The sequence below is a fragment of the Lathyrus oleraceus genome, chromosome 6 (assembly GCF_024323335.1).
Source record: "Lathyrus oleraceus cultivar Zhongwan6 chromosome 6, CAAS_Psat_ZW6_1.0, whole genome shotgun sequence".
NCBI lineage: Eukaryota > Viridiplantae > Streptophyta > Magnoliopsida > Fabales > Fabaceae > Lathyrus > Lathyrus oleraceus.
The window spans coordinates 308,665,311-308,729,287 of NC_066584.1; the positions used below are offsets into that span (position 1 = coordinate 308,665,311).

Here is a 63,977-nt window from a genome sequence, read left to right on the forward strand (position 1 = left end):
TGTCTGTGCAAAATTGGATGTCATAACATCCAGTGTGACATCGATAGTTTGTTACTAGAATTTCAATTGGCATCAGAGCAGGCACCCTGCCTGTTAATTTCTGGGTGAGATCTAGGGACGTTACTTTCTAGTACCATGGACAAGGATGTAGGATTCTCAAATAGACCACCCATGCTGGATGGTTCTAACTATGATGATTGGAAACCTCGTATGGTAGCCTTCTTGAGGTCTCTGGATAACAAGGTCTGGAGAGCTGTCAACAAAGGATGGGAACATCCAACGAAGACAGGCAAAGATGGAATTATTATGCAAATTCCTGAAGAAGAGTGGGACAAAGAGCGAGATGCATTATCCCTTGGAAACTCTAAGGCCTTGAATGCACTGTTCAATGGGATAAATAAGAACATCTTCAGACTGGTGCATCACTGTGAGCTGGCTAAAGAAGTTTGGGATACTCTCAAAACAACTCATGAAGGTACCTCCAAGGTGAGGATGTCTAAACTTCAGATGCTGACCACCAAGTTTGAAAATCTGAGGATGAAAGAGGATGAGACTATTCATGACTTCCACATGAATATTCTTGAAATTGCCAACACTTCTGGTGGCTTAGGAGAGAAAATGTCTGAAGAAAAACCTCTAAGAAAGATTCTCAGATCATTGCCCAAGAGATTTGCCATGAAGTTCACTGCTATAGAAGAGGCTCAAGATATCTGCAATATGAAGGTTGATGAACTTATTGGTTCTCTCCAAACCTTTGAAATGGGCTTGTGTGAGGATGTTGAAAAGAAAACCAAAAGCATAGCTTCTGTATCAAATACTGAAGAGGATTCAGAAGAAGGAAATATTGGAGGTGATGAAAGCATTTCAGAAGCTATAACCATGCTTGGAAGACAGTTCAACAAGTTCATAAAGAAGGTTGATCAAAAGGGCAGACCTAATGTCAAGAACTCTTCATCTGACATCAGTAGAAGATCAAAATCTGAAGAAAAGTTCAACCAAGGCAAGGGAATCCAGTGCCATGGATGTGAAGGTTTTGGTCACATTAGAGCTGAATGCCATACTTTCCTCAAGATGCAAAAGAAGGGACTATCTGTCACCTGGTCTGAAGGAGACTCTGAGAGTGAATCTGAAGGAGAATCTGCTAAACATGTCACTGCACTAACTAGTGTCTGTGCCTCTGATGATGGCTCAAGTGGAGATGAACTTACATTTGATGAACTTGCTGCTTCATATAAAGAGCTATGTGTCAAAAGTGCAGAAGTGTGTATACAAGGAGAAAAGCAAAAGAAACTCATAAAGGAGTTGGAAGCTGAGAAAAAGAAGCATCTGACAGTCATAGATGGTCTAAATGGTGAGATAACCTTGCTGACCTCTAAGCTAGAACAAATGACAAAATCCATCAAAATGCTGAATAAAGGAACTGACACCTTGGAAGAAATTCTAAAGGTGGGACAGAAGTCAGGAACCATGTCTAGTTTAGGCTTTGTTAAGAAATCCTCAATTGAACTCAAAAGCTCAAAGGCTAAAGTTTAGAAAATCAAGCAGAAGTCACCACCAATGTCACAACATCAGGGAAACAGGAGGAGTAACCATCAGAAGAAGAAATTTCAGAGATGGAGATGTCACTACTGTGGTAGATTTGGTCATATAAAACCCTTCTGCTACAGGTTGCATGGTTATCCTAACCAGATCCCTCAAGCCAGACCTAAGAAGAAGGCATCTAAGCATAATGCCCCCATCAAGAAACAACAATGGGTTGCTAGACTAGCTCACACATCTCTAAGGGCATCTACCAGAGAAGACTGGTATTTTGATAGTGGCTGCTCAAGACATATGACTGGGATGAGTAACTTATTGGTGGATATACAACCTCATACTACCAGGTATGTGACATTTTGTGATGGAGCTAAAGGAGAAATCAAAGGTGTTGGTAAGCTGGACTGTCTTGGAGTTCCAGAACTGAGTAATGTGCTGTTAGTAAAAGGACTAACTGCTAATCTCATCAGCATAAGCCAGCTACGTGATTAAGGCTTCAATGTACAGTTCACTAAGGAAGTATGTGTGGTGATGAATGGAGGTAATCGGGAAGTTATGAGAGGATCCAGATCCAAATATAACTGTTATTTGTGGGAATCTAAAGTCTCAAACCACTCCTCAAAGTGCCCCTTAGCCAAGGAAGAACAGGAAGTGAAGCTGTGGTATGGAAGACTTGGACAATTTCATTCAAGAGGAATGAAGAAGATCATATCTAAGGAAGCAGTTAGAGGAATCCCAAATCTGCTTATGGATGAAAGAAAAGTCTGTGGAAAATGTCAGCTAACCAAGATGTCACATCCCAAGATTGGACTTCCAAAAACATCCAAAATTCTGGAACCTTTGCCCATGGACTTAATGGTACCTATGCAGATTGAAAGTCATGAGTTGTCCTCACCTATTAGTCCTCATCAAAATGGTGTAGTTGCAAGGGAGAAACAGAATTGTGTATCATTATCCACTGCAGAAGCTAAGTACCTAGCTTCTGGTAACAGTTGCTCCCCACTGGTTTGGATGAACCAGATATAGACTGAGCACAATGTCACTCAGAATGTCATGACATTGGATGCTACTCAGTTTGACAATTTAAGGGGCAAAGTGGGAATGTGTCCTTCTGAGGAATTATAGCAACTAATGATGTTAGTTATTTTCTGTTTAATAATTCAAATTATTAAAAATTTGAGAGTTTGCTCTGATTGGTCAACAAATAATAGATACTGCTCGTGCAACAAGCGTTACCTCTTCCATCGTTTCAACTTTCAGTCTCGCAAGCTTTGTCTCAAAGAAACTTTTCATTTCGCCTCTAAGATATTCATCATGTCGCACCAATCCAACTCATCCTCCTCTAAGACCATGTCTGATTCCTCTAGCTCTGAATCATGCAACCCTAACAGGGAAGATCCTGTTGCTGACTCTGCGAATACCTCGCATGCAAGAAGACCTAAAGAAACTGTCTCAGGCTTCTCCTCAGCAATCGCGCTTGATGAACAAACCAGAGAAGGTTCCAGGTATGTTCAAAATGCCATTGCAACTATGGTGACTGGAATAATGTCTGGTAATCATAAGGTTCTTGGGGTTTCCATTCCCTTAAACACCATTGTACTTGATAATGTTGCTTGTTAAGAAAATACAGTCTCCTTAGGAAAGAATGTCTCTGATGATGCTGAGCAAACTGATGCTCATAAGGGGTCAAATATTGACAAACCCTTAGATAATGTGGGTGGTGAGGAAGTCCGTGTCACTCATGATGTCAGTGACAACCTTAACTGCGAAGCTGAAACAGTAGACCTGGAGGAATTTTCTGATAATGAGTTGTTGTCCTCAGTTGTCCCTAGCATAGCCAAGAGGATTAGGACTAGGAGAGAAAAGAAAATAGTGGCGCAAAGGTCCCCCAGAAAGAATATTGATGTGCCAACCTCTCCCAATCCAAAGGTGGCAGAAAGTTCCCTCAAGAGGAAAGGTCATGGTCCAACAAAATCTTGGAGCAAAGGGGTGCCCAAGAAAATGAAGACCAAGTCTGTTGTTGTGGAGTCTGACTCAGATGTTCCATGTGATGTCACTGCCACTCTGTCAAAGAAGAAGCCCACCACTAGCAAGCTTGCAGCTAGTGTCCCTGAGGTACCAATTGACAACATATCATTCCATTTTGCTTCAAGTGTAAACAGGTGGAAATATGTTTATCAGAAGAGGCTGGCTTTGGAAAGGGAATTGTCTTAGAATGTTCTGGAATGTAAGGAGATTATGGACCTTATTCAAGAGGCAAGTTTAATAAAGACTGTGACTCAGTTCTCAAAGTGCTATGAGATGTTAGTAAAGGAATTTATTGTCGATGTGTCTGAAGAATGCGTTGATGGAAAGTCTAAGAAATTCAGAAAAGTATATGTGCGAGGCAAGTGTGTAAACTTCTCTCCCTCAGTAATCAACATGTATTTGGGAAGACCTGATGTAGCTCAACCTGAGCTTGAGGTGACTGACAACAAAATCTGTCAAGTCATCACTGCTAATCAAGTCAGGAAGTGGCCTCTCAAAGGTAAGTTGGTGGCCAGCAAACTAAGTGTCAAGTATGCAATGCTGCACAAAATTGGAGCTGCTAACTGGGTGCCCACCAATCACAAATCTACAGTGGCTGTAATGCTTGGAAAGTTCATATATGCTGTTGGAACCAAAGCCAATTTTGACTATGGATCCTATATTTTTGATCAAACCTTGAAGCATGCAGGAAGCTTCAGTGTGAAGGGGCCTATAGCCTTTCCTTCCCTTATATGTGGTATTGTGTTGAATCAATTTCCAAACATATTAACAGAGAATGATTCTGTGAAGAGAAGAGACAGCCCTTTGGCCTTCAATCATAAACTGTTCCTAGGTACGCATGTTCCTGACATTGCCATGGCAACATGAGAGACATCAAGTGCTTGCAATCAACCAGGTAAAGTTGTTGTCATTGCAATACTCAAAGAAACGTGTAAGGAGTTAGAGGCAAGGAAGCTCACTTTGGAAAATTTGATTATCAAGTTGGAGATGACTGAAGGTGATGTGCTTGGTGAAGCTGCTGATGCTGCAGAAGGAGCTGCAAGACAAGGTGCAGAGGGAGAAGAGGATGCCAGTCCTGATGATGGCACAGATGATGATGTTGACTCTGAGTCAGATGAATAGAGCATTTCCCGTGTTTCTGAAATTTGTGTGTAATTTATTTTGTTTTGGTCTATAATATTAAGTGTTGCTTTGGCAACATTTTTGACAAAAAGGGGGAGTAACACCTGTACCCCAGGACAACAGATTTGTTATTTGCTTGAACAGATCTATTTGAAGTTGAAGGTCCTCTAATCCAGAGGTTATGCTGCAGCTTGATGTTTAACTTTTATGTGTGATGAGTGTGTTGCTGTTTGCTATCTACTTGTGCTGCTGCTGTTTGAAGTTTTTTTAAACTTCTATGTGTGCTGAGTGTGTTGCTGTTCAACTTCTATGTGTGTTGAATGTATTAGCTAAGTTAATTCTCTGCTTGGATGTGTGTTTTCCGCTGCTGTGAACTCTGTTGTGATGCCAAGTTGTTTTAGCCAAAAATTTGACAAAAGGGGAGTTTGTAGATGTTTTTGATTGGCTGCATTTTGTGTTAAAACACCAATTGTACTCTGATGTCTTGACTGATGTCATGGCATGCTTGAGTAGTATGCTGCAAGATTAGCTAATACATGATTTACTGAATGTCAAACTGGATGTTATGACATTCATCCATGACAGCAGATACTGAACTACAGAATAGTTGGTTTTTCTGTTATAGCTCAGTATTTATTTCAGTCTATTTTTCAGGAGAATAACAGACCTGGCATATGGCCTATTGTCTAAATGTCAAACTGAATGTTATGACATTTATCTCTGATAGCAGATACTGAATTATAGACTGGTTGGTCTTTCTGTTACAGTTCAGTTTTTATTTCAGTCTGTTTTTCAGGAGAATAACAGACCTAGCATATGGCCTATGTTCTGGATGTCAAACTGAATGTTATGATATTCATTTCTGACAGCATATGCTAAAGTGTAGGCTAGTTAGTTTTTCTGTTTCAGTATTTTTCTCAGGCTGTTTTTCAGGAATCTAACAGTTGTGCTAAAATCCAGGAAACTAACAGAAGAGCTAAATTCAAGAGCCCTAACAAATAGCCTATTTGTTAGCACCCTAATATGTGGAAATTAGGTTAACTTGCTTAACCTTAATTTTAGGAAATTCAAGTACAAGGCCCAAGTGTTGCATTATAAAAGGATGGTAATCCTACTTTCAGCAACTCAGGGGTTTGAAGCGTGAAAGATTTATTATACCATCATATTTCACTGCTGTATTTTATTTGTGTCTTGTATTAGGTTTAACTTGTGATCCAAGCAATTATCACCTAGATGATTGCATTGGACTAGGGTGTTCATTGAGTTGTAAGTGTTGTGTCACTCTAAGCTTTTAAGTGTGAGTGCTGTGTTTCTTGATTAAAGCTGTTAAGCACAATCAAGAGTTGTTTGAAGTATAACTTCGCCATTAACTTTAAACTAATTAAAGGTTGTAATCACTGTGGTGATTGAGGGGGAGTGAGTAGGAACTCTGGTCTTAGTTTAGATTGAAATTACATTGGGTAGGTATTAAGTGATAGGATTAAACAGTTGGTTTAAGGCCTGAATTAATACTGCTAATAGTGGATTTCCTCCCTGGCTTGGTAGCCCCCAGACGTAGGTGTGTTTGTCACCGAACTGGGTAAGCAACTCTTTGTGTTATTTACTGTACTTTACATTTATCTTCTGTATACATTCCTGTCTGCGTAGAATTGGATGTCATAACATCCAGTGTGACATCGATAGTCTGTTACTAGAATTTCAAGTGATATAATCATGGGTGAGTTGTGTCTTAAAGCCCCTCAAACACCCACCATCATATGTAAGCACCTTATTTTTCACTTTTCTATCATCTGAACTAACATGAAAAACCTTAAATGTTTACACAATACAGTTGTTATTAGTATTAAACAAAAAAAATTAAATGATCATACATACTTGTAAAGTAAATCATAAAGTTCAATATAAATACCACAATATCAGTCCATAAGCTTTCATTCAAATCATTGTCAACATCGTGCCAACTATCCAACAAAATACTCACTTTACTTCTACCTTGTAACGCAAAGTAACCTGTAAAATCCTCATCTGTTCACCATAAGCCTTGTTGGCTGCAACATCTATTGGTGTAAGCCCTAGAGGCCAATACTTTTGGTACTTGTATCGAATTATTTAAGGCTTTTTCTTTATTATGGTTATTTAATAAAGTCCCTAGAATAGCTAGTCCATTTAATGTATCAAGTATGACTTAATCATGAGATCACATTAAACATAAGGACACTATTCTTAAAGTATCCGTAGTCGAGCTTTATTGTGAAGTGGGATAACATTAAAGCATTAAGACTATTATGTTTGTAGACTGATGATCACATCTCATGGATCATGGATAAAGAGTTATCAAGTCTTAAACATAGGTATGAATATTAAGAGTAATATTTATACCGGATTGACCCGCTATGAGAATACTATATAGAAAGTTATGCAAAGTGTCATAACTTATTCTCATGGTGATAATGGTGTATATCACTCTTCGACCTGAAACCACTATGGATCCTAGATGTAGAGTCGAGTGCTTTATTGCTAATCCAACGTTGTCCGTAACTGGATAACCATAAAGACAGTTGATGGGTACTCCACAAAGCATGCTGAGGGACATGAGTGTCCTAGATGGAATTTGCCCATCCTGCGTAACAGGATAAATGTCTATGGGTCCAATATTGAACTGGACAAGGATGACATGGTCTATACCTTGTGTTCAATATAGACATAAGGGCAAAGGGGTAATTATACACATAATTATTATCACAGGAGGTTTTGTCAGATCACATGACATTTTCGTGACTTGGGTAGCAGTGATGTGTTGCTAGATACCGCTCACTGTTTATTATGTTAAATGCGTGATTTAATATAGTTGCCAACGTCGCGAAAACCTACAGGGTCACACACAAAGGACGGATTGATGAGAGATAGAGTAACTAAGGAACACTGTAAGGTACGGTGCACTTAAGTGGAATACGAAATATGGTAAGGTACCAAATACTTAAGTGATTTTGGCATATTATGAGATATGGGCCAAAATACACTTAAGTGGGCTTTTTAGCTTGAAGCCCACACAAGTGGTTCTATAAATAGAACCCCTTGGGTAGAAGCATTGTCACTCACTAAGACTCAACTCAAGTGAAGACTTGGAATTTTGTTTCCCTCTCTCTCACTCAAAGCCTTCATTCGTACCAGCTAGCACTGAGATTGAAGGAATCCGTTCGTGTGGACTGAGTAGAGACGTTGTCATCGTTCAACGTTCGTGATCGCTCCGTGGATTTATATCCAAGGTTTTGATCGTTACAAGAGATCTGCACCAAAGGTTTGAATCGCCACAAGAGGTAACGATTTTATCACTGATCATGCCCATTCGTAAGGATCACTAAATGGAGAAAATTTTAAATTCCGCTGCGCCTTGGATGGCAATTCTCCTTCAACATCAACTCTAACCGGGTAGCGAATACATTTTTCGTGGGCTTTTTTCACCTTGTTATACATCGTGGCACCTTTAGTTTTTTTTACGTTTTGTATTTGTAGAGGTAGTTGCATGAGTCGTGGAGGTTGAATTCATCGAGACACCAACATCTTTCGGGTGAGTCGTTGATGTTGTATGGGATTTGTTTATCGTATCAGCCATTTCAGTGATTCTAACAATAATGCAAGTGAAAAACTAATACAGTTAGACCATGATTGATGAGATATAAATAAAATGAAAAAATAATGATCAAGAGAAACCATTTCAGTGATACTAAACCATTTCAGTGATATGAACTAAAACCATTCCAGTAATATAAACAAAAACGTGATAAATAAGTACCTTAAACGTGACGACAAAGATTCAGTTAAGGTTGAAAATAGAGATGATGTTCGTGTTTTGATAAGAGTGACAATGAAAGTCAGCAACAATTGGAAGAGTTTTGATGAAAATATCCTAGGGTTTCTGAATGATGATGACGTTAGAGCGTTGATGCGTGTCACACCCTACTTTTGACCCTGAATCGCCAAATAAATACATACACCATAGTTTTTGCATCTCTGCATATCATAACATGCATTTCATCTTGCATAATGCCTAGAATGTCAGTCAAAATAAATTTTCGGATCTACATACAAACCGATTGAATCAATTATCAAATGTGTGTCAAATCAATGGACGAAACATTTCAAAATTGAACTTGCAGACATCGGTTTTATTAATATACGTTTCACATAGCTTAACCTGATGTACTTGTTTATTTTTTCGACTACTTTTTCGGTCACATTTTGATCCGCTTAAGCGTTTTAACCGAACATTTTTTATTTCAAAATTTGACAAAAACTTGTATGTTTTCGAGAATTTTATTTCACACTGATCATTATGGTGTATTCATTTTAATTTTATGGGCATTCTTGCGCCCAATTTTTATTCATTTTTGATCCGTTTATTTCCGTTTTCTAATCAAAATAATCGGGACATTTATTTAGAATTAATCATGTATTTAGTTTGAATTTTGATTGTGTCATTTATTTTTAATTTATTTTTGAAATTTTACTTAATAATTAACTTTTGTAAGGAAAATCAAGAAATAACAAAAATATATCAACCATCCAATGAAAGCGGGATATGTATCACCTTACATGGGATATTTTCAATTGGAACAGCTAGCATCATTATCCACTCCTCATTTTCCCAACCATCATTTTTCTCCCCCTACACTCAGCACGTGACATGCGCATATTCATCTCAAAAGATTTTTCCAGCTACCAATTAGGGGGGACCATTTCATGATACTCTCTCTCGACCGATGAAATGAGGGGGGAGAAATATTCATGCACTAAAAGAGAATTTGTTCTCTCACTTAAAAATGAAAAAAAGAGAGAAACAAATTGGAAATTAAAGTTTCAAAAACTTTGGTGATTTCACTTTCTTCATTAACATATAACCCACACTCCCTGCTACTCGATATGGCTCACCTTCTTCCTCTCCATAAACTCCTCCATCCAAACAACCTCACAAAACAATGAAACAACCTCCCTCTGCTCATCGTTCATCACCATCCACAACCCCATACTCCTTCAAATCACAGCGAACAAACCACCCCCTCAAAGCAACAAATCACTGTGAGAACTGCAACCTTAAGCTTTTTTTTTTCCGGCAAGACCACACCTTACTTCTAGATCTCCTCCTAAAGTTTTCTCTTGGCACTTGTAGAAAGTATAAATACTTTCTTCTTTTCACTCACTCTACGTAATTGTTCATCAACAAACACATAACCTCCATACGCGTTTTCTTTATCTTCACACAACAACTTCCTCACTTCCATCTTTCTCTTCCACTAGTCTTAAAGTAAAAAACCATCGACAACCTTCTTACTCCATCCTCACATCCCTCACCACCACTGTATGCTCTGGCCAGCCGCGGTTAACGACCACCACACCGTGAACAACTCAACAACAACGTTTTGACAGCCACTTCGACACAGTAACATATTCCCTCACCTTGCTCTTTGCGCTTCCGATTCAGCAACACGAACGACATAAGCTTACTAGTTGTTCAAAGTTTTTGTTATTGTGTAAGAGTTTTCTTTTCTCATTTATTTGCTGAGTTTTTTTTTTTTGGTTTTTGTGTCGATTTTGTTAATTGTTTTAAAACTAGAGGTTGTATATTTGTGATGTTTTTTTTGTTGTTGTTAAGGAAACATAGAAGAGGTTGGTGTTTTAGCTTATGAGTTTGAGTTTTGTTTTGAGTCTGAGTTGCATGAGGAAGATGAGGATGAGCATTGTTGGTTTTCATAAGAAGCATGCCTGTATTGAGTTTGATTTTTTTTCTTTCCATTTATGCCTTTTTTTAGCCTTCTTATATTATTATATGCCATGTTTTTACACGATGGGATCAATGATTAAGTTGGTTAAGACTTTGGTCTCCTAACTCCCATGTCCTGCGTTTGACACTAGCAGGCCACACATTTTTTTGTTGGGTTCTACTACTGTCGCACCTCAAGAAAAATGGCGATACGACCTAAGCGAAGTGCAATCGCACGCTCGTAATGATGGACTGAACAGAGTCGCCACCGAACTTTATTTATTCCTAAAAAGGAAAGGGGAAATATCGATAAAGCCCAAGACAAAACGAAAATGATATTGGTCGTCGCAACCAAATCAGGGTTCGGGAGTGGATTACGCAAGGGGAAGGTATTAGCACCCCTCACGTCCGTTGTACTCAACGGGAACCATTAGGTTAGTTGTGCGCGTTAATGTTAGTTTGAAATGTTAGGCTTTTCAAGTTATTAGGTGGGAAAGAAAGAATAGAAGAAAGGAGAATATTTTTGGATTTTTGACGAAGGACTAAACATATGTTTTTTATTAGTGGGCCTGACAAGATTTACAAATCCTGCTCCTACGTATCTCAACGGAGAAATCAAGGCTTACGTAGTTCTGGGTAGAAAAATGTTTGTTTGTTGGTCGATTTTAGTGAAAGCTATATTGTATTAATCGACGAAAACATTGTTTTACCCAAAACAGATGAGGAGTGGACGCATACCACACATCGAACGGATTTATAAATCTACATTCGGAAAAGCGTCACTTATCTCGACTCAACAATCGTGGCCGAAACATTGTTTTGCATCACCTTAAGACAATATATCTTTCATTTATGAAAAAGGTTCTTTGATTAGTCGCACGACGGCGAAAAGAGTTTGATTGGTTGGATGTATTTTGAGTAATGGCGAGAATTTGGATGAGCGAGATATCCATCTCGAATCCTAGTCTCAGGAGTGCACGGTATACACCATGTTCCATTTCCATCTTTATTGACAAAAGTGTTTAATAAAGATTAAGTATTTTTCAGGTTTAATTGAGAAGGGTCTGAAGAAACCGCATTGACAATTTTAGACGATGGCGAGAGTTAAGATAGGCAAGGCATCCACCTCGAATCTTAATCTCAGGAGTGCACGGTATACACCATGTTCCATTTCCATTTTTATTGAAAAGGTGTTGAATAAGGATTAAGTATATATTTTTTTGGGTTTGGAAAGACGAATATTTGAGAATGAGGCATAAGCCCTAAGATCAAAATTTCAGGGTTCCACTGGAATGCTAGATTCCAATGGTCCTTTTCTTTTGAGTTATTAAAAAAATGTTTTAATATTTTTACTTAAATAGTAAAGCGTTTTAATTGGGATAAGAAACAAATTAATCAGATTAAAATGTATAACTTGGGGTAGGATCAAAGTTTAAGAAAGTAGTCATAAGTATTTTATTCTATTTATTAGTCAACATCATTACTAGATATTTATTTTATTATTTATTCATAACATTCTAACAATAATAAATAAAATTACAAAGAAAATGATATTATTTGGAAAAATAATAATTCTATAGTTATTCAAACATTTAGAGAAAATAGCAAGAAATAAAGTTGGAGAAAAATACAATTATATTCTTTTTATGTCTAGTAAAATAAAGTGAGAAAATAAGATCAACTTAATATTAGACACATGCATATCATTATTTTATTTTTAAAAAGTCTGATAATAAAACAATTAAATACTTTTTGTTCTCTTTAAAATTTAACTAAAATAATAGCCAAAGAAAATAAATTAAACATAACTTTTTTTATTTTATTTTTTTCTAACATAATCTAAACATAAACATAACTAAATTAACCTTTTTTAATATTTCTTATAACATAATTTTAAATTATAATGAAAATAAATAAATTAACTATTTTAAAAAAATAAAAAAAATTTCTTATAACACAATCTAAAAATAATAATCAAAATAACTTAATTAATTTTTTTTTATATTTCTTATAACAATCTAAAATAATGATGAAAACAACTAAATTAATCTTTTTAATAATTTTTATAACATGATCTAAAACTAATGATGAAAATAACTAAATTAATTTTTAATGATTTTTATAACATGATCTCAAACTAAAATAAAATAAATGGTAAACTTATTATGTTTGGAATTTTATGACATGATCTAAAATTAAAGAGAAATAAATGGTAGGTTTTTTTTTTGGAGTTTCTACGAGATGATCTAAAATTAAAAGAAAATAAATGGTAAGCTCTTTTTGGAATATTTATATGACATAATCTAAAATTAAAAATAAAACAAATGATAAACTTTTTTTTGGAAATTTTATGATATAATCTAAAATTAAAAATAAAATAAATGGTAAACTCTTTTTTTGAAAATTTTATGATACAATCTAAAATTAAAAGAAAATAAATAGTAAACCTCTTTTTTGAAATATCTCATGATATAATCTAAAATTAAAAATAAAATAAATGGTAAACTCTTTTTTTGGAAATTTTATGATATAATCTAAAATTAAAAGAAAATAAATGTTAAATTTGATTTTTTTTTATGACATAATCTAATAATAATAATGAAAATAACTAAATTAAGTTTTTAAATATTTTATAACATAATCTAAAATACAAAATAATAAATAGAAAACTCTTTTTGTAATTTTTATTAATATGTCTTATATGTATTTATCTATTTATTTTTATTTTAAAAAAATAACAAAAGAATAAATTGATTTAAATGTTTTAAGAAACAAAGAAAATAAAATAAACGGTTAATCGAAAATGCAAAGCTTATGACCGAGTATTCGAGGGTTCCCACCGGAATGCAAGATTCGAATGGTCCTCTTCTTTCGTGTTTTAAAAAAGGGGAATTAGTCGGGTTGTAAAGATAGTTTAAAAATAAAATTATATTATAGGGATAAAATTAATTTTATAATTTTATATGTATATCGAATTAATTTTTTATATATATAATCGAGTTAATATATATTATATATATATATATATATATATATATATATATATATATATATATATATTATATATATATATATATATATATATATATATATATATATTATATATCGAGTTCCCACCAGAATGCTAGATTCTAATGGGAGGAAATGGAATTAAATGTCGAAACTATGGAAAATTAGTGAAATTTAAAATCGAAAGTGATTATTTATGTGTAAAAGTATGTGCATAGATATTAATAACCTAACTAAATTAATTACACACAAAAATCGACTAATCGAATAAAAAAACAATATCAGAAATTCAACCATTAATTAAATCTAAAAGGTAAACATTTAAAAATATAAACAACTAAATAACAATTAAAGTAAAAATACAAAAGTAAAATAAATAGCAAGATACTATACAAATTTAAATGATATAGTAAGCATAAAAATAAAAATATGGAGAGATATGCAACTCTCAAGTATCAAACTCATCCCACTAAAGCTAGTGAACTTACTCTCTTTCCACTAGGCCACTTATGGTCATTTACTATCTTAATAATAATTTGAATATGTAAACCAGAATAGATTAAAATATAAATTAAAATAAAAAAATTCAAATGAGGTGGTCTGTTGAACTAACTAAAGCCACAAAAAAAAGTTGAGAGAATCCCAAAGGTAACCCTAGCCGCCTGGCTGTTGGGTGGGAATAACAACACATTAACACCAGTAGACAAAGGTCAATGAAAAGTTGCATGGAAAAAACTAAAGGTCATTAAATTTTTAAAGAGCTTTTAAATGCTCTTAAAATAAATAAAAAGAGAAAAAAACTGGGAACATGAAACAGACCTTTGTCACTCGTTCTTCACCTCTCTCCGCTTCGTTAATCGCCGGTGGAAGATTACCAGCTTTTTCGCTACAGTAGTCGTCGAAAATTTGGGGTTTTTATCGTGGTCGCCGCTCTCTCTCTTTTTCTCCTAGGGTTTTTTTTCCGTCCAGTTTTTCTAGGTTTTCGTCGCCGCTCCTAAAAAACCCCCTTTTTTCTACAGCATCCGCCCCTTTTTATACCCAATCCGTTAGGGTTTTCAGGTTGGCTTATGAAGATCGAAACAGGTATCTCTGCGAAACCCTTTCGGTGTGCTCAGTTTGGATTGCCCTATTTGATGTTAAATTCGGAAACGGTAATACAAACCGTGTACTTTCTTCCTCTACTTTGTCTCAATTCTCTTTTGGGTATTTTTTGAATTTTAACTGCCTTGCTAATTACTTGGTTTTACTGCAGTGAAAATTGGTGGAAAGAAAAACTTCAGTTATTTGCAAAGCTCAACTATTACTGCTGTTATGAACTCCTAGGTGTGAAGAAGTGCTAGTGTTATGCTTATTAATCTCTGCAGGTTAGTAGGTGCTGCCGGTTGAATGTGTTATTGGTAATGTGTTTGCTGTTATACATTGCTGTAAGTGATTTAGTTTATGGACGATGCTTAGCCTCTTTTGCAATTAGGTTCAATGCTTTGCTGTGAATGATTTTAGTTTTATAATTTTCATGCTTGGTTTTAATGTGCCCTGGCCTTGTTTGATTTGTTGCTGCAGGATATTGACGGCATGATGCGTTACATGTGTGTGGTGTGAGGTTACTGTCATGGTTGTTTTTTCCAGCAGGGTCATGGCAGGTTGTGATGTATGAACTGAAGTGAATCCGTGATATGGCTTTGTTATATGATTTTTCTACTGGTTCTGCTTTCATTATAACAGGCGCATGACTTGGTCCTTGCAGGGTTTGTTGCGTGTTGCATAACATGTAACACGATTGCTTGTAAATGATATGTCACAAGATCATGTTGGATGAATGGTTCGATGAACACTTATGCTAGAGCAGTAATAGGTTTCTAAGTTCATTGTGAATTAACTTGTTTGAACATGTGACTTGCTTCTGCTTGAACCTCATGGCAATGTGCTAATGCGTGGTCGTGACTTGGTTGGTTTTGTAGGTTTGACGGACATGACCTTGAACATGGGCAATGTTGCCCGCAAATGAAGAAACACGGTAAAAGCAAACCAACATGACTCTTGGATGATGAACCAAGGAAAGCTGGATGGGATTTATGCGAAACATGGTTATATATTGGTTGTGATTTTGGATGAAATTTGGGAATTGGTTGAAAATGTGTTGAAGTTAGTTGTAGGTTGAAGGTTCTGTTAGGAGGAGGAAAATCAGTTGGTGTTTTTTTTTTAAAAATGGTTAGATTAGTTGTGAGGAGTTTGAAATGAAGGTTTACTGTTATGAATTATTGTGTTTACAACGATTCTTTTTCTGTTTGGAAAAATGCAGGGCTTGCTTGGAATCTTGGATGATAAAACGCAATGGAGCTGTTTCGGACTTTGTCGTATTGGCTCATGTTGTGTAATAGTAGAAGTGTATGAGATTATTGAATTTGAAGTGTGATGAAACGGTTGTAATGGTTAAGTAGTTTATGAGATGTATGTGGTAATGTTACCTTGTAACCTTGGATTAGAAATTGTAGTGGTTGTATAGTGGTATTGGTTTAGAAATAAACATGTAATTAGGTTTTGGATACTGATTGTGTAATAGGATTGTATATAGATGGAATTAGAAACGATTGTAATTTTGAACATATTTGCTTCAGGAATGAATAGAAAGTTTGAAGGTTATTGATATATTGAATGAAAGTTTGATGGTTTGAATGTGATGAATGATATAATTTGAAATTATTATGGAAAGTTTATTTATGAATGTTTGAATATTAAGATTTAGAATTTGAATGAAATTGAAATTGAATAGTTATGAAAAATTTCTATTGAGATTTGCATTATGATTGGAATTACTGGTTTGAACCAAAATTGGGAACTAACTGTGATTGAAAAAATTATTGGACATTATTGTTAAATATAAATTTAAACATGAATATGGATTGATGAAAAGTTAAGATTTTTGAGTGTCATACATTGACTTAAAGTCTAGAAATGGTGTAGTGGATTTTGATGGACATGGTTGTTAAAAGGGTTAAATGGATAACTGGATATTTGGTTATAAAAAAGGATATGGATTTTAGAAATAATCCAAGACTAATCTAAATGTCAATTAAAAAAATTAAAAAAACCAATAAAACCAATTAAAATCAAATTAATCTATAATTTGTTAAAATTAATTTGATGTCAATTCTAACTTTTATTTGAAAATTAAAATCAATTAAAGTTTGAATCATTAGTAAAAAAACAATTAAGATTAAATTGAAATTTGAAATTAGACTTAATTTAAAATTAAAATCAAATTGAAAATTAAAAGGTCAAATAACTTAAATTAGAATCCATTTTGTAATTAAAAGCACCATGATCGAAAAAGCCTAGATAATGACCAATGTTTATCAAAATCGAGACAATATGGATTTGGGAATGGACGGTTGACTTTGGTCAACTAATTGACCAGAAAGTCAACGATTGACCTCAGACGTGAATTAGGGTTTATATTAAAATGAATGCATGATGCATAGTGGATGAATGCAGATGGATCAAAATCGGGGTATGACAACTACTTTTTGTTATTTTTTGGCATTTTATTTGGATCAATTGTAATTTTTTATGGGTTTGTGGCATTTTATTTAAAGTCCATTAAAATCTTGCTATTTACACTATTTTGTTAATTTCATTTTATGTTTATTTTAAATTCCATTTTATTTCGATTACGAAAATTGAAATTTCGTGATATTGTTGAATAATAAAGTATATTATGCGTGTAGGTTTGTTCTATTCTTTGTTTTATTTTCATTGCTAAAAATCAGATTTTTATCCGCGGATTCGACATTTTCCTGTCGTTATTCTGCCGAATTTTTATCGATATATCAATTGTATTTTGCCGCATTATGACATTTGCATACGACATCTCATTTGTTGTCGATACGCATAAACCGACTTTGAGTACATTACCTAGAATTTCGCTTGCATTTCCTGATTTCTTGCTTATTTTATTTGTCGATTGTGAGGTTTACTTAATCACAATTTGATACATTCCAATCCATTCCATTTTGCAATGATACACTTCATGTAAGCATTCCATTTTTGTGTATGAGTTCACTCCCATTCCATTCCGTTTTTGCAATGGATACGTTTCACATTAGCATTTCCTTAACTCATGATAACAAACAATGTTCAAACATCGTTGTTTTTTAAATCGAATTTAAACTCAACTTCCATTTGCCTTGCACGTCCTTGCGTTATGTGACATTGATTCACATCTTCACATCATGATATCGATCTGTGCATGTTTCATTTTGTTTTTACTTCTTTCGATTTGATGAATGTGTGTTGTACATATGGTGTTGTGTTGCTATCTCTAATTCACATGGATTACTCTTTGGCCTTCTTAGAATGTGATCATTTTGTGCACGTACACTCACTTGCTTACGTTTGTTTGATAGGTTTTGATTTAATTGTTTCATTATCTGATATCCCCATTCTATAAACGTACCCCCACTCCCATGACGTGTAATAATTTTATCGCTTTATTTTTTATTTCTTTGTTTAGGTAGTTTCTAACACAAGAATAAAATCAATCCTTTTCAAAAGAACAAAAATAAAAACTTGATCCAACATCGAGTATTTTTCTCAAAGACCGAACCATTTTAAACCTTCCATTTCAATCCATTTCCACCTTTTTTCCAAATATCTCCAACCATTCTATCAAATCATTTTTGTAATCGTTAAATCAAATGCTTCATCCAACGTCAAGCCAGTTTCATAATGAAAATAAAAAACACACAATTCCTATTTAACACTTTCCTATAAAGATGGAAACGAAATACGATGGATACCACGAGCTACTGAGACTAAGATTCGATATGGATATCTTGCCCATCCTAGCTCTCTCCATCATTCAAAATTGTCAATGCGATTCTTTCAAACCTTTTCTCAACCAAATCTCAAAACATCTAAGAAATATCAAACATTTTTGCAAATAAGATGGAAACAGAACATGGTGGATACCACGAGCTTCTGAGGCTAGGATTCAAGATGGATATCTCGCCCATCCAAGTTCTCGCCATTACTCAAAACACATTCAAACCAATCAAGTTATTTTCTCGCCGCCATGCAATTGATCCTCAAACCCTTTTCTCAAACGAAATGTACTTTGTCTGACGATGCAAAACAATGTTTCGTCCACTTGAACGTGTGAGTAAGCTTGCGATGTTGCCCACGAATGTTGATTTGTAAATCCATTTGACCGTGATGTGAACGTTCCCTTCTCCACTTGTTTTGGGTAGTAAAAAATGTTTACGTCTATGGACACAAAGTAGATTTCTCTAAAGTCGAACAACAAATAAATATTTTCTACTCAGAACTACGTAAGCCTTGAGTTCTCTATTGCACCCAGAGATACGTAGGAGCAAGATTTGTAAATCTTGTCAAGCACATTAATAAAAAATCCAAAAATATTTTCTCTTTTCTTTTATTTCTATATTTCCTTTCCATCTTAATAAGTCGAGAAGCCTAACATTTCCTAGCTAACACTAACGCATACAACTAACCTAACGGTTCTCGTTGAATACAACGAACGTGAGGGGTGCTAATACCTTCCCCTTGCGTAATCGACTCCTGAACCCTGGTTTGGTTGCGAATACCAATATCATTGTCATTCTTTCTTGAGTTTTATCGATATTTCTCCTTTCCTTTTTAGGAATAAATAAAGTTCGGTGGTGATATTGTTCAGTCCATCGTGCGAGCGTGCGATTGCATTTTGCTAAGTCGTGTTCTCATTTTTCGAGATGTGACAATAGATAAACGAAAAGTTAGAGATTATTTCTTTGAAGTGTTTCATGAAAAACAATCTCATGTCGATTTTTTAGAGAAAACTGATGTGTATTAATTAATTAAAAATTAAATAAAAAGCAAAAGTGCTATAGCCCCATATTCCGGGAACTCAATTAAAAGATCTTTCACGACGATTTTCAAAGCGCCAAGTGAAAAATATTAAATAAATCATAAAAAATAAAAATAACATATAATTCGATAATTGGAATTCAAAGTGAGATTGATTATAACTTTATAAGACTCGTAAAATTAGATTGATTGTTAGATTAATAAGATTCAGTTTTGACAAATTCGTATAAATTGAATTTGGATTAGTTGGCTCATTTATTATATACCTTTTCATAATTTCATATTCAAAGTATTTTTTTATTATAGTGAAATTTATCCAAACACATCTTTTATAAAATTTGGATGCCCTTCTTTTATAAAAACATTGATTTTGAAGAAAACATTTTTTATATTAGTTTTTGAAAAAAATATCTATTCAACTCTCTTCCCCTCCTTCTAAACTATTTAACACTCATATTCTATCCCACAACATTCAAATTATATCATTCGGGCTGTGAAAATGAACCAATTTAAAAATCAGAATTCGGGAGACAAGTTAAAAATGTAATGAGCTATCTTTATTTTTAATTGGATGAATTTGATCTATACCGTTAACTAATTTAATATGTAATTGATGAATTTCATAGATTATTTAATTATGATGTGATGAATTATGAAATAGTAGGTAGCAACAAGTGATGATATCACCACTTTGAAAGTCATAAAAATTAATTATAATTTTGGATATTGATTTATTGTTGATGTCCTTCTTATTTTTATCTTAGTTTCATTTACTTTTGTATTTGAACTTTGATCGTGTCACAATTTTTATTGCGATTGTAAAATGTTATGTGTCAACCAATTGTTTGACAAAATACTTTAGAAAAAGATATCTACATCTCAAATATAGATTTGTTCCAAAAGCATTGAAGATGAATGTTGTTGCTTAGAATATGATGATTTATGGTTTTTCTGAAGTTGATGATTTTTTCATGGTACAATGTTCAAATTGGTTTATCGAGTCAATAAATTTGATCGCTAAACGAATAAAATTAATCACAATTTAACTTAACTACCGAATTGAAGATTAAATTCTAATAACTTATTCTTTAAAGTGTTTATAGTTATAATTGCAATACTTATGCTTAGACCATATTTTTATGATAAATTTGATTCATCTAAGAAATCATATCACAACACTTGTATGGAACAACACTAATAAATATAAGCTACTAATTAAAGAAAGATAATAAGCATAATCTACAATATGTTCTAACCAATATATGCTTTTTGTCATGACATCAAATGAAATAGTCGATTATATATGTATTTTTCAACAAATGTCAAACAGGACTAAGATTTTGAATTTAAGTTATTGTAGCCATTTTTTTGTTTAACTTATAATCTTATTTAAAATATATATATATATATATATATATATAATATATATATATATATATATATATATATAATATATATATATAATATATATATATATATATATATATATATATATTATATATATATAATATTATATAATATTATATATATATATAAAAGCTAATTAACATAATCTACCATATATGTCCTAACCAATATATGTTTCTTATCATGACAGCGAATGAAATAGTCTATCATACATGTATTTGTTAATAAATGTCAAACTGAACTAAGATTTTGAATTTAAGTTATTGTAGTCATTTTTTTTTAAACTTTTATATATATATATATATTATATATATATATATATATATATATATATATTACCTCGGTGTTTAAGTAAAATAAAGAGAAAAGATTATTAGTAAAATAAAACATAGCATTCATAAGATATATTTTTTCGATTTTTAAATGTTCGAGGTGAAAGTTTCGTCGTGAAAAATCGTATTTGTAGTAGTGATTTGTACTATTTTATCTTTTGGATCATTTCTAGTTGTCTCTCAAATTTGATTTTAATACGCTGAAAGGAAAATCATCAAATTTGATTTTAATACGATGAAAGGAAAATCATCAAATTTGTTCTTTAGTAGATATTCTTCCAAAGATAAGTTGATTGTGTGAAGTCAAGCTTCTCTAACTATTGGTTTTGATGAAGACAATTTAGAAGCAAATCCTCGTAGCACAAGAATGGAAAAATGCTCATGGTCAAAGCTAAAACATCAAGTGTTCAATGACATTCAACTTTATAAAGACTAGCTTTGGGACTTTATAGTTGACCAATATTTTTAAGGTACAAGTAGCAATTTCATTATGTTAATACTTAAGTGCTTAAGAAAAATCATGTTGATCATTCCATAATGCATACATTCTTTAAACACTTTTGGAACTTGGCTGAAACTTATTTTTTGAATGATTTTTCAGTTTTAAGTCAGGTGTAACCGGTTACACCATTTCTGGTAACCGGTTACACATACATGATTTTGAGTTATTTGTTGTGAAATAGCGGGTGTAACCGGTTACATCATTTCTGATAACCGATTATACACACGAAAACTTTCAATTTTTTATACCGCTTCAGGTGTAACCGATTACACCATTTATGGTAACTGGTTACCACTGAAGCAATGACATTTTTTCATTCAAAATCTAATTTTAACAAACTTATTTTTTTCATCCCTCAAGCATGACATCTTTTCATGATTACATGCACATTCAAAGAGGTATTGAGGTACTATAAATACCTTACTTATCAGATTTTAAAAAACTCACCTCATTCATTGCAATTAAAACTCATTACTTTCTCAAACTTTCTAACAAGTGTCTTGTGATACAAATTTTGTGTGAAACTTAGTGCATAAATCTTCATTGCATCATTTAAAAGTTTCAACGCTAACTCAGAGCACTTGTATAACATATTGTGAATTGCTTACTTGATAGAGAAGATCAATTATTTAAATTGACATACATATTATCCAACTTCAAACTCTTGTATAAAATTCATATTAGTGCGAATACCTTGCTGTCCAGGATTGTTGGAAGTAAGAGAGTGAAAAGGAGAGGATTGTTCTCTTCTTTCACTTTGTAAAGATCATAAGGGGATTATCCTTATTGATTGAGTTAGATAATTATGTATAGTGGATATGATAGACTTGTACAAAGTTCTAAACACATAGTGAAATCTCTTACTGTGCAAGGGGACTGAATGTACTCTCGGATAGTGAGGGGAACCAGGATACATCATTGTGTTCTTTACATTTATGCACTTTACCACTTTCTAAATCATCACCAAGCCAGAAAGTTAGACGCATAATTTCAATAAACTGAAAATCGATCGAAGTACATAATTCACCCCCTTCTTAGGCACAATCTCTACTTACAATTGGCATGAGAGTGGGTTATAGATAACCTGTTCGTAGAGATCTAGAATAGCTTCCGCAAGTGCAAATTATGTTTTCAAAGATGGTGGCAGCAACAATAAACCTCCACTATTTTCTAGTGAATACTTCGATTTTTGGAAAATTTGCATGAAAGCTCATTTGGAAGCGTAAGGAGAAGAAATATGGGATGTTGTAGAGAATGGTCAGTTTGTTCCTACAAGTGTTGTCAACGGGGTTGGAACACCAAAGATTAAGAGTTCATGGGATGAAGATGATAAGAAAAAAGTCTTTTACATTAAGAAAGCAATCAACATACTAAAGTACACTTAGCATGGATGAATTATTCCGTGTCTCTCAATCTAAAACTGCAAAGAAAATATGGGATACATTGGTAGAAACTCATGAAGGAACCACTGAAGTGAAGAGATCTAGATTGAATACTTTAAGTAAAGAGTACTAGATGTTCAAAATGCAGCCTAAAGAATCTATTGTCGGGTTGCAAAATAGATTTGCACACTTGACAAATCACTTGATTGCTCTCTGTAAGATTTTTACTAACAATGATCTTAATCTTAAAGTGCTTAGGTATTTAACCAGGGAATGAAAACCAAAAGTGACGACAATATCGAAAAAGAAAAGCCTTTCTACCATGACCTCCGCATCCTTGTCCGGAAAACTTTAAAAGCATGAAGTTGAACTTGGAAGAATTGAAAAACATGAGAATCAAGAGAAGAAATCCAAATGCATTGCTTTGAAAGTTGACACAAAAAAAGAACAAGAAGATGATGCTCCGTTAGAAGATGAAAACTTCATGCTCCTTGTAAAAAGACTTGGTAAGTTATTTGGTAATAATGAAAAATCCTTGAATTATGCAAAAAGAAAGAAAACTTTCAGGAAAAAGGATGCTTCCATTTCAACACCAATTGTCACTTGCTATGAATATGGAAAGAAAGGACACATAAAGACGGATTGTCTAAAACTCACCAAGAAGAATGACTTCAAAAGTAGAATAGAGACAAAATCCAAAAGAGCCTACATTGCATGGGAAGATAATGAAATAAGTTCATCATCTGACTCGGAAAGTGAAGAATGTGCAAATCTTGCTTTGATGGCATCACATCATTCTGATGGTGAAGATGAAGAGGTTAGTAATTATGTTTTCATTTATGATAATGATGCATAAGGTTCTATAGATGAACTACTCAATGAATGCAAAATTTTGAATAAAATAGTGTCAAATCAAAAGAAATAAATTTTATCTCTTGAAAAAAATATTGACACCATGGGAAAAAAATTGAATTTGAAAAACAAAATTTTGTTAAAGAACAAAAACATAATTTTGTATGCAAAAAGTGTGAGTCACTTTCTTTCCAAATTGTCCAATTGGAAAAAGTTCTTGAAAGATATGAAAAAGTACAAATTGAATTGGAGGGCGTCCTTAGTCAACAAAGATATTCTAATGATAAAAGTGGACTTGGTTATTCTAAATTTAATAAGTCAAGTTCTAGTAAGACTATCTTTGTTAAGACAAGTGATCAACCCAATAAAGAAAAAGTGAACAAAATAAATAATTTTCATCATTATCCTAAAAGGAAAAGATTTGTTAAGAAAAAATCTTATGTTCCTATATATAGAAGTAATTTTGTTCCTACTTGTTTCTATTATGGTATAATTGGTCACACACTTAATGCTTACTATGTAAGGAACTTTAGTGTGGCAAGTGGTAATTATGTGTGGGTCAAGAAAGGAACTAATCATGAAGGACCCAAGGCAATTTGGGCACCTAACAAAACCTAATTTGTTTTGTAGGTATGCTTGAAAACCACTACAAATCTATGGTATATCGATAGTGGTTGTTCTAGGCATATGATGGGAGATATCAACAAATGTTCAAGTCTAGTGCTTAAGACCAAGGGATATGTCACTTATGGAGACAACAATAAGTGAATTTTTTTTGGCATATGCAAAGTTGGAGCACCACTTTTCACATCCATTTAATATGTTCTTTATATCGAAGGAGTAAAGTACAATCTTCTAGGTATAAGCCAACATTGTGAAAAAGGCTTCAAGATCAAGTTCACCAAGGATGAATGCTTGATTGAAGATGAAGTCACTAATGAGATAAAACTCAAAGGTAAAAGATTTAATACTATTTTTATGATTTCCTTAGATGATTTATCTTTGAAAGTAAAATGTATCATGGTAAACAACAATGACTCATGGCTATGGCATAAAAGAGTTACTCATATTCATATGGAACATTTAAACAAACTAGTCAAACATGATCTTGTCATTGGTTTACCCAAGATAAAGTTTGTCAAAGATACAGTATGTGATGCTTGTCAAAAGGGAAAACAAACCAAATCAACTTTCAAACCTAAGAATGTGGTGTCTACTTCAAGGTCACTACAATTGTTGCATATGGACTTGTTTGGTCCATCAAGAACGAGAAGCTTCAGAGGTAATGTATATGATTTAGTTATTGTGGATGATTTCTAGACGTTCTTGGATATTCTTTTTAGTGCATAAAATTGATGTATTTAAGGCGTTAAAAAAGTACGCAAAGTAAATTCAAAATGAAAATTCACTAAAAATTGCCTCCATAAGAAGCGATCATGGTGGAGAGTTCAAAAATGATCATTTTGAAGAGTTTTGTGAAGAACATGGGATCTTTCACAATTTTTCACCACCAAGGAATCCACAATAAAATGGAGTGGTGGAAAGAAAGAATGGTCTCTAGTAGAACTTGCAAGAACAATGCTTAGTGATTCAAGTCTACCAAAATATTTTTGGGCGGATGCGGTAATCACGACTTGTTATGTAAGTAATCGGGTTATTATAAGACCGATATTAAAAAAGACTACATATGAACTTTTCAAGGGAAGAAAGGCAAACATTGCTCACTTTCACATATTTGGATGCAAGTGCTTTGGCCTAAATAATGACAAAGAGAATTTCGGTAAGTTTGACAAGAAGTCCGATGAAGGTGTTTTTCTTGTTTCCTTTGACTATAAAAGAACTTTAACTATATAAGAATCAATGCATGTTTCCTTTGATGAATCTAACCCCTATAAGGAGGATATTGTTGTTTGTGATGATGGTGATGATGATGATGATAGTTTAGAAGTTCCTATGGAAGATGCTTCTAAAGTCAACAATGATGATCAATCAAAACATAAAGAGGAACCAATTCAACAAGAGACAAATCATAGTGATCTACCTAAATAATGGAGAACCCATCGTGATAATCTAATTGACAAAGTTATTGGTGGTATAAGTCAAGGTGTAGTAACAAGACTGAATCTCAAGGATGCTTGCTTGGATATGACATTTGTTTCTCAAGTTGAACCTTCCAAAATTGATGAAGCCTTAGAAGATGACCAATGGATACTTTCCATGAAAGAAGAATTAAATCAATTCTAAAGGAATCAAGTTTGGGAACTTGTTCCTAGGCCAAGTGATAAACACATCATAGGTACCAAATGGGTGTTTAAGAACAAACTTGATGAGAATGCTATAATTGTTCGAAACAAAGCAAGGTCGGTGGCTCAAGGTTACAATCAAGAAGAAGGAATCGACTTTGAAGAAACATTTGCTCAAGTTACAAGGTTAGAAGCTATTCGTTTATTGCTTGCTTATGCTTGTTCATTAAATTTTTAGTTATTCCAAATGGACGTCAAGAGCGCCTTCTTGAATGGGTACATAAATTAGGAACTCTATGTTAAATAACCTCCTGATTTTGAAGACTTCAAGAATCCTTCACATGTCTTCAAGTTAAAGAAAGCTCTTTATAGTTTAAAGAAAGCACCAAGAGCATGACATGATAGACTTAGAATTTTTCTATGTGAAAAAGGATTTGAGAAAGGTAAAGTTGATAAAACCTTATTTATTAAGAAAATCAAAGGTCATACTTTATTGGTTCAAGTATATATTGACGACATCATATTCAGATCAACAAATAAAGATCTATGTGAAGAATTTCTGTTGATGATGCAAGGAGAATTCTAGATGTCTATGATGGGTAAGATGAACTATTTTATTGGACTACAAATTAACCAATTAAAGAACAACATCTTCATTAATCAATCCAAGTATTGCAAAGAATTGTTGAAAAGATTTGATAAGGACAATTGCAAAGCAATGGCTACTCCAATGGGCTCCATAACATATGTAGATCTATATGAATCCGGTGTTTCAATTGATATTACAAAGTATCGAGGTATGATTGATTCATTGTTATATATGACAGAAAATCGTCCTGACATTATGTTTAGTGTTTGTTTTTGTGCTCGGTTTCAAGAAAATCCAAAGGAATCATATCTTGCCTCCGTGGAACGAATCATGAAGTATCTTAAAGGGATAACAAATGTCGGCTTATGGTATCCTAAAGGTAGTATATGTAACTTAATTGATTATTCTGGCTCAGATTATGCAGATTGTAAAACATACCAGAAAAGCACAAGCGGCATGTGTCATATCCTACGAAACACTCTCGTATCGTGGTCCTGTAAAAAGCACACATGTGTGTCTCTTAGTACGGATAAAGAAGAATACATTTCTATAGGAAGTTGTTGCACTCAAATACTTTGGTTGGAACAACAACTTTGTGAGTACGACGTGAACCTTGGATGCATTGTGTTAAAGTGTGATGGTACAAGTTCTATAAACATAACCAAAAATCCAGTCATGTACTCAAGAACAAAACATATCGACATTCGACATCATTTACTCTGTGATCATGTGCTTAAAGGAGACATTGAAGTAACATTCGTGGATACACATAACCAACTTGCAGATATCTTCACAAAACTGCTTGCAAAGGGATCGTTCTACAAGATTCCAAGGGGACTAGGCATATTGGATGAATTTGATGTATAATTCATCAAAGGCATTCTTCAATCATCATTAAAATATCTAAGGTACATGTTATCTCTTAAAATTTAATGCTAATTCACAATTCCATTTGTGAATTACTCTTGTTAATATATTGAATCTTCGTTTTTATTTGTTTAAACAATGTTTATATGTTGTTTTTATATGATATAAATATGTTAGAACTATTGTGTATGCATGTAACTGGTTACCAGAAAAGGTGTAACCGGTTACCAATTCAAAATTTCATATATTCTGATACTTTTTAAGTTCTACGTGTTTCCGTAACCAGTTACATTGAACCCTGTAACCGGTTACCACTGGTCCGAAATCAATTTTTCAAATAAGTTTTTATGGCTTTTAGGACTTTGGTCAACATTCATCTCACTTTTCCACCTACTTTTTCCTTGGTATTAATAACCATTAATCATATCCTTTATTACCCACTCATAATACAACAACTACCAATAAAATCTCATTAAATCTCCAGTCATCAAAACCTTCCATAAATTACTTTCACTTTTCAAAACATATTCATACCCACTCAAATAAGCTAATGTGAAAATCACTTCCTCAAGTCAGCAAACCCTAATTGTTCATCTTCCTTCTCAAGCTCCAACAATGGCACCATCTAGAAAAGACAAAGGGAAAGGAAAAGTTGATGAAAGTTCAAGTGCTCCAAATCCTTTGAACCTTGGGAGATTAGTTGATACACCAAGCGAAAATAAAGTGCTTCTCAGTTTCAGGAATCACCCTCTTACTCCTCCTAAGTGTGGTAATATGTCTTTTTTCCATCATAGGCTTTGATTTTCCAACTTTACTCCATTACCAAGAGTTGGATAGTTTGATTTCTAACTCAAGACCAATTTATCTTGACTTTGTTAGAGCATTTTATGCAAATCAGTCAATTAAAAAGGGTTGTGTTTTTACTTCGCATGTTAAGGGAAAATAGATTGTTTTGAAGAATTTGGAAAGTGCTTAGATGTTCCATATGAGGGTGTAAGAATTTGTCATGGTTTTACTCAAGATTGACTTGGATATAACAAAGTTAGTTATTATTTCAGCATTCATCGTTTAACTGAGCATGAAATTAATAACAAGAGAGCTCGTAATTCTTCCTCAAACTGGTTGAATTTGTCCGGTAAGAACCTCTCTGTGAGTTATAGGATGCTTCACTACTTAATATCTTATATCCTCATTCCCAAACACTTAAACCACTCTCAAATTAGTGATACCGAGATGCAAAAAATTTATGTGGTTAAGAATTGTTTGAAGGTAAATTAGGTGATGTCATCATGCACCATATGCAACACCAAATAAGCCTAAGTGGTGGACTTCCTTATGCAAGGTTGATCACAAAGATTATGGAGCATTGCGGAATTGATTAAAGGGGAGAATCTAAGAATAAGATGAGTGCTAAGAAGTGTGAATTCATGTTGGGGCAGCTGGGAGAAATATGGAAATCCTCAAAGACAAAGACGGTATTTTCAAGCATAAAGATGATTCTTCTGTGTCATTGGCTCCACCTGAACCCGAAGGAGGCTACACAAATGAAGCCATCTACAACAAAATGTGTTCCTTGGAAACTCTTATGACATTCGGCTTCCATGAGCTTCATCTTGAGATAGCCTCCCTTAAAAACCAAAACCAAAAGGAAAGTGAAGATAACGAAAGTGAAGATGATAATATGGATAAAGATGAAAGTGACTAGACCATTAATTGCTATATATTGTTATACTGTCTTTTGTTTATGTTTTTCCATTATGTCTTAGAACTATTTTTGATATTATGATGTTTATGTTTCCATTTTCGTTTTCGTTTTTGTTTTCATTTCGGTTCCTAATGTATTGTACTATGAGTATGTTGGTTCTATTTTGCTTATTTATGTAAGACTTATTATGGTATTATCATTGTGTTATATCATAACATCATGTTATATTTTCTTATCCAAGCATTATGTAATGTTATGTCAAAGCTTCATTTATGTTCATAAAATTTCACGACTTCTCCCATCCTTTTTGCTAATGACAAAGGAGGAGAAGATGTCTGTGTTGTGTATGATTTTCTCTAACATTTGCAAGAAGCAACAAATTCTCAAAAACTCTCATTTAAGGATCAAGGGGGAGCATTCATCAAGGGGTAGTTAAAATTGTTAGGGGGAGCAAAGATTATCGATCTTTCAACGGTTTGTCATCATCAAAAAGGGGGAGAATGTGAAGTCAAGCTTCTCCAACTATTGGTTTTGATGAAGACAATTTATAAGCAAATCCTCATAGAAAAATAATGGAAAAAGCCTCATGGTCAAAGCTAAAACATCAAGTGTTCAAAGGAATTATACTTTATGAAGACTAGCTTTGGGACTTTAGGGATGATCAATATTTTTTAGGTACAAGTAGCAATTTCATTATGTAAATACTTAAGTGCTCAAGAAAAATTATGTTGGTCATTTCATAATGCATACATTCTTTAAACACTTTTGGAACTTGACTGAAACTTATCTTTTAAAGTATTTTTTAATTCTATTTCAGGTGTAACCGGTTACACCATTTATGATAACCAATTACACACACGTAACTTTGAGTTATTTGTTGTTCAATAACAGGTGTAACCGGTTACACCATTTCTGGTAACCGGTTACACACACAAAAACTTTCATTTTTTTATACTGCTCTAGGTGTAACCAGTTACACCTTTTCTGGTAACCGCATACCACTGAAGCAGTGGCATTTTTTCATTCAAAATATGATTTTAATGAACTTATTTTTTCATCCCGCAACCATGGCATGTTTTCATGATTACATGCACATTCAGAGAGGTATTGAGGTACTATAAATACCCTACTTATCAGATTTTGAAAAACTTGCCTCTTTCATTACAATTCAAACTCATTACTCTCTCAAACTTTCAAACAAGTGTCTTGTGATACAAACTTTGTGTGAAACTTAGTGCATAAATCTTCATTGCATCATTTAAAAGTTTCAACATTAATTCTGAGCACTTGTATAACATATTGTGAATTACTTACTTGATAGAGAAGATCAATTCTTGAAATTTATATACATATTATCCAACTTCAAACTCTTGTATAAAATCCAGATTAGTGTGAATACCTTGTTGTCTAGGATTATTGGAAGCAAGAGAGTAAAAACAGAGGATTATTCTCTTCTTTCACTTTGTACAAAGTTCTAAACACATAGTGAAATCTCTTATTGCATAAGGGGACCGGGTGTACTCTTGGATTGTGAGGGGAACCTGGATACATCGTCGCGTTCTTTACATTTCTCTACTTTACCGCTTTATAAATCATCACCAAACCAAAAAGTTAGAAGCATAATTTCAATAAACCAAATATCGATCAAAGTACCTAATTCACCCCCTCTTAGGCGTAATCTCTACTTACATACTGGTCACTAGAGGTTAACTACTCACTATGGACACAAATTTGTTCTTCTATGAAAAAGATACAAATGTTGACTTTGTAGCGTAGAGATGACTATAGGAATGATGGTATGCTTGTCAGGCGCTTGATCTCAAAGTAATTATGTAAGCACTTGTTAGTAGATAATAGAGCAAAAAATTTAGACATGTGACCAAATGAGACTTTATCATAAGCATTCATATAGTTACTTGATGATCAATCTCTAAGACGACATGTTAAAAATACATCTTAAATCCAATGTTCACTTTACAAAAGTGAATTTTACACATTCTTACTTTAGTATAAGCTTTTTCAATAATTTTCTACGCATGAAATAAACGATATAGAAGAATTTTTTTTCTCTTACATCTTATTATCATCAAAATTAAAATTAAAGATCTCATTCTTCAATCTACTTTTGTTCAACATGTATCACCATACTACTAAGAAAAGCCACTAAGACCAAGTGAAGGGTTACCTAGAGCATATTCCTCTGAGATAGGCTTCTAAGAGTTTTTTCATAACTTCGGTCTATCCATCAAGTAGATACGAAGGGAATTTGTGTAATGCTACCTGTCGTACCTCGAAAAAAGAATATAACCTTGTGAAGCGTGTCGCACGATCGCGGATGGACTAATAGAGTCTCCATCAAACTTTATTTATTCGCAAAAAGAGAAAGAGAAAATATCGATAAAACCCCTAAAAGAACGACTAAGATATGATCACCGCAACTAAATCGGATCCGGGAGTCGATTACGCAAGGGGAAGGTATTAACACCTCTCATGTCCGTTCTACTCAACGAGAACCATTTAATTAGTTTATGCATTAGTTTTAGCTTGAATTTTTTTGGCTTTCTCGAGTTATTAGAAGATTGCTGGTCTTGCTCCTACGTATCTCTGGGTGCGATGGAGAACTCAAGGATACGTAGTTCTGGATAGAAAATGTTTGTTTGTTGGTCGATTTTAGCGAATGCTATTTTGTCACAATCGACGGAAAAACATTGCTTGCTACCCAAAATAGTGGAGATGAGAACGTTTGCATCCAACCAAATGGATAGACATATCAACATTTATGGGAAAACGTCGCTAGCTTATTCACACATATAAGTGGATGAAGCATTGTCTTGCATCGTCTCGAGATAAAATACCTTTTGTTTATGAAAAGGGTTTGAAGATCGTGCGACGTGAGAAAAGAGATGTTTGATGTGTTGGATGTCTTTTTATGGGTGACGACGAGAGCTCGGATGGTCGAGAACTACATCTCGTATCCCAAATCTTAGGAGCTCGCGAACTACTGATAACTCATATTTTGTGAGTTATTTAAGCCTTTAATTCTTGAAGTTCTTAGATTTAATTTTATGTTATTTTAAGTAGGATGTTTAATTTTGATGTTTTTAGGTAAAATAGCGTGGAGCATAATAGGTGCTCCATTTTTAAACTTTTATGTGTTTTGTGTTTTGTTCATGAGATGTTATAGTTATGAGTTTTGGCATGCTGGAAGTGACAGTGGTATGAATGAACATTTCACAACAGGTTTTAATACCAAAAGATACTGGAGCATTCAAAGATTTCAACAAAGGAGAAATAGGGAATAATGTGAGTGTTTATACATTCATTTGTTGAGCTGTAAAGGTGAAGAAAAGGTTGATGCTATAAGATAAAATGTTGACGCGAGGTACAAGACAAAGCATCACTGCCTCACTCCCTGCACTACTGCACATTTCTGCCACCTCTGTTTCACTTCTCTACTGCATTACACCATATCTCCTCACATGCTAAGAGTACCTTAGCCTTGGATAATACAAAAAAAGGGAGAAAAAGGAAGGAAATGTGCTGGTTTCATTTGGGCCAAAGCATATCCAAGAAGCCCAAAATCCAAGACAACACAAAACTCTAGATGAACTCAGTGTAAAATGTACCCTTAAGGGAAAACGAAGGAGGTTCACATATTCAGAAAAAAAAACACACAGAAAAGAGCAAGTGAGAATCAAGAAGAGCAAAAGAAGGGTGAGAGTTTTGCACATCAGTTTGGGTAGAGCTCCGCATGATCTGGCATGACAGAGTTCGACTCTTGTTAACTAAAGATTGCAAAGAGACAACTTTATTACTTAGGTTTCTCATTTCTTTTACAGTCATTGTATTTTTAGATGTTAAGCTTACAAACTAGTATGCTTGTATTGGTAAGACTCATTATGAGCTAAAAGTCTTATTGTTGAGCTATGGGAAGTATATTAGTAGTTAAATCCCTTATGTTTTATTATGTGTGTTTAGTTATTGGTTTTATTGTTTGTTTTCATGCTATACACTTAGTTATTGGGCTGATCATCTTAGAACTGAGTATCAACTTGGTATGTGAGGAATCCATTACCAAGTGGATTAAATAATAAATATGGTTGCGCAAGTAGGATAAGAATATTCACTTAATTAGTTACCTTGGGCATAAGGAACTACAACCATAGGGGTAATGCATAATTATTTAACATGTATGTAAGTAATGTGAGACTTTGGAATTTGTTCTTTACTACTCACGCATATGAATATATGATGTAGGAATACACGTTGAGATCACATTTTGTCCCCACTTGTCACGAAACATCATATCATATAAGCATATTGGTAAAAAAATGCTAGAAATGGATCACTTCTCAACATGCTTCTTAATATTTACACAACTCTCTATTGACTACTAGTGTTTACATTCTGCTCACTGAACCATCACACAATTACTATATTTGTTACCTTGCTCATGCTATTCACAAACATAAAATATTGAAAATCAATCTAAGTTAATACCGTTCCTTGTGGGTTTGACATCCTTACTAATGTTATCACTTGCTGCAATCAAAAGCATATATACTTGCGTGTGACACCATTTGACCATCGAACAAGTTTTTGGCACCGTTGCCGAGGAGCGTGTCAAATAACATTTTGATTTTCTATTATCTTCGTTAATATATCATTTGAGCTTCTGACGTTTTCTGTAAACTGGTGTCATGACAGGTGTTTAGCTACTACATGCGCAAGTTGTTAACTCCAGAATACAAAGGATATTTTGAGCCTAAAAGGGCATTCTGATTGCTAAGAAAATTGCAAGCTACTAACCAACAACCAGACAACTTATTCCCTATCCCATTGGTGGAAGATTTTGAAGATTATATTGAAGAATAACCACAAGTGGAGGAAGGAGATCCTGCCATGGCAGAATGCGACATCATTGGCATTGCCAATGACAGGGAAAGGAACATCAGAGACTATGCAGTGTTTGATCCTAACGCAATAAATAATGAGATTATTAGACCTGAAATAATTGTGGCTCAATTTGAATTTAAACCTATGATGTTTCAAGTGTTGCAAGCCATAGGTCAGTATTCAGGATCTGCAAATGAAGACCCTCATCTGCACCTGCGACAGTTCTTGTCAAGAATGCTAAAATAAGGAATGAAACCACATCATTTAGGAAAGGGGAAGATGAGTCTTTATTTGATGCTTGGTAACGATTTAAGTAACTTTTAAGACAATGTCCTCACCATGCGATACCAATCTGAATTCAAGTAGCAACTTTTTTACAATGGATTGGTTCCTTCGTCAAGAAATATGCTTGATGCCTCAAGTGGTGGAGTGTTGTTATCAAATTCTTATGAGGAGGGATATAACTTGATTGAGAGTATCACTACCAAAACATATCAATGGCCTGTCACAAAAGCTTATACTATTTTAACTCACAAAAAACCAGTTGGAGTGCTTGAGGTTACTTAAACTATAGCCCTTGCTGCACAAGTAGCTCAAATTCATCAAATGATGAAGAACATGATGACAAGTCTTGGCACGACAACAACTAAAACAGTGAAAGTTTTTACTGATGCTTCAGAAGTTACCTATGTTTATTGTGGAGGTACCCATATGTATGAAGATTGTTCTACAAATCTTTACAACAACACCTACAATCCAGGTTGGCGCAACCACCCAAATTTCTCTTGGAGCAACACTCAAAATCAATTAAAACCTCAAGCATCTCAAGTACCACAAGTACCACTGGTTTCTCTACACCAAACTATGGAGTGTCAAATCAAGGAGGAAACCAGTTGGAAGGCATACTAAAATCATTCATTCAAGATACTAAAAACCAATTTCAAGCACAAGGAGTTAGTATCAAAAACTTGGAAAACCAAGTAGGGAAAATTTCCTCTGCTTTGAGTTCCAGGACCTTAGGATCACTTCCTAGCACTACTGAAACCCCAACTTCTACTTCAGGCACAAAAGTTGTCAAGATGTGCAAGGTCATTAAGCTAAGAAGTGGAAACAATTGTGAAGGGACTAGTGATCAAATCTAAACTCACACAAGAAATAACAGGAGATCATTATACCAACACCCATGGTAGAACAAGAAAAAAAGAGTTGCCAAGTAAGCAACCAATTTTGACAAGTTCCGGCATGACTTCCACACCGGCGGAGAAGTCTATTGTTGTGCTAGTAAAGAACCCTACACAAAAATTTGTACAAGAAAGACCCCCACCTCCTTTTCCTCATAGAATAAGAAGAGCAAAAGAAGAGCAATAGTTTGGAAAATTTATGGAAATATTGAAATAACTTCACATCAATTTACCTTTGATAGAAGTTATTCAATAAATGTCTAATTACTCCAAATTTATGAAGGATGTGCTAACAAAAAGAAGGAGAGTTGGATAATTTTCTACTGTGGAATTAACATAAGAATGCAGTCAATTGGTACAAGGGAAGTTACCACAAAAGCTGGAGGATCTTGGGAGTTTCACAAATCCTTGCAACATTGGAGATTCTTTTCGTGGGAGAGCCCTATGTGACCTTGGGGTAAGGATAAACCTTATTCCATTGTCCATTTTTAGAAAGGTTGCTATATGGGAAGCAAGGCCAACAATAATCACTCTTCAATTAGCTAACATAAGTATATGTTATCCACGTGGGAAGATTGAAGATGTGCTTATCAAGGTTGATAAGTTTATTTTCCAAACTGATTTTATAATCATGGATTTCAATGCTGACGAGGAAGCTCCCATATTGTTGGGAAGGCCTTTCCTAGACACGTGAAGAACTTTAATTAACGTGGAAAGAAGAGAACTAACTATTAGAGTAAATGGACATCAATTTGTATTTAATGTACTCTATTCATTAAAATACCCTGATGAAGAAATAACTGAATGTTCACTAATCTCTAGTTGGGATACCTTAATTCTCAAACAACTGCTGAAGGGTATTGACATGCTGAGGCATAACTTAAAATACTTGAGTAATGAGGAGATCATAATAAAGGAATAATATTCAATTCTTACAAGAAGGATTGAATCATTTGAGATCCTAGAGGTATCTAGCAAGGAGGCAAATATTGATTCTCCATGAATAGAGGCACCCCATGATCTGGAGCTTAAGTAACTACCTTCCATTTTATAATATGCATACTTGGAAGCAGGACATAAATTGCTTGTGATTATGCCTTCTGATCTTACTGATGAGCAAAGATGCCAACTCCTGGAACTTCTGAAGAGGCCCAAGAAGGAATTTGCTTGGCAAATAGCTGACGTTAAAGGAATCAGCCCAGTTGTATGCATGCATATAATCTTGCTTGAAGAAAATTAAAAAAAATATATCAATGAAGACCAAAGGAGACTCAATCTAGTCATGAAAGGTGTTGTGAAAAAGGAAATTATCAAATGGTTGGGCGCTGGAATCATCTATCCTATTTCAGATGGTGTATGGGTAAGCCCAGTTCAATGTGTTCCTAAGAAGAGAGGCATGACATTGGTTACGAACGAGAAAAACAAGTTGATTCCGACAAGGACTATTACTGGATGGAGAATATGTATGGATTATAGTAAGTTGAACAAAGCTATACACAAATATCATTTTCCTCTTCCATTCATTGATCAAATGTTGGATAGATTGGTTGGCAAAGAGTTCTATTTTTTCCTATATGGATACTCCGACTAATAACCAAATAGCCATTTCACCTGAATACCAATAAAATACCACATTTACATGTCCTTATGGAACATTCGCTTTTAGAAGAATGTCATTTGGACTATATAATGCACCAAGTACATTCCAACGATGCATGATGGCTATATTCTCAGACTTGATTGAAAGTTCCATGGAAGTATTCATGGATTACTTTTCTATTTTTGGAGAATCATTCAAGAAATTCATGGACAACTTTGAAATTCTAGTAAACAGGCTATCGATGTCACACAGGATGTTATGACATCCGATTCTGCGCAGACAGGAATGTAAACAGCAAATAAATGTAAGTGCAGTAAATAACACAAGGAATTGTTTACCCAGTTCGGTGTCACACACACCTACGTCTGAGGGCTACCAAGCCAGGGAGGAAATCCACTATTAGTAGTATTAATTCAGACCTTAAACCAACTGTTTAATCCTATCACTTAATACCTACCCAATGCAATTTCAATCTTACATTAAGATCAGAGTTCCTACTCACTCCCCCTCAATCACCTCAGTGATTACAACCTTTAATTAAGTTTAAAGATAATAGTGAAGTCACACTTCAAACAACTCTTGATTGTGCTTAACAACTTTAATCAAGATACACAGCACTCACGCTTAAAAGCTTAGAGTGACACAACACTTACAACTCAATGAACACCCTAGTCCAATGCAATCATCTAAGTGATAATTGCTTGGCTCACAAGATACACCTAATACAAAACACACACAAAAATACAGCAGTGAAGTATGATGGAACAATACAATCTTCACGCCTAAAAACTCCAAGTTGTGAAAGAAGGATTGCCATCCTTCTATATTGCAGCACTTGGGCCTTGTACTTGTATTTCCTAAAATTAAGGTTAAGCAAGTTAACCTAATTTCTACATATTAGGGTGCTAACAAATAGGCTATTTGTTAGGTTCATTAATTGTAGCTCAGTTGTTAGTTTCCTGGATTTTAGCTCAGCTATTGGATTCCTGAAAAATAGCCTGAGAAAAATACTGAAACAGAAAAACTAACCATCCTACAATTTAGCATATGCTGTCAGGAATGAATGTCACAACATTCAGTTTGACGTCCAAAACATATACCATATGCTAAGTCTGTTATTTTCCTGAAAATAGATTGTACTAAATGTTGTACTGTAAAAGACCAACCAGTCTATACTTCAGTATCAGCTTACAGTAATAAATGTCATAGCATTCAGTTTGACATTTAGACAATGAGTCTTATGCCAGGTCTGTTATCCTCCTGAAGAACAGACTGAACTAAATACTGAGCTGAAGCAGAAAAACCAACCTGCCTATTATTTAGTATATGTTGTCACTGATGAATGTCATAACATCCAGTTTGACATTCAGACAGTAGGCCTTATGCCAGGTCTGTTAGTCCCTTGATAAACAGACTAAAATAAATACTGAGTTATAGCAGACAACCAACTATTCTATACCTCAGTATCTGCTGACAGGGATGAATGTCACAACATTTAGTTTGACATTCAATAAATCCTGTATTAGCTAAACCTGTAGCATACTACTCAAGTATGTCATGACATCAGTCAAGACATCAGAGTACAGTTAGATGTTCTAACACAAAATGCAACCAATCAAACATCTTCAAAGCATGTCATGACATCAGTCAAGACATTATAGTCCAGTTAGTGTTTTACCATAAAATGCAGCCAATCAAACATCTACAAACTCCCCTTTTGGCACATTTTTGGCTAAAACAACTTGGCATCACAACAGAGTTCACAGCAGCGGAAAAACACACATCTAGCAGGGAAATTAACCTAGCTAATACACTCAGAGCTGCAACACACTCAACACACATAGAAGTTAAATAAAAACTTCTACCAGCAGCACATACACAGAAGTTAAATAAAAACTTCTAACAGCAGCACACATTTCTAACAGCAGCACACATACAGAATGCACACATCAACACACTCACACTCATCACACATAGGAGTTGAGCATCAAGTTGCGGCACAACCTCTGGATTAGAGGATCTTCACTATCTGTTCAAGCACATAATTAATCTGTTGTCCTGGGGCACAAGTGTTATTACTCCCCCTTTTTGTCAAAAATGTTGCCAAAGCAACACTTTAAATTACAGACCAAAGTAAAACAGAATTACAATGACAGAAACACAGGAAATGATTTAATCATCTGAATCAGAGTCAGCCTCATCATCAGGACTGGCATCCTCTTCACCCTCTACATTTTGCCTTGCAGCTCCTTCTGTAGCATCAGCAGCTTCACCAAGCACACCACCATCAGACATCTCCAATTTGATAATCAAATTTTCCAAAGTGAGCTTCCTTGCCTCTAGCTCTTTGCAAGTCTCTTTGAGTATGGCAATGACAGCAGCTTTACCTGGTTGATTGCCAACACTTGATGTCTCTCCTGTTGTCATGGCAATGTCAGGGACATGCTTACCTACGAATAGTTTATAATTGAAGGCCAAAGGACTCTCTCTTCTTTTCACAAAATCATTCTCTGTAAATATGTTTGGAAATTGATTCAACACAATGCCACATATGAGGGAAGGAAAGGCTATAGGCCCCTTCACACAGAAGCTTCCAGCATGTTTCATGGTTTGATCAAAAATGTAGGTTCCATAGTCAAACTTTGATTTGGTTCCAACAGCGTATATGAACTTTCCAAGCATCACAGCCACAGTAGATTTATGATTGGTGGGCACCCAGTTGGCAGCTCCAATTTTGTGTAGCATGGAATACTTGACACTGAGTTTGCTGGCCACCAACTTACCTTTCAGAGGCCACTTCCTGACTTGATTAGCAGTGATGACTTGACAGATTGTGTTGTCAGTCACCTCCAGCTCAGGTTGAGCTACATCAGTTCTTCCCAAATACATGTTGATTACTGAGGGAGAGAAGTTCACACACTTGCCTCGCACATAAACTTTTCTGAATTCCTTAGACTTTCCATCAGCACATTCCTCAGACACATTGACAATGAACTCCTTTACTAAAGTCTCATAGAACTTTGAGAGTTGAGTCACAGTTTTCATTAATCCTGCCTCTTGAATGAGGTCTACAATCTCCTTACACTCCAGGACATTCTGAGCCAGTTCCCTCTCCAAGGCCAGCCTCTTGTGATAGACATACTTCCACCTGTTCACACTAGAAGCAAAATGGAATGATACGTTGTCAATAGGTACCTCAGGGACACTAGCTGCCAGCTTGCTAGTGGTTGGCTTCTTCTTTGACAGAGATGTTGTGACATCATATGGGACATCTGAATCAGACTCCACAACAACAGACTTGGTCTTCATTTTCTTGGGCACCTCTTTACTCCAAGATTTTGTAGGACCATGCCCTTTCCTCTTGAGGGAACTCTCTGTCACATTTGGATTGGGAGAAGTTGCCACATCAATCTTCCTTTTTGGGGACCTCTGCACCACTGTCTTCTTTTCTCTCCTAGTCCTAACCCTTTTGGCTATGCTAGGGACAACTGAGGTCAACAGTTCATTATCAGAGAATTCTTCCAGATTAACTGTGTCAGCTTTAGGGTTGTCACTGACATCATGAGTGACACGGACTGCCTCACTACCCACATTCTCTAAGCGTTTGTCACTATTTGACCCCTCATGAACATCATTTTGCTCAGCCTCATCAGACACATCCTTTGCTAAGGAAACTGTATTTTCTTGACAAGCAGCATTTTCTGGTACAATCGTGTTTAGGGGAACTGAGACCCCAAGAACCTTAGGATTACCAGACAAAATTCCAGTTACCAAAGTTGCAATGGAATTGTGAACATACCTGGAGCCTTCTCTGGTTTGTTCATCAAGCGCTAGTGCTAAGGAGAAGCCTGAGACCGTTTCTTTAGGTCTTCTTGCATGTGAGGTATTTGCAGAGTCAGACACAGGATATTCCCTGTTAGGGTTGCATGATTCGGAGCTAGAAGAATCAAACATGGTCGTGTAGGAAGATGAGTCGGATTGGTGCGACATGATGAATATCTCAGAGGAGAGACGAACAGTTTCTTTGAGAGAAAGCTTGCAAGACTGAAAGTTGAAACGATGGAATAGGTAACGCTTGTTGTACGAGCAATATCTATTATTTGTTGACCAATCAGAGTGCACTATCAAGTGTTTAATAAGTTGACTTATTAAACAGTAAATAACTAACATCATTAGTTGCTATAATTTCTCAGAAGGACACATTCCCACTTTGCCCCTAACTTTGTCAAACTGAGTAGCATCCAATGTCATGACATTCTGAGTGACATTGTACTCAGTCTGCATCTGGTTCATCCAAACCAGTGGAGAACACCTGCTACCAGATGCTAGGTACTTAGCTTCTGCAGTGGACAATGATACACAATTCTGTTTCTCCCTTGCTACTACACCATTTTGATGAGGTCTAATAGGTGAGGATAACTCATGGCTTTCAACCTGCATAGGCACCATTAAGTGCATGGGCACCAGTTCCATAAGTTTGGCAGATTTTGAATTTCCCATCTTGGAATATGGCATCTTGGTTAGCTTGTCCACCTGACATTTTCCACAGCCTTTTCTTTCATCCATAAGCATATTTGGGATGCCTCTAACTTCTTCCTTGGATATGATCTTCTTCATTCCTCTTAAATGAAGTTGTCCAAGTCTTCCATGCCACAGCTTCACTTCCTGCTCTTCCTTGGATAAGGGGCACTTTGAGGAGTAGAGTGAGACTTTAGATTCCCATAGATAACAGTTATCTTTGGATCTGGCTCCTCTCATAACTTCCTGATTGCAACCATTCATCACCACACATCCTTCCTTAGTGAACTGTACATTGAACCCTTTGTCACATAGCTGGCTTATGCTGATGAGGTTAGCAGTTAGTCCTTTTACTAACAGCATATTACTCAGTTTTGGGACTCCATGACAGACCAGCTTACCAACACCTTTGATTTCTTCTTTAGCTCCATCATCAAATGTCACATACCTGGTAGTATGAGGTTGTAGATCTACCAATAAGTTGCTCATCCCAGTCATATGTCTTGAGCAGCCACTATCAAAATACCAGTCTTGTTTGGTAGATGCCCTTAGAGATGTGTGAGCTAGTTTAGCCACCCATTGTTGTTTCTTAACGGGGGCATTATACTTAGATGACTTATGCTTAGGTCTGACTTGATGTGTCTGGTTAGCAACCCATTGTTGTTTCTTAATGGGGGCATTATGCTTAGATGCCTTCTGCTTAGGTCTGACTTGAGGGGACTGGTTAGGATAACCATGCAGCCTGTAGCAGAAGGGTTTTATGTGACCAAATCTCCCACAGTAGTGACATCTCCATCTCTGAAATTTCTTCTTCTGATGGTTACTCCTCCTGGTTCCCTGATGTTGAGACATTGGTGGTGACTTCTGCTTGAACTTCTGAACTTCAGCCTTTGAGCTTTTGAGTTCAGTTGATGATTTCTCAATAAAGCCTAAACCAGACATGGTTCCTGACTTCTGTCCCACCTTTAGGATCTCTTCCAAGGTGTCAGTTCCTTTATTCAGCATTCTGATGGATTTTGTCATTTGTTCTAGCTTAGATGTCAGCAATGCTATCTCACCATTTAGGCCATCTATGTCTGTCAGATGCTTCTGTTTCTCAGCTTCCAGCTCCTTGATGAGTTTCTTCTTCTTTTCTCCTTGAATACATACTTCTGCACTTTTGACACACAACTCTTTATATGAAGCAGCAAGTTCATCAAAGGTAAGTTCATCTCCACTTGAGTCATCATCAGAGGCACAAACACTAGTTAGTGCAGTGACATGTTTAGCAGATTCTCCTTCAGATTCACTCTCAGAATCTCCTTCAGACCAGGTGACAGATAGCCCCTTCTTTTGCATCTTGAGGAAGGTAGGGCATTCAGCACTAATGTGACCGAAACCTTCACATCCATGGCACTGGATTCCCTTGCCTTGGGTGACATTTTCTTCATATTTTGATCTTCTACTAATGTCAGATGAGGAGTTCTTGACATTAGGTCTGCCCTGTTGATCAACCTTCTTTATGAACTTGTTGAACTGTCTACCAAGCATGGCTATAGCTTCTGAAAGGCCATCATTACCTCCAATATTTCCTTCTTCTGAATCCTCTTTGGTATTTGATACAAAAGCTATGCTTTTGTTCTTCTTTTCAACATCCTCACATAAGCCCATTTCAAAGGTTTGGAGTGAACCAACAAGCTCATCAACCTTCATATTGCTGATATCTTGAGCCTCTTCTATGGTTGTGACCTTCATGGCAAATCTCTTTGGCAATGATCTGAGAATCTTTCTTACAAGTTTCTCTTCATCCATTTTCTCACCTAAGCCACCAGAAGTGTTGGCAATTTCAAGAATATTCATGTGGAAGTCATGAATAGTCTCATCCTCTTTCATCCTCAGATTTTCAAACTTGGTGGTCAGCATCTGAAGTTTAGACATCCTCACCTTGGAGGTACCTTTATGAGTTATCTTGAGGGTATCCCAAACTTCTTTAGCCAGCTCACAGTGATGCACCAGTCTGAAGATGTTCTTACTTATTCCATTGAACAGTGCATTCAAGGCCTTAGAGTTTCCAAGGGCTAATGCCTCTTGCTCCTTGTCCCACTCTTCTTCAGAAATTTGCATACTGACTCCATCTTTACCTGTCTTCGTTGGATGTTCCCATCCTTTGTTGACAGCTCTCCAGACTTTGCTATCTAGAGACCTCAAGAAGGCTATCATACGAGGTTTCCAGTCATCATAGTTAGAACCATCCAGCATGGGTGGTCTATTTGAGTATCCTACATCCTTGTCCATGGTACTAGAAAGTAACTTCCCTAGATCTCACCCAGAAATTAACAGGCAGGGTGCCTGCTCTGATGCCAATTGAAATTCTAGTAAACAGACTATCGATGTCACACAGGATGTTATGACATCCGATTCTGCGCAGACAGGAATGTAAACAGCAAATAAATGTAAGTGCAGTAAATAACACAAGGAATTGTTTACCCAGTTCGGTGTCACACACACCTACTTCTGGGGGCTACCAAGCCAGGGAGGAAATCCATTATTAGTAGTATTAATTCAGACCTTAAACCAACTGTTTAATCCTATCACTTAATACCTACCCAATGCAATTTCAATCTTACATTAAGATCAGAGTTCCTACTCATTCCCCCTCAATCACCACAGTGATTACAACCTTTAATTAAGTTTAAAGATAATGGTGAAGTCACACTTCAAACAACTCTTGATTGTGCTTAACAGCTTTAATCAAGATACACAGCACTCACGCTTAAAAGCTTAGAGTGACACAACACTTACAACTCAATGAACACCCTAGTCCAATGCAATCATCTAAGTGATAATTGCTTGGCTCACAAGATACACCTAATACAAAACACACACAAAAATACAGCAGTGAAGTATGATGGAACAATACAATCTTCACGCCTAAAAACTCCAAGTTGTGAAAGAAGGATTGCCATCCTTTTATATTGCAGCACTTGGGCATTGTACTTGTATTTCCTAAAATTAAGGTTAAGCAAGTTAACCTAATTTCCACATATTAGGGTGCTAACAAATAGGCTATTTGTTAGGTTCATTAATTGTAGCTCAGTTGTTAGTTTCCTGGATTTTAGCTCAGCTATTGGATTCCTGAAAAATAGCCTGAGAAAAATACTGAAACAGAAAAACTAACCATCCTACAATTTAGCATATGTTGTCAGGAATGAATGTCACAACATTCAGTTTGACGTCCAGAACATAGACCATATGCTAAGTCTGTTATTTTCCTGAAAACAGACTGTACTAAATGTTGTACTGTAAAAGACCAACCAGTCTATACTTCAGTATCAACTTACAGTAATAAATGTCATAGCATCCAATTTTACATTTAGACAATGAGTCTTATGCCAGGTCAGTTATCCTCCTGAAGAATAGACTGAACTAAATACTGAGCTGAAGCAGAAAAACCAACCTGCCTATTATTCAGTATATGCTGTCACTGATGAATGTCATAACATCCAGTTTGACATTCAGACAGTAGGCCTTATGCCAGGTCTGTTAGTCCCTTGATAAACAGACTGAAATAAATACTGAGTTATAGCAGACAACCAACTATTCTATACCTCAGCATCTGCTGACATGGATGAATGTCACAACACTTAGTTTGACATTCAGTAAACCCTGTATTAGCTAAACCTGCAGCATACTACTCAAGTATGTCATGACATCAGTCAAGACATCAGAGTACAGTTAGATGTTCTAACACAAAATGCAACCAATCAAACATCTCCAAAGCATGTCATGACATCAGTCAAGACATTATAGTCCAGTTAGTATTTTACCATAAAATGCAGCCAATCAAACATCTATGAACTTGAAGATGATACCCTTTAGATATGAAGAAAGCAATTTGGTCTTGAATTGGGAGAAGTTCCATTTTATGGTAAAAGAAAGGATTGCCTTAGGGCATAAGATTTCTAAAGAAGGATTGGAAGTAGATCAAGTAAAGATTGAAGTTATTGAGAAGCTTCCACGTCCATCCAATATCAAACAAATAAGAAGTTTCCTGGTCCATACAGTATTCTATAGGAGGTTCATAAAATATTTTTCGAAGATCACAAGGAGTGTGGCAATGCGTTTAGACTATTGAATGAGGCACTTGTTTCTGCAACAATTATGAAGGATCTTGATTGGTCTAAACTATTTGAGGTAATGTGTGATGCTAGTGATTATGCCATTGGATTTGTTCTTGGAAAAAGGCACAACAAGGTCTTCCATACCATATATTATGCAAGTCGGGCACTCATTGAAGCTCAATTCAACTACACCACCACTGAGAAAGAATTATGAGCAGTAGTGTTTTATTTTGATAAGTTCCGATCATACTTGGTGGGCACCAAGGTGATTGTATACACTAATCATGCAACCATCAAGTATCTCATAGCAAAGAAAGACATTAGGCTAAGATTGATAAGATGGGTCATGTTATTGCAAGAGTTTGACTTGAAGATCCGAGATAAAAAGGGAGTAGAGAACTTAGTTATTGACGATTTATCAAGGCTCCTTGACAAAGTTCAGAGGCAAGACACAAAGGAAATCATGGAAGAATTTCCTGATGAACAATTATTGATAATGACTTATATCGTGACTCCCTGGTATGCTGACATAGTAAACTATTTGAACAACTGATATGTTCCACCTGAATTCAATTCACAAAAAAGAAAGAGGTTCTTCCATTCAACCAAAATATACTTATGGGATGAACCCTTTCTATACAAGAAATATGTTGATCAATTGCTAAGAAGATGTGTTGATTACCCAAAGGCACGATAGATCTTGACAGCATGTCATGAAGCTCCTACAGAGGTCTTTTTGGAGGACTCATAACAATAGAAAAAGTGATTCAATCAGGTTATTTATGGCCCTCTCTTTTTAAAGTTTCTCATGATTTAGTTTAGGTCCATGGTAGATGCCAAAGAAAGGGGAATATCTCTATGAGGTAAGAGATGCCCCTCACCAACATCTTGGAAATTGAAGTTTTTGATGTTATGTCATTGACTTCATGGGGCTATTTCCCCAATCTTTTGGGAATTTATACATCCTAGTTACAGTGGATTATATTTCTAAGTGGATAGAGGCAATAACAACCCCCACTAGTGATGTAAAGGTTGTGACCAAATTTTTGATAAAAAAACATCTTTTCTATACATGGCACACCAAGAGCCATCATTACTGATGAATAACCTCATTTTTGCAACAAACTCTTTGAAAGATTGATGGTTAAATATGGAGTAAAACACAAAGTTGCTACAGCCTAATTTTGAGCCTAAGATCCCTCATGGCATCATATCATTTGCTCAAAGCATTGCCTCAAGGATCATAGCATGTGTGGCTCCTTAACCCTTGGGTTGGGACTTGTGTGAGTTGGTTTGAGACCACCAAGCATGCTTGTATTGTATTATTGCTTTTCTTATTTTGTTTACTAACCAAAATCACAAAAATACGTCACTAACTCTTTTTGTTTTGAAGCTCAAGTGATCATGTGCTCCTATGCTCCTAGGAGGCTCTTAAGCTCAATGAAGTGGCTAGATGAAGATGAGAACAAGCATGACAATGGTTCACAAAGATCTAAATAATAATATATGTCTCCCAAGTATCTCAATTTGCCAATTTGATCAAGATAAACCAAAGGGCTTGAGGATTGTTTCCCAAGGAAACCCTAATTCAACTGTGCATTGATTGTGCCTTGCTCATGAAGCAATCTCAACCTATGATCAAATTTAATCAAAGTAGGTTCTTTATTTAACTATCTTATACATATATGAGCCTATGTGAGTATCCTCAATCATTCATTCATCAAGATTTGAAGTTTGGCCTTGAGAAGTTGACCAGTCAAGTCATCTGACTAAACTGAGGATCCATGAGACCTAACTTTTGATGTGTTTGTCAAATGAAGATGACCCCAAGAGAAACAATGTTCTTAAGAACCATATGAACAAATTTAATGTTCATCAAAAATCCATTTGAAACTTGGAAGGTCATCATTCATTTCAAAACATTATAGGTCATTATGACTGAAACCCTAATTTTGGGTCAACTTCCCAAGGACCTAACTTCCTTATTTTTTATGATTTTGAGGTGAGACCAATTTAACTGGAAATATTAAGATGTCTACTTCAAATGTTATATTGGATAAATTTTCATAATCCTAAAATAAACACATGTGATAATACAAAACATTATAGGTCACTTTGGACCAAAACCATTGAATTTGAAAAATGTCCAACTTAAAGTGCCCATAACTTTCTCATGAAAAATCCAAATGATGCAAAATATAATCCCAAATTGATCATCTGGAAAAGATCTACAACTTTGATGTTGGAGGTTTTTCCATTTGAGGCTTGAATCGTTGGAACAGAAGGGCTTGAAGTTGCTTGGTTTTGGCAAAAAAATTCAAAGGGGACCTAGACATGTTTTGCACCCCAAATTTCAAAGCCAGATTTCATAAATTTCCAAACTCCAAATGGATTTTTTCCCAACATAAATTTTGTTCCTTATTCAAAGAGCTTTCCAACCATTACTCACACCACCATGTTTGGATTCTCCATGTGGGACTTTCGAAGAGATGAATGTTTATGTGCATTTTGGCAATTCACATCATAACTTGAAATGCAAGCAAATACCAGGCCAATTGCACGTCCAATTCAACTCCATGTGACTTCAACATGCATTTCCATTCATCCTTGGGCTTTGCAAGTGCCTGTACAGGCCCATGCATGGAAGGTCCAATCTTCATGCACACGAGCAAATCACCTCATTGCATCAAGCTCAGCTATAAATAGAAGCTCTTCCTCATTCAAAATGAAACCTGAAAGAGATCTGAAACTCTGCTGAATTGAAACCTCACCCTCACTCAAAGGAATTTCAGTTTTCATTTCTCAATTTCATGCTTGAATTTCAACATCATTAGTTGATCTTCAAGTCTTAATTCCTTAGCCTTGCATCATCATCACATCTCCAGATCAAATTGGGATCAAAGGCTTGAAGAGATCATGATGTTCAAAGCTGCATTTCAGAGGTATATCACTCAAATGTTTTGATCTGGATCTTGCTATACAATGTGAATTGCTTGAGTTTGAACTGTTTTCTGAAGTCCTCGAGCAAGAGGCAGGCCAGTGGTGGTCTTAATTTCATGAATTGAGACATTTCAGATCAAACACCATGATCTTCAAGCTCTTGTCTCTCTTTAAATAGAAACATTGAGGAAGATCCAAGGTTACAGGGGTGATGTACATCACCCCAACTTCATTTTGGTACCATTGTTTTTCATTTTCATTAAGGTTGAAAACCCTACGTGTGGTGGCCGGAGTTTGTTCTCTGGCCGGAGAAGATGGTGGTTTCCACCACCATCCCCACGTGGGAGCTTCCAGGCCATTGGATATGGACAAAACGTTATAATCTCAGCCTTTGATTGTGTTGACTTGTTTTAATTACACATGTTGTGCGCTTGACCAAGGACCATGGTGTATCCGCGCCTCTGAGCCTTTGGATATGGGCCACGTCATTCAATGAACTCATCCAAGCGCTCTGGATTTTTGATATTTTCTTATTTCTGTTTTAATTTCTTTTAATTCCTTTTATTTTCAAAAATTCATAAATATTTTATTTGAAGTCACAAAAATATGAGACCAATGGCAAAAAAAATCTTGAAAAACCTAGTTTCATAATTTGATTTTTAATTATTTTTGTGACTTCATTTAGTATTTTTTGTGAATTATTTGGTTTTTGATAGTTTTTAATTCATTTTAAATACTTTTTGATATCTGAAAATTCCAAAAATATTTTCTTAACACATATGGATCATGATAAGTCTATGAAAAATAGTCTCATCAATTTCTTAATTTATTTGAGATTTATTTGAGATTTTAATTCATTTGTGTTATTTTTTCATTGTTTTTAATTAATTTTAAATAGTTTCTGTTTTCAAAAATTGTTGAGAAAATTTGTCAAACCTTGTTTGACCATGTTAGACCTATGAGAATTTAATTGGACTTGTTTAAGTTGATTTAAATTGAATTTGAGGTTTGACCATATTTTGTCCATTTTAATTTGGCATTTATTTTAATTCCAAAATTACAAAAAAAATATGATTGACTTGTTGACTTCTAATCTTCATTTCTCTTCTGTTTGCCTTTGGTTGATGATGATTTGATTCACATTTGACCATTTGTGTTTTGACATTTGAATTCTCCTTTTATTCATTTCATCTTCATCTCACTTCTTTTTATTTTGGCCAATGAGTTAACGTCTTATGGTTGGTCTTGACATATGAGAGGTTTAACCTTCTTTGATCCAAATCAAACTCAACTTGATCCAAGATCAAGTGAGTTACTTTCTGTCCAAGATAGGTTGCTTCTTGGTCAAGCAAAAAACCTAAAGTCCATACAAGGCTTTCTTCTTTTCTTTTGGCATGGCAAGTTGTAGGAGCTTGGCTTACTAGTCATGATCTCTAACTTGTGTTTATTTGCCTATCGTTTTATTGACCGGCCTCAGATAGGTGTAACTACTACATTAGTCCATTTACGATTGCTTAACATAGCGCTAAATTGTCTTATGACACACTAACATAACCACTAATTACTAACTTTAATTTGAGCATTTAATTTCTTGCAATTTACTTTAATGCACTTTATTTCTTGCTCATTTATTCATATTGGTTTTTACTTTGCTCACTTGAGCACATATTTTATGTTTATGTCATTTTCCTTTTGCTCATTTGAGCTCATTATTGTACATAAATATATTGTTGCTTTGTGTTTGTTTTGTCTTTGTTTGTGTGAACCCAATGCAAAAAGGAGAAAGGACTTAGAATTAGGACCTTACCTATGCTTAAAGAAGTTCAAGAGCAACTAGGCTTCATGCCTTTAGAATGCTAAATTGGTTGAAGAGCAACTAGGCCTCATGCCTTTAGAATGCTAAAATCTAAGAGTTGACTTCAAAGGACTTCCTTTCTAAAACTTATTCTTTGTCCATTCCTCTTATTGTATTGTGAACTTTTTCATGTTTGCTCTTGTGTGATAGGGATTCCATCTTAAGATAGTAAGAAGGACCATTGTCATGAATAGCCAAGTTATGAGAGACAAGCCAAATGGAGATCCCAGAAGCATCTTGAATCATCTCTATGATTTCAAGAAAAGGAACTCCAAGGGTTTTATCTCTTTCTCTTATCCTTGTATGCTTTAGGACTAGCCCTTCTCTTCTTCTCCTCACTTTAACCCAAGCCAAACTCATTTTGTGCAAACTTTGACATTATTTTCAAATTAGAAACCTAGGCCTTAGGCCTTTGACTTTTCAAAATCTTTCCATTAATACTCATTGTGAATGAACCTTAATTCAACTTTGACCTCATTTTATAAATACCCTTAACTTGTAAATACAACTCACTTCAAGTTGTTTTTGTGGTTCCAATGGCCACCTTTGTTAAAACCTTTTCATAAAACATTAGCCATAGGTTTGAGTTATCATAGTGGTTGATGTAAACCTCACCTTGTCCTTAGTGATTGGACTATAAGTCTTCCATACTTATTATAGGGTTAACCCCTCACTAGTATGTCGAAGCTCTCCTCACATGGTGGATTGTTGGTTTAGATTGAGTTTTCTCCCTTTGATAACAAAAGACCTTAAGGCTTTTGGTCAAATGAATTCACCAATCTTTTTGAGATTTTTACCCCGAACTACGAGGTTTTGATCCTACCTTTGTGATGGTACGTAGGCAATGGGTTTATCCATTCAAACAACAAAATTGTAAATATAATATATATATTCTCTTCTTATCTCCCCAATCTTTTGCACATATTTTCACAAATACCAAACTATAACACACATTTGCAAAAAGAGGTTCCCTTAGAGTACTAAGGATGTTTTGGGTGCTTAAAACCTTCCCATCTCATAACCAACCCCCTTACCTAGATCTCTGACATTTTTATTAGTTTTTCATTTGATAAAACTTCTTACTTGGCTTTTGTTCGCTTTTTAGCCTTTCCTTTGGACAAATAAAAGTGCGGTGGCGACTAGAATTGTATGCTTACTTTTGGTTTAGTCAATAAAGCATAAGGTAACAAATACCCCACTACATCTACCATCCTTAAACTAGTGGGCAAGCTAAATTGTCATATAGGGAGATTAAAAGAATTTTGGAAAAAATGGTGAATCCTTCTAGGAAGGATTGGTCAAGACATCTTGATGATGCTCTATGGGCCTACATAAGTACCTTTAAAACACCAATTGGAATGTATCCTTATAGACTTTTCTATGGAAAAGTTTTCACTTGCCCATTGAGTTGGAACATAAAGCCTTTTGGGCCATTAAAAGGTTGGATTTCAACGTGCCTTCTGAATGGCAAGCTAGAATATTGCAACCGAATGAATTGGAAGAACATGAGTTATTTTCCTATGAGAATGTTGAGTTGTATAAGGAAAAGACTAAGAAATGGCATGACAAAAAGTGTCGGAAAAGGGAATTAGTTGAAGGCCAAAAACTTCTCTTGTACAACTCAAGGCTGAAACTATTTCCAAGAAAGTTAAAGTCAAGATGGTCAGGGCCCATTAAAGTTTTAAAGATTTATCCACATGGGGTTGTTGACCTATTGAATGAGCAAACTAGAAATGAGTTTAAGGTTAATGGATAAAGAGTTAAGACTTATCATGGTGAACCCAACAACAACACAAGGTTCACCATAAATTTGATAATTAATTTGATATGTTATTGAGTCAGGCTACAAGACTATAAAATAAAGTAATTTTGAGAGTTCTGACCATCTCTGTCATGACTGTGACTCCTTAATGCAAAGTCTGAATTGAAAAATGTCATGATTAAGGAAAGGGTATCAGAAGGAAGAAAAATAGGAAAGAAGAGATTTCATAGTTAAGGAAGTGGCGTGTGGAGAGAGAAAATCAACTATGCAATGGTCAGAACTTGGAGCAGCGTGCTAGTATTAACGGCCCTGTATTTTCTGACAAAATGTTGAACTGTCCTAGCACTGTTACCGATTTTTAACCCCAACAAGTTACCTAATGCTTCCAATTTTAACTCCTCCAACGTTCAAATTTTTATCCATTCTCTTTCCTATAAATACGAACCCTTATTTTTTTTTAAATCACCCATCACAACTCTAAATCTGTATCTCAATCTTTCAAGAAATTCAAATAAACCGCTTCCTACACTTTTCCTCTCAACAAATATCCATGGAACCAAAAGCATCAGGCAAGCGATACAAGACAAATGCTCAGGAGAATGCAACCCCACCAATTGATTATTTTGATTCAGACATTTCTGACAATGATATTTTCATCAATGAAGATGCCAAACAAAGATTTATAAAGAACTTCTCATCTAAGAGTGCACACTCTGAGAGGGGATTCATTTTCAGCCAAGAAGAAAAGGATTTGGGCCTGCCTGATGAGATCGATCGCATCATAGTCAGGCAAAAGTGGAAAAAGTTGCAAACACACCAAGCCTTACAACATGCAACTGGTGAATGAGTTTTACTCCAACCTCACTTCCAACAAGTGGCTAAAGGTGGTTATTAGGGGTAGCATAGTTTAATACAACAAGTCCAACACTTGTTGAGTAGTGTAGATGAGTATGATTTGGAAGTTCTGAGGGATTCTTTGTGTTTGGAAGGAATGACTTGGTCAATAGTGCAAAAATCAGCAAAAAAAAATGGTGATGAGGATGCAATTAAGGTTGGTGCCAAAGGTGTGGTGCCGATTTTTGAAGCATTTTTTCATACCTATAGCTCATAACGAGTCTATAGACAAGGACTTGTTAGTGTTCCTTCACAAAATTACCTCAAACAGCTTAGTCGATATTGTTAGAATCACTTGTCAAGAGATATAGGTGTGTGCAAAAAGGAAGGATGCAATGTTGTACTTCCCGTGTTTGATAACTGCGATTTCCTAGAGGCATGACATGCCTGATAAACCTACAGATGAAATCTTCCATCCACATACAGGTTTTGATAACGCAAAAATCATGAATCTGCTAAAAGTAAAGGGAAAAAACTCAGGAAGAGGCACGCCATAAAAAGACAGAGATAGGAGGTAGTTCGGCTAGTGATAATGATATTTTATGGAGGATTTTACTCCATATACAAAAAGACCATAGATAATTCTACAAGTTCGTAATGGAGCAGCATGCTTATGATAACGCAAAAATACATCGTATATTTGCCTTGATTTACACTCAAAAATCGTACCATTTTCAATTATATTCCTATTATTCCGCAAGTGTTCGAGTTATTTTTGCAGGTATTTTAATTCCCATGCTTAAATGAGCAAAGTATAGAAAAGGAAGGAAAAGAAGAAGAAACAAAAGAGAAAACAGCAGAAAAGCAGAGAATACAAATCATGTGCATGTGACGACCGTCACAAAGCCTGTCATGACCGTCACGCCCTGGGTGTCACGACCGTCACAAGCCCATCACGACCGTCACAAGGCCAAAATCCGCGCATTAAATCTGTCAACAGAAGTGATCCACACGCCCTTATTTCTCGTTCCTCAACCACTTTCCCGTAGATTTCTCACTCAACCAAGTCACCCTTATTTCTCTCGTCTGCCAAGACCAAATGGAGAATATAAAAGGATGGAAGCTGGAAACCTACGGGCACGCTTAATTTTCCTCTCTGAAGCCAGCTTTCAAGACCTTTCTCTGCATTTTATTTTTCCACATCAATTCTGTTTTTCTTTTATTTTTCTTCAGCAACATTGTTTTCTTTTACCGCAATTTGTTTACCGTTCCGTTTAGAGCTTTGATTTTCCCTTTCCGTTTTTCATTTAGCCAAAGTAGTAGTTTCCTACACTGGGGAACTACTGCAATTTATTTAATTTAGTTTAAGCAATTATTTCGAAGAAGCAGAATCCTACCGACCTGTGGAGGACTGCTCAAGTACTTCAAGATTCGACATATTCTATTAATCCAATTTCCAGGTTTCTATTCAATTATTATTGTTATTGCTTTATTATTATTATAATCATGTTTGCTTTATTGTTGATCTGTTTATGTTCGTCTGTGTTTGCGTTATTTAACATGTCCGGCTAAACTGCCGGTATCGGTATGTAAACAATTTAATTAGACGGGATTTAATAATAATCAGTGTAAAACTTCTTTTCTCAAACAATCTTTTTGGTAGTGGTTTTTAATTTAAATTTAATTAACTTTGTCACAAGAGTGAGAAGCTATTTAATACGATTTTGCCACGAGAGTGGGAAATTAACTAAGGTGAGAACTGACAATCGTGAGAGCGTGAGGGTCGAACTGGATAGTAAAAACTAGGCATTGATTTTAAAAACAGCGAGAGCACTTTAAAAGCAATTAGAACTTATTTATTTTCAAAAAGTATTTTTAACTTCAAATGGGACAGCGAGAGCGTACATTCTGATTTAAAGGTATAGTCTGAATCAACAATCATGAGAGTGTGAGATAAAGCCTTTTAAATAAGTATTTTCTATTAAAAGATATTTGGTACTTAAAATATACACCGGTGACTTATCGAATCCCTGACGATTAATGCGTTGCATACTGATATCCCCCTATTAATATTTTCTTAAAACTTAACTTCCCTTAGATTTAATTTTTGTTCAACCAAACCTCTAAAAAGCATTTCCTTAGATAAACATAGTAACGTCGATAGCATTAGTTTGACCATTAGTCCATGTGGGTTTGATATCTTTTAAAACTAAAACGACTAGATTGTGCACTTGCAGTCAAGTACCCGATATACTATATTCTATATACAGTCACGAGAAATATCAAGTTTTTGGCGCCGTTGTCGGGGACCTGATTTAGTCAAATAATGCGATTCTTTTGTTGCACAGTATAGACTAAGGTAAAAAAACTAATTTCCTTTCCCTTATTTCCCCCGATTGTATGCCAAGTACTCGCTCACAAGGCGACAACTTAGCACCACCAATCGCAGAATTAGAGTGTTTCTTATATTTAAGACAACGAATACTAGAGTACCAACGAAGGTACAATATTCCCGATATCTTCTTTCCTACTACTAAACCAGTTGAAAAACCAACCATGGCTACAGTAGGACCACAGAATCGTCCTCTTAAGTTTTGTGCTACCCCATCCCAACAAGAACCTCACAGCAACATTGCTGCCCCTGCTATCAATCGAAACGATTTCGAGCTGAAACCCTCATTATTATCAGCCGTCCAACAACATCAATTTGCTGGAAATCCTACGGACGACCCTAATGAACATTTGACCAAGTTTGTGCAGTACGCAGACACTGTGAAGGCGAATGGTGTATCTCAAGATGCGATAAGACTACGCCTCTTTCCTTTTTCTATAAGAGACAGAGCTTGGGCTTGGTTGCAATCCTTGCCATCCAACTCAGTTACAACATGGGAAGAACTAAAGAACGATTTCTTATCCCAATATTTTCCTCCAAGCAAAATTGTTATGCTGAGAGCTCAAATCAACGGATTTTGACAAAAAGATGTAGAATCTCTCTACGACGCGTGGGAGAGATACAAAGACATGATGAGGATATGTCCATATCATGGTCTCGAAGACTGGGTGATCATTCACACATTTTACAATGGGCTTCTATATAACACAAGACCGACAGTAGACGCTGCCACGGGCGATGCACTTATGGACAAGCCATACAACGAAGCCTATCAACTCATTGAAAACATGGCCCAAAACCATTATCAATGGGGAGGTGAAAGAACTCCAGTAGAAAAGTCCCAAACAAAAAGTGGAATGTATGAAATCAGTAGCCTTGACCATGTTCATGCAAAGGTAGATACCCTTGTTCAAAAGTTATACAACTTGACCATACCACCAGCAGCCACCGTGGCTGCCGTGACTCCAAACTATGAGTTATGTGGAATCCTTGACACACTGCACCAGAATGTCAGATATTAGTAGGAGTCCCCACTGATCAAGTAAATTACGCACAAGGAAACCCTTATTCGAATACATACAACCCAGGTTGGAAAAACCATCCTAACTTTTCGTATAAGAATAACAACGCCCTGTATGCACCTGGCCAAGCACCCGATGTTCCACCTGGATATCAAAAGCCAACTAATAATGCTCCTAACATGCCTAGGAAGTCCAACCTTGAACTAATGATGGAAAGCTACATAGCTACCCAAGCTCAAACAATCAAAGACTTCTTGAACCAAAACATACATACTAGTGAGCAACTTAAACAATTAGCGAGCAAAGTAGACGCCTTAGTCACGCACAACAAAATGCTTGAAACATAGATTTCACAAGTGGCTCAACAACAAGCATCTACTGCTGCTCCCACTGGCACATTTCTTGGACAGCCGCAACCTAATCCAAAAGGACATGCAAATGTCGTTATATTGAGGAGTGGAAAAGAACTTGACGGACCCGTAGATCCAAGACTCCAAAATCCTGCCATGTACCAAAAACCAGACAAAACAACAACTGAGAAGGTAAGTGAACCGAAGGAGAAGGAAGATAATACCCAAGAGGCTGAAGAGAAAGAAAAATCTTATGTGCCTCCACCGCCTTATAAACCACCTATTCCGTATCCTCAAAGACTCGCAAATTCTAAAACCGCAGGGCAATTTAGGAAATTTGTTGAACTTCTGAAGCAACTGAATATTACAATTCCCTTTACAGAAGTCATCACGCAAATGCCCTCATATGCCAAATTTCTTAAAGAGATCCTATCCAATAAGAAAAAGATCGAGGATAACGAAACAGTTACACTTACTGCTGAGTGTAGCGCAATAATCCAAAATAACATGCCTCCCAAACTAAAGGACCCAAGTAGTTTCTCCATACCCTGTGTCATTGGAAAGTTCGTCATAGACAAAGCTCTATGCGACCTAGGAGCCAACATTAGTGTAATGCCCTTAACCATCTGTAAAAGGCTCAACATGGGAGAACTAAGACCAACCAAGATGTCTGTCCAACTAGCTGACCGCTCAATCAAATATCCTGTTGGTATACTAGAGAATGTCCCAGTACGTGTAGGACAATTCTACATTCCTACAGACTTCATAATCATGGACATCAAAGAAGATGCCAGTACACCTATTATATTAGGAAGGTCATTCTTAGCTACCGCCAGAATCATAATAGACGTGAAAAGAGGTAAGCTAACATTCGAAGTTGGAGAAGAAAAGGTTGAATTCATCTTGACACAATTCTTACAAGCGCCAGCTATAGATGATACCTGTTATCTACTTGATGTCATAGACGAGTGCTTAAGAGAGATGGAGATGCAAGAAACCATATATTCTAATATAATGAAAATCCAAATCCCTCCAATCTTTGAAGATGATAATTGGCGTGAACCATACCAAAATGAAAGTCTAAGCGAATGCTTAGCACTTACACCCAACCACATTCCATGCCCGAAGAAACCGGACTTAGAGTTAAAAACACTACCAAAAAACCTAAGATACGAATTCCTAGACACTGAACTCAAAAGACCAGTAATAGTCAACGCTGACTTAGGACAGATGGAAACTGAAAAGTTACTAAATGTCTTAAGAAAATATCCAATTGTGTTAGGCTACAACATCACTGACCTAAAAGGAATAAGTTCTTCTATCTGTATGCATCGCATTATGCTAGAGGAAGATCGTAAAACCTCTAGAGAACACCAGAGAAGGATCAACCCAATCATAAGTACTATAGTCAAGGCTGAAGTAAAAAAGTTATTAGATGAAGGAATCATATACCCGATCTCCGATAGTCAATGGGTTAGCCTCGTTCATATAGTACCCAAGAAAGGGGGTGTTACAGTTGTTAAGAACGAGAAGGGCGAATCTATAGCACAAAGAGTTGTGACCGGAAGTAGAATGTGCATCGATTATAGGAAACTAAACAAAGCCACTCGAAAGGATCATTTTCCTCTACCTTTCATTGATCAAATGCTTGAACGATTGGCTAAGCATTCCCACTTCTGCTATCTAGACAGTTATTCAGGATTCTTTCAAATTCCTATCCATCCTGACGACCAAGAGAAAACAATCTTCACATGCCCTTATGGTACATTCTCTTATCGACGAATGCCATTTGGACTATGCAATGCTCCCGCAACATTCCAAAGATGCATGATGTCAATCTTCACTGACTTTATAGACGACATTATGGAAGTCTTTATGGACGATTTTTCTGTTTGTGGGCAGAGCTTCGAAGGATGTCTATCAAACCTTGAAATGGTACTTGAAAGATGCATAAAGGTGAATCTCGTCTTGAACTGGGAGAAATTCCATTTCATGGTCAAACAAGGAATCGTGTTAGGACACGTAGTATCTGATAAAGGAATTGAAGTAGACAAAACTAAGATCGAAATTATAGAGAATCTTCAACCTCCGAAAACCATACGAGAAATACGAAGCTTTTTAAGACACGCCGGTTTCTACCAACGCTTTATCAAGGATTTCTCGAAAATTACCAAACCACTTACTGGTTTATTAATAAAAGACGCTGACTTTATCTTTGACGAGAAATGTTTAACAGCGTTTGAGAAATTAAAAACATCTTTAATCACCGCACCTATCATGCAACCACCTGACTGGAGATTACCATTCGAAATCATGTGTGATGCGAGTGACTATGTCGTAGGCGCAGTGCTAGGACAAAGAAAGGATAAAAAGCTTCATGTTATCTACTATGCAAGTAGAATATTAGATCCTGCTCAAATGAACTACGCCACCACTGAAAAGGAACTTCTAGCCGTTGTGTTCGCTTTAGACAAATTTCGTTCCTACTTAGTAGGAGCGAAAATCATTATCTATACTGACCACACTGCTATTAGATATTTGCTAAGTAAGAAGGATGTCAAACCAAGACTCTTAAGATGGATCCTACTCTTACAGGAATTTGACTTAGAGATAAAAGATAAGAAGGGTACTGAGAACGTAGTAGAATATCACTTATCACGAATCGAAAGGAATAAGCCTGAACAAATTCCAATCAATGATGATTTCCCTTACGAACAACTTATAGCCCAAATGGAAAGCGACATGTCTGAACTAACCTTAAATGATACCGAAACAGAAGAATTCGTGGAAGAAATTCATGTGAATGCAACTCTGCCATGGTATGCTGATTTTGTCAACTACCTAGCTGTTGGAATACTTCCACCAGACCTATCATACCAACAAAAGAAGAAATTCTTTCATGATCTAAAACAATACTACTGGGATGAACCTCTACTTTTCAAAAGAGGTACCGACGGTATTTTCCTTCGATGTGTTCCTGAGGATGAAATAGACGACATAATATCTCATTGTCATTCCTCCCCCTATGGTGGGCACGCAAGCACTTCAAAAACTTGTGCTAAGATCTTACAATCGGGCCTCTTTTGGCCTACTCTATGGAAAGATGTTCATAATATGGTTATAAATTGTAACCGGTGCCAACGCACTGGTAACGTTTCAAGACGCGATGAAATGCCACAAACAGGCATCTTAGAAGTGGAAGTCTTTGATGTGGGGGGGATTGACTTCATGGGATCATTCCTGTCTTCTTTTGGTAATAAGTACATACTCATAATTGTCGATTATGTTTCGAAATGGATCGAGGTTGTAGCTTCTCTGATAAATGACACACGAGTAGTGATTAAGTTGTTCAAGAACATAATCTTTCCTAGATTCGGTGTGCCAAAACTAGTCGTTAGTGACGGTGGCTCCCATTTCATATCGAATATCTTTGGAAAACTTCTTCTGAAGTATGGAGTCCGATACCGTGTAGCAACACCTTATCACCCACAAACCAGTGGGCAAGTCGAAGTTTCGAATAGAGAGAGATCAAACAAATTCTAGAAAAGAGTGTCGGAATATCTAAAAAAGACTGGTCATCTAAACTAAATGAAGCTCTGTGGGCCGATAGGACAACCTACAAGACCCCAATACAGACCACCCCCTTTAAATTAGTTTATGGTAAATCATGTCATTTCCCTGTGGAATTAGAACACAAAGCTTATTGGACAATTAAGACCCTAAATCTAAATTATACTTCCGCAGGCGAGAAGCGAATTTTGGACATTCACGAATTGGAAGAACTTCGACTAGACGCCTATGAGAATGCCAAGATATACAAAGAACGAACCAAAAAATGGCACGATAAATGTATATCTAGGAAAGAGTTTAATGTCGGCGACGTAGTGCTACTTTTTAATTCAAGACTTAAGCTTTTTCCGGGAAAACTTAAATCTAGGTGGTCAGGCCCCTTCAAAATTACAAAAGTCTTTAAAAGCGGTGCGATAGAAATCAAAGGTAGAAATAGTGAACCGTTTATGGTAAACGGGTAGCGATTAAAACATTATCATAATATCGACAATAGAGACTATTCAAATAGTCTAAGACTTATAGAACTGCCTGCTCAACCCCAAAACTAATATATCGCAACGTTACTGTCGAACTTACGACATTAAACAAAGTGCTTAGTGGGAGACAACCCGCCGTTCTTTTTAATTTGTTATCTTTGTTTTTAAGCGTTTCCCTTCTTTGATTATTACTTATATTTTGCTCCCTTTCCTTGATTCTATGCAGTAATGTACTTGTTGCTTCTCGTTACTAACTTAGAAATATTGGATACTGATTAACAGACGAATTTATAACTAGTTAGTAACTAACTTTCATCATGCAACCAGTAGATACAGTTTTCAGAGGCAGAGTTCAGAGAAGGCGCTATGATTATTTAGCTCAGAAGGATATGGCTTTATCCATATATTATGGTGGACCTACCATGATTATTTAGCCGAGATAGTATCTTGTTTATGTTTAACCAGCTAGGATGGGAGAATGCTGCTATTAAGAAAAGGTTTGTCACATACCGTGAGCTTACCCTAGAATTTCTTAGCTTCCTAGTTTACAACCCCGAGCATGGTTACGGACTTAACAAAGGGTTGATTTCCTTTAGGCTATTTAGTATGAACTTCACTTATAACCGTAGAGACCTTGCTAACCTCCTAGGATTTCCTAGTGGCCCATTTGTTTTCACTACCCGCCAGGAGGAATTAATCGATGACATCGACCTAGATTACTTTTGGGGTAGTTTAACTGGAGACTACCACCCTGACCCACACGAGATGCACTCCCAAATGATACACAACCCTGCTATCTGCTACTTCCACAAAATACTAGCCCACACCCTATTTGAAAAAGAAGCGAAGAACACCTTAGTGTCACGAGATGAACTTTTCATCTTTTTGTGTGTCGACCAAGTTCGACATGTCAATATTGTGACATTTATGATGGAAAGATTCATTCACCTTACAAAGAACAATCGCACCCCAATCATAATAGGCGGCCTAGTAACCATGATAGTTGATGCCATTGGACTTAGACGCCCACTTTACGAGCATACACCTTTTGGACACATCCAACCCATGGATATTGAATTTTACTTTGACCGAAGAATCATAGGAAACCTTGGGACAGATACTTTTGACTACCTAATTAATAATGAAGTTGACCAGCTATTTACCTTACCAAACCATGAGAGAACAAGTGTTCATAACCGAAATAACTGGCTATATGATTTAGATGAACACCACATTGCTCCACCATCACCTCCTGAGACACCGCCTATATATGAGTATTTAGATTACCCTATCTCTGTTGATGAATCTGACCATGAAACCCCTCCAAACTACTATAACCTAGATGAACCGGAACTTCCATCCTATGCCAAAAATCTGACCTTATCCTTACCCGTTTGGATGGTTTTCACACTGACATTACTAATGTGAAAGATGAAACAAAGAGCATGCGCCTTGATTTCTTATGCTTAATGGATGTCGCCGTCGAACAGTTTGATCACTTGAACCAGGCTATAGCTGCTTTAGGACAAAACCGTGGCTGATTACATCGACCGCTGAACTCTCCAACTCACGTTAAAGCAATGAGGACACTGCTATGTTTTAGTGTGGGGATGGAGCATTTGTATTGCTATTATTTCTTTTAATGTTACATTTAACTTTAGTTTTTAATTTAATTTAAATAACATTGTTATTTCTTTTTGCTTCTACAATAAATTTAATTTACCTCCGTCAGTTTATTTTTACTGCTGTTAATTCCATATTGTTTTTATTTTATTTTATACTGCTTCTGTACTATGTTTTTGTTATCGTTACTACTGTGTTACTACTATTAATTTGTTTTTTGTGGCCTTTTTGCAAAAATTGTGACCGTTGCATGGGACGACCGTCTCATGCAGTGTTACGCCCGTCACAGAGGCATGACGCCTGTCACAGAAACACCACGCCCGTCACACATTAAGTACATGACCGTTACACACGACCGTTGCATATGACCGTTACGCAAGACCGTTACGTGTGAAGATCGTAACAGCCCTGTGACGATCGTCACGGATCCAGAAGGCGCGCCTATAAAAATAGGCACATTTCTTTTCTTCTTCCTCATCTAATCATTCTATTTTCCTTAACCATCCCACTCACACCACTTTTTTCTCCATTAACCCTTTCATCACATCCTTTTAAGCGAGAAACGTGTGAGTGCCTTATAACACACAAAATCCATCTCTTCCACCAAAACCTATATTTTCAAATTCGCACACTAAAAGGCCCGTCAAGAGAGAGCTGCTCCAGACCTTTCAAATATCGTATTCAGAGAGGGAGAAGTCGGTGAGCGAAAGAGAGACAACTACCTCAGGTTCTATCAACGTTTAGTCCAAGCTACGAGGTATGTTGATAACGACTGTCTGACGGAGTTAGGACTTTCAGATGGCGTGGAATGGATGTTGAACAACTCTAGTTTGATGCAGCTTTGCACCAACCCGCAACCAACTTATGAGGCGCTGGCCTTGGAATTCCTGAGTTCATTCTCCTATATTACCCCGCCTAGTACAACTCAGTTTCTCACCGGAGCCGCCACATATAGAATGTTCGGTACCGAGTATTCCCTAAACCAAACTCAAATAGCAAGAATACTTGGTTTCCGTCATGGAGAGGGAGTTCATTGTTGTATCCCGGACGGATGGTCGGAAATAGCATTTGGAGTGTGGCACAACCTTACCAACATGAACGTCACAAGCTGGGATGCGCTCAACGCAACGTACATCCACAACCCGGCTATAAGATATTTCCACCGAGTCTTAGGGCACACGGTTTTTGGAAGGGTCAACAATCACAAGGTAAACTCTAAGGAGCTCTTCTTTCTTCACTGTATGTTCACTCCAGTGGAGTTCAATGCGACCCCATTCTTGTTGGCCAACATCCAGGCTGCATGCATGAGAGGAAGCACGGCGTTCTGTTTTGGAGGAATCATCACCTCCATAGCATTAGGCCTGAATCTGGGGGATAGGCTCGCCAACTTACCTGCCTTGCTAGCCGAGTTCCTCAACATCGACTATTTCCATTCCTCGTACCTCATCAAGGTCAGAGGTGACGGGAAGTACCACCCTGTGGTTTGGAACAAGATAGTTCGAAGCATCATTATGCCCAACAAGAATCGTACAGATCCGCAGAATATGGAGAATTGGATTTTTGATCTGAACACTCCTGAGCCCAATGAAGGAGATCCTAATAATGGAGAGAATGAAGTTGAAGAGGAACTTGACCGACAAATGCCTCGGCCACCTCCTGAGTAT

At 35.9% G+C, this 63,977-nt stretch overlaps 2 protein-coding genes, 1 long non-coding RNA gene and 1 other non-coding gene across 5 annotated transcripts; 3 read left to right on the forward strand and 1 right to left on the reverse strand.

Annotated features, from left to right (window-relative positions):
- The first annotated feature begins 2,886 nt into the window (after positions 1–2,886).
- LOC127095365 (uncharacterized) lies at positions 2,887–3,750 on the forward strand. Its single transcript, XM_051034069.1, has 2 exons — positions 2,887–3,088; positions 3,167–3,750. Exons 1-2 carry the CDS (start codon positions 2,887–2,889, stop codon positions 3,748–3,750), a joined length of 786 nt encoding a protein of 261 aa, XP_050890026.1.
- A 10,473-nt stretch (positions 3,751–14,223) lies between these two features.
- LOC127093594 (uncharacterized) lies at positions 14,224–16,025 on the forward strand. 2 transcript variants are annotated; one of them, XR_007792594.1, is made up of 5 exons: positions 14,224–14,604; positions 14,706–14,817; positions 15,014–15,093; positions 15,198–15,305; positions 15,412–16,025. It is a non-coding gene; the product is annotated as an uncharacterized LOC127093594 (long non-coding RNA). The 2 variants fall into 2 exon arrangements; XR_007792595.1 differs by having other exon boundaries at positions 14,224–14,817.
- Positions 16,026–52,596: 36,571 nt separating this feature from the next.
- On the forward strand, positions 52,597–57,586 carry LOC127095366 (uncharacterized; the record flags this gene model as incomplete). Its single annotated transcript, XM_051034070.1, has 4 exons — positions 52,597–52,835; positions 52,986–53,097; positions 56,912–57,052; positions 57,098–57,586. Coding segments are annotated over exons 1-4 (981 nt in total), but the record flags the coding sequence as incomplete, so codon positions are not given.
- LOC127099801 (small nucleolar RNA R71) lies at positions 55,824–55,930 on the reverse strand. Its single transcript, XR_007794270.1, has one exon. It is a non-coding gene; the product is annotated as a small nucleolar RNA R71 (small nucleolar RNA).
- Positions 57,587–63,977: the final 6,391 nt, after the last annotated feature.

Coding starts and splice junctions, on each gene's coding strand:
- LOC127095365 (XM_051034069.1), top strand. CDS start 2,887: ATGTCTGATTCCTCTAGCTCTGAATCATGCAACCCTAACAGGGAAGAT. Junction 3,089..3,166: donor GGTGACTGGAATAATGTCTG/GTAATCATAAGG, acceptor AAGAAAATACAG/TCTCCTTAGGAAAGAATGTC.